Source organism: Callospermophilus lateralis, chromosome 13, assembly GCF_048772815.1.
Source record: "Callospermophilus lateralis isolate mCalLat2 chromosome 13, mCalLat2.hap1, whole genome shotgun sequence".
NCBI classification, from domain to species: Eukaryota; Metazoa; Chordata; class Mammalia; order Rodentia; family Sciuridae; genus Callospermophilus; species Callospermophilus lateralis.
Window position 1 is genome coordinate 80489893 of NC_135317.1, and position 71035 is coordinate 80560927.

Sequence of the window (71035 nt, forward strand, 5' to 3'; positions counted from 1 at the left end):
AACTTCACACAGCTGCTGAATGTATCGAGACACCAGCCTGCTTCTAATGCCTGTAGTTTAATTACTACTCCATTTGTTACTTACTAAATTTTTGAGATTCGAGAATCTGTTGTTTGTTCTTTTTCAAAGCATCAATATATTTCATTTTACTTTTTCATCCTATGTTTGCCCTGGGAATAGAACAATCAACAAAAAAGACACACACACACACAAAATGTCCTTGTGGAACTTGGATTTCTATTGGATAAAACAAATACAGGGTGAAGTGCACAATAAATACGTCAGATAGTGATCGATGCTTTGGAGAAAGATAAGCCAAAGAAAATGGACAGAGATTTTGCAGCAAGGAAGGAGCTGCCATTTTAGATCAGGTGGGAGTGAGCCATGCAGGTGTCCAGAGGAAGACTACTACAGGCAGGGGACAACAAGGAGTCCAGTGTGACTGGAAGAAAGAGAGCCAAGACCAGTAGCTGCCTCTTGTTTTTCAGTTTTTAAAAGTCATTTGCTGGGCTGGGATTGTAGCTTATCAGTAGAGCGCTCCCCTAGCATGGGGTGGGACCCGGATTCGATCCTCAGCACCACATAGAAATAAAGGCATTGTGTTGGAAAAAAAAAGTCATTTGCTATATTATTCAGAATAGTTTAACTGCTTAACCACCTCCAAATCTCAGGAGGGTAATACAATTAAGGTTTATTTCTCATATCATTGTTCAGAGTATGTTATCATAGAGGAACTTTCGAGTTTCTTTTAGCAATTATTTCCACCATACTCTGAATTACAAAGGATTCTTTCTAGATGATCAATGAAGGAGGGAGGAGAGAGAGATGGTGGATGTTTGCACAGGAAGTGTTAGTGTCTGACCCAGAAATTATTCATATTACTTCTCATTCTTTTAGCCAGAACTGAGTCACATGATCATACCTGAGTGTGGGAGACTGGAAAACTGTCTCCAACACAGACCTTAGCTCATCAATACCGCACTTTTGCTTTTCTTTTTCAGAGTAAGCATATAAAACTATAAATCTACATTTGGTTTTTGCTGGATTCTAAATTTTTTTCATAGTTTTTAAAATTATCGTTCAGCTCTAAATATTTTCTTCTTTTCCATTGGGGTTCCTTCTTTGACTGATTGCTTAAAGCTGTGTTTCAAAGTTTCCAGACATATGTACTTTTTTCAATATAGCTTTCATTATTGATTCCCAACCCAGTTGCATTGTGGCCAGACAGTGTGATCTACATGACACTAATCATTTGAAAAATTTCAGGCTACCTTTATGAACTAGTATCTGGCAATTTTCATAAATGTTTCATGTGTGCTTCAAAAGCCTCCAATTATTGGCAAAGTGGTCTATGTGTATCCATTAGCTCAAGTTCATTAATTTTGTAATTCACAACTTTTTATATCCTTAGTACTTTTTTGCCTACTTGATAAATTAGTTACTGAGAAGAGAATGGTACAATACCATGGAGTTTATTTTTTACTTTCTTTTACCCAGAGAATTTGACTTACACCTTACACTCATTGTTATTACTGATGTATTTCTATTTTTTCATACTAGTTCTTGGCATTTCTGCCCCTCCTCCTCCTCCTCCCTTTCCTTCTTGTCCTCTCTGGAGATACTGAAGTTATTCCTTAGCTATTTCTTATTACTCTGACAAATAATGATATACCACCATTATGGGAGAAAATGCAAATTTTAGTAAAGGACATTTTGAAACACTTGAGACAATAATTAGAAAGAAAATCAGTAAGGACCTAGAAAACCAAATAACACTATTAACCAACTTGACCTAATTGGTCAGAAAACACCCCCCCCCCCAACAGCAGCATACACATTATTTTCAAGTGCACAGAGAACACTAAATAAGAAGGACCATGTTTGGGGCCATGAAACATATTTTCTCTTTTAAAGGATTAAAATCATAAAAATATTTTCTCTAACCACAACAGAATTCAAGCTAGAAATCAATAATAAATACTAGGAAATCCCACCTGCTTTGAAATTTAGCAATATACCCTTACATAATTTATGGGTAAAAGAAGAAATAATAAGACAAATTGGAAAATGTCTTGAACCGAATGGAAATTAAGGCCCAATGTGCAAAAATATGGGATGAAGTTAAAACAGCACTTAAAGGAGAAATCCTTGTATTAGAAGGGAAGTAAAAATCTATAATTTAATGATCTAAGATTTGACCTTAGCAAACTAGGAAGGGGAAAGAGCAAATTAAACCCCAAAGTTAGCAGAAGGAAGAAAATGGTAAAACCAAGAGTAGAAACCAATGAAATTGAAAATAGAAAAACAATAGAGAAAAAGGATGAAATCAAAAGGTGGTCCTTGTAAAAGATTGATAAAATTGATAAATGAATTGATTAAGCATAAAAGAGAGAAGACATAAGTTTTACCAATCTGAAGGATGAAAGAGGCAATATCTTGGAGAGCCTATAGAACAGTAAATAGATTGATTATAAGGGAATGTTATGACAACTTTATGCCAATAAATTCAACAGTTTAGGTGAAATGGACAAATTCTTTGAAAGTCATAAATTACCAAATGTCATTCAAAAAGACGCTGATAACTTGGACAGCCTCATATAGCTATTGAAAAAATTGACTTACACTTGGTGGCCAAATCCCTCCCACAAAGAAAACTCCAAGCCCTCTGGTTTTCTTTGGTAATTTCTACCAAATATTTAAGGAAGATAGAACATCAATTGTATACAATCTTTTCCAGAAAATAGAAAAACCTTGTAAGGTTTTTCAAAGCAAACAAGAAAGGTCTGGTGCTGTCCTCACCCCCTGTCCTGTGATTTTTGTTCCTTTCTTCCAAGGAACTGGGGGCGGGGGGCGGGTGCAAAGGGAAACTGGAAAGCAGAGACCAGGATCCAAAAACAGGGAGTGAAGAGCAGATTGTGTTCCTGCTCTCCAGGATTCTCGCCAGCCCAGACTGTTTCTGTCTCTGGGGAGGGACAGGCACATGGCAGTCCTAGGCAACCAGTTCCGTGGTCCCCTTACGTATACCCCCCAAGGCAGGGCTCTAGGCCTGCTGCTTGGAGGATGTTTGAGGGTGGAAGCATGTGGGAGGCATGGGCCGGGAGGAAGGGAGGCTCTGCTACACAGAGCCTCTAACCTTTCTGGGCTTTTCTGCCCTTGCTATTAACTGCGTAGGCCTGTACTGCAGGAGAGCCTAACTCTGTCCTTGTTCTTCCCTTGAGCCAGAGCCCATGCAGTCTCCCAGTAGGAGCCTGGTATACACAAACCTTTGCTTTGGAATCTTTCCTACAACACACAAAACTCAAGTTGATTTGCAAAAATTTCTTAGATGTTTTAATGAAGGAAAGTACAGAAGGTGTCCCCCTGTGCCCCAACACATGGCCTTGATGCCCTTATTCTCACCCAGGACCTCTGACTTCTCTTCCTCTTTCCTCCCTGTTGTCACAGAGGCTCAGCTTCTCCCACCCTCCCTCCAAGGGGCCCAGACTGGGCAAACAAGGAGCACCCTGCAGGCGGGCTCTTTCCAGGTCTCCTGAAGTGGGGAAGAAAGAAATCCACGTGGGCAGGTCTGGGAGGTTTGCTGTCATCCTTTTCAGTGACTATTCTGGGGCCACCACTTGTACCCTTCTTTTTCTTCCCCAAGGACTCTCTGTCTTGCTGGGCAAGTATCCCCAGAAGCCCTCTCACTCCTGAGTCTCAAGGCATGGACTCCATCCTTCGGGATCAGCTCCCCAGGCCGGCGTGGGTGTCAGAAGTGAAGCTTCAGAGTTCTGTCATCCATCCCGTGGCTGGGGGGCCGGGCAGGGCCATCCCAGAGTAGGGCGAGGCTAGGAGCTGGTTTCTGCAAGACACAGGACATTCCAGCTGGTCTACAAGGGGCAGCTGACCCTCCCACACCTATCCATGGTGAAGGCAATACAGTTTAGCTCTGAGGGCTCTGCCACAGTGGGCCCAGGTTCAAATCCACGGCCACCACATGCTCTCAGAGCTTGGGTAAAGTCCTTCTCTAGCCCTCTGGGCAACTCTAACCACCACCAAATACCTTCTTCTTTCTGGAACTATGTGTATCTACGAGCTGGGGCGTTTGAGGGTAGCACCTAAGTGGCTCTGAACAGATGCCATGAGAAATGCTCTGACCCGGGGCTGAAGGGTCATTTTTGCACAAAGGTCAATTCTGAATAACTAAAAATGTTTAGGATTTATTATTTATTTTTTCTATTCAAAATACAATATATTTTCAGTACCACTGGGGGGAAATGTTTTCTTATCAATAAATACTATTTGCTTTCCTGGAGATTACAGTGAGAGAGTCAATATGGCCCTGTTGGCACTAAATATCCCTATCTGGACATATTTATGAGTGGTCACAGAGAAGAAGCCTCTATCTCTCATCTAGAAGCATGCGGAAGGCCACCCTGGGATGCTCAGGTGGGCAGCATGTAGCCACTGAAGTTAAGAGTTGCTCATCTCGCCCAAATGAGCAAGTCAAGGCCATGGAGGGCCCATGGTGGCAAGTTAAACAGACAGTTCACACAGAGCCAGGTAGAGAAGTCTGTCTCCTGACCCCCAGCCAAGACACTCTAGAGGGGACAATCCTGGCAGGCTCCCTGAAGGCAGGCGGGTGGCTGTTCCTCTGGCTCTCTTCCTGCTCCCTTGCCAGTGTGGCCCATTGCCAGGACAGCCACCCTTACCTGTGACGATGAGGGTGGCAGTGCTGACAGCCTGGCCCAGCGGGTTCTCAGCCACAGCCTTGTACTTGCCACTGTCCTTAGGGGAGACGCTGGGGATGACCAGGGAGCACACGCCCAGCATATCAGTGCTGTATGCTGTGGGGTGTCCTTCCAGACTCTGATCATTCTTGAACCAGGTGACATGAGGCCGGGGTGAGCCCTGCACTGCACAGGTCATGCGACACTCGCATCCTGGAGGCAGCAGGTGGGTCCGCAGGCCCACCAGGAACCGGGGCTTCTGGCTCAGGTCTGGTTCCCGGTAGCTGGGAGCCCTCACTGTGAATCTGCCTGCATGGAAACCAGGGCGACAGGGAGGAGGGTCAGAAAGCGAGAAGACCTGTCTGGGCCAAGTCTACAGAAAGTTCACGGTGCTGACGCCCATTGCCTAACACACATTCACTGCGGACAGATTAGAACCCAGAATCCAAAGGATAAGAGTCAGAACCAATCATGATCTCTCTACCCACATATATATAAATGACTGCAGCTAATATTTTGGTGTAGAAACTTCTAGATATTTTTGCATTTTATAGAAATTAAATCACCCATCTGATTTTATAATCTGCTTTTTCTAGTGACCTCTTTTAAGGTCCACATCTATTTGATTGTAACATACACTTTGTTTTCAGAAACATGTTAACTTCTAAGTTTATGGCTAAATTTATAGCCCTCATCTCTCATCTAGAAGCATGCAGGAGGCCATTCTGGGATGCTCAGGTGGGCAGCATGTAGCCACTGAAGTCAAGAGTTGTTCGTCTCACCCAAATGGGCAAGTCAAGTCCAAGGAGGGCCCGTGTTGACAAGTTAAACGACAGTTCACACAGAGCCAGGTAGAGAAGTCTGTTTCCTGATCCCTAGCCAAGACACTCTAGAGGGGACAGCCCTGGTGGGCTCCCTGAAGGCCCAGCAGGGCTTCTGTTGTGGTCTCCCCAATATGCAGTCCACCCAAACTCCCACAGGCCAACTCGTTCTCCCTGCAGAGAGGACCCACCCCGAGTCAGAACTCAAGGAACATCAGTAGAGGAGGGGTCAGGCAGGACTGGGAAGACCAAGCCATGGCTCTGGTTCTGGCTGGACCCAGGGTCCAGTTCAGTTGGACAGGCTCCCCGCCATCTCTGCCATAGCTGCCACTCTGCCCCACCCTGCACATCCCACTACCCTAGAATAGGTGGCCTAAGCACAGAGCATAGTCAGCTACATTCTCCCCCTCCAGGGGACCCTCACCTCGCTGCCTGGGGAGGCACCAGGGTTCACTGGTGTCTGAGGGTCTGCTGGTCCCCAGCTCATTCTTGGCCACTACTCGGAAGTGGTACTCAATGCCAGGAAGGACGCCCAGGAGGGTGAAGTGGTTGGTGTGGATGCGGTCAGCCACCTCGCGCCAGGAGCCGTGTGACGAGGAGCGCATCAGCACTGTGTAGTGCAGAGGGGGACCCTGGACCTCGTCTGGAGAGGGCTCCCACTGGACTGTCACTGTCCTGGGCACATTCTCCTGCAGGCGGATGGGCCCAGGAGCCTGTGGGCATGCTGCAGGAGACAGGGTAGAGGGAGCATGCGCTGCAGGGGACCCAGCAGGGCTTCTGGTATGGTCCCCTCCAGAGCCCCTGAGTCTTCTGGGGGTTGCAATCTTGGAAGGCAGGTAACTGGAGGGCACTTGGTCAGGGGTGCACAGCTATCTGTAGAGGGTAGAAAACCTTTCCCAAAAGAATACGTTTTAATTCACTTGAGTTTTTAGGGAAAATGACATAGGACATGGCAGAGGTTTTCACAAAATCAAGGTACAGACTCCCTCCATTCGTCTGTTTCATCTTGTGTGAATATCCAGGGACTTCTCCAGGACAAGGGACTGCCTGGGAGTCACTTCAGGGGAGGGCAACCTTTATCCTGTACAAGGGACCCAGACACTTCTTTCCATGGGATCTTTCCAGTGCTGTAATGGTGGTGACCACCGTTGCTCATGGGCTCCAAACCAAGACTAACTGGGGTCTAGGGAGGGGATGTGGCTGAATTGTCCCTAAGGTCCGGAGTCAGAAGAATAATTAAAGCCCATAAGGGACCCTCCCCCTGCCCTTCTTCCTGTCTTCAAGCATGGAGGAAAAGAAGACAGTGTGCCACCTTGCACACACAGGCCAGTAGAATGGCTGAGACCTGTGCCCAGGCAGGGGAAACCTCCGTGCCTCGGTGAGTGGCCCAGCCAGTGCTTGGAGCCCAGAGTCATGCCGCCTCACCTGCCACCCTGATGAGGAAGTCGTAGGCAGCCTCCTTCCCCTGAAGGTTCCTCAGCACCACAGTGTAGCGACCACTGTCTGAGAGGCCAGCTGTAGGAATCAGAAGCTGGGTAAGGCCATCCTTGGTGGTGGTCACACTTCTTTTGGACAAAGTCAAGCCATCCTTCAGCCAGGTCACCTCAGGCATGGGGCCAGCCTGGAGGAAAATGAGAGGAAGGAAGGGTTGAGAAGTGGGAGCTTTGTTGGTGGTGTGGAAATGGAGCTATTCAGGCTGGGCCTAGAGTAGAGGTGGTGAGAAGAGCATTCTGGGAGGGGAAACGTCTACGCAAACTCAGAGGTGGGCAAGTGCCTGTTCAGAAGCAGGCCAGTAGAGAGGCGGTGATGAAGTGTGGGGCTGGCAGGTAGGGGTGGGGGAATAGGAAAGGAAGCTGGCCAGGTAGGCTAGGCAATACCCCCGCACCCCGCCCATGCAGACATCCGGGTCTTATTCTCTAAGCACTGAGCTGCTGCTCTAAGACGTTGAGCAAGAAAACATCACTGAATCTGGATTCACCTGGAGCTGGATGGGAGTGAGAAGGACCAGGCAGGGGGTGACTTGGGAATCCCTGTGATAGGGAGAGAATGCAGGAGGGCGATTATAGTGGTCTGGTCTAGAACTGAGGTGACCCTGACTGACTGGGGAGACCAGTCCAGCTGCTTGATGACCATACTGCCAACCGCCTGTGGGAACCTCAGTGCTGGGCACACTGGGGAAGCTAACAGTAACTGATTGTTAGCACCTGGACTAACAATCCAAGGACTCAAGGAGTTACCAATACTTGGAACGCACAGAGAGCAGGGCTGAGAATGTAGAGAACACTCAGTACATGTTTAACATGTCATCGCTGCCATTATCCTCCAGTGTCTAATAGCTAAAAACATGTCATTTAGATTAAGGCAGAGAAGCATTATGGCTCTGCCATTGCTGAGCCTCCCACACAGGTGATAATGATTTTGATAACAATAAATATGATAATAATAAAAGTAACACATATTGAACGCTGGCCATACACCAGGCTGTTCATGTGCTTTCAGGGGATTGATTCCTTCTGAAAACAACCCTTTCAGCTAGGTTATATTTATCTCCATTGAAAGAGGAGGAAGTTGAAACAGAGAGGTTAAGGTATTTGTCCAAAGTCAGTGATGACATTGGAATTTGAACCCAGGCTATCTGTGCTTTTAATCACTACGCTAGTGCTATGGTGTCCCTAGAGCTGGGAGGTGGGGGATCATCCTGAGACCCTCTGAATTCGCAGACGAAAGTGGTGAGGAAAAGTGAGAGCAATAATTTGGAGGTGCAGTACCAGAAGGTACCATTAGAGGGTTGTGTATACTGTACAGGGAGCAGAAAAGCCACCCAGCCACCAGGGATGTGCTATGCCACTAAAGAGGACCTCCTTCCTCCTTCCTCACCTGTGGCCTGACTTCACTGACTACAGACCCCCACCCCGCAAAACAACAACAACAACAACAACGAAGGCAAGAGAACCACAGAGCTCTCTGTCTCCCTCGGCCACTCTGGATTCCCTTCCTCACACCTTCTAGACCCACTCACTTCAAAGGAGACAGGCACACGAATGGTGTCCCCAACTCTGACCATCACTGAGTCCTTTGCATTGGAGTCCATGAGGAATTTGGGGCAGCCTGGAACACATAAAATGGCTCGTCACCTCCCTCCACGGTTTTACCCCAGCCCCTGGTCACCAACGCAGCAGAGCAGAAGGGGAGGCCAGGCCAGTCTAATTGCTGCTAAAATCCCATCCAGCTGAAAAACCTCAAAGGAGAGGCACTGGGCAGAAGAAAGTGGGGAGGGGAGTCCCAGGAGTGGTGGGGACATGCTGGAGGAGAGGGACAGGAGTTGGGGTAGGGAAGGCAGAGGGTTAGGGTTAGCCTGGAAGAAGGAAGTGACAAACAGTCCATCTTTTTGGTTCTGCAGGTGACATAACCACCAATCTAAGACAGGAGGTGACTTGCCTGGGGTCACACTGAGTTAGGAACAGAGCCAGGACAAGATTCTGAGATTTTGGACTCAGGTGCTACGTGCTTTCCTCCTTATTTTCACATGATGACTAGGGTCAGCTGGGCTGGCCCAGTGTCAACTTGGATCAAAGACAGGTCACCTGGTTCTAGTAACTGAGACCCAAAGGGAAAGACAGTCCGCCTTTTGGTAACGGGGTCTGGGGTATGCTCCACCCTGACCAGGAACTGCCTGAGCTGAGCGGCCCTTGTGCCTTGGAGTCACCTATTTCAAATCCTGGCTCTGCCTCATACCAAGGGTGAGACATTGGGAAAAGGACCTTGGATCTCAGTTTCCTTCTCTGTATGTTGGGCATAAAAATAATATCAACTTTGTAATGAGCTGCAATGAGAAACCATTTCCAACTAGGCCTGCCCAGCCCAGCACCTTGCACATGGGAAGTGTCAACACATGTTACTTTGTTAGGCTGGGGAAGGGGATCCTGGCTCAGCATGTACATGGTGGCTGCTTGGCAGCCCCTCTCAGGAAGGGCCTGCAGGGCTCAGTGTGGGAAAGAGGTGGTACTCACCAGTAACAGGCACGGTGTGCACTACGGTGTCCAGGGCAGTGGGCTGGCCGTGGCCCCCGTCGTTAACTGCTGTCACCCGCACAAAGTAGCCCTCTCGAGGCCGAAGCCCCTTGACTGTGAAGGAGGTCCCAGGCACAGTGCCCACGTGGCATGGGCTCCACTGGAGACTGTCTGAGCCACACAGCTCCACCACATATCCCTGAGCTTTGTCCCCATCCTGGGCATCTGGCCCCACCCAGCTCAGGGTGATGCTGGTGTGTGATGTGTCCGTGACTTGAAGATCCCGCACAGGCCCAGGGGGTCCTGGTCAAGCACAGTGGAAATATCAGAAATGGCATCAGCCTTTCTTGGTGGAGGTCACTCAGGTGGACATTGATTAGCCTTCCCATGGGAGACAGTTTCTTTCTCTTGGGGTCCTTTCACTTCGTGGCCCCTGAAGCACCTACCTGAACCAAACTTTGCCTCTGTCCAGTACCTAACCACCCTCGCTAATTCTTGAAAATGGGGACTTTAGTGGATGACCTCTTAGGATCCTTTATCCCTGAAGACTAGAACTCTGTGTCTTTTTTTCTGAACTGTAAGCGCTGAGTTAGAACTGCCTCTGGGCACGCCGAGCAGACACATCTGTTAAACAGAAACAACACCAGCGCTCCCTACCCCAGGAGGGGGCTGTCTGGAACTCATGAAAGGCAGGGTACATGTAGAAGGGCTTTGGAGAGAGCTGAATGTTGGACCCACCCTGGAGCTTAAAAATATGGGCAGCCCCAGAGATTCTGATTTGGGTGCAGCCTGAGCAACAGGGCAGGAAGAGCTCCCAGGTGTCTCTAAATAAATTCCCAGTAAAGTTTGGCAAGTGTTGGTCTAGGGCAGTGCTTTCTGTATACAAATCACCAGGGAATGTGGTTAAAAACACAGATCTGATTCAGTAGGTCGGAGGTGAGGCCTGAGCAAACTCTAATAAGTTCCCTGGTGATGCTGCCCAGACTTTGCTCAGTAGCAAGAATCTAAGAAACATAGGGCGGGGGGTGTAGCTCAGTGGTAGAGCACTGGTCCAGCATGTGTGAGGCCCTGGGTACAATCCCAGCAACCCCCCTCAAAAAAATCTAGGGAATGTAGTCACCCTTGTGACTACTACCCCAACACTGCCTATCCTATCTGCTATCTCCATTTTCATCACTGACTATAGAGTAGTCAAGAGAGATTTTCCTTGCCAAGAAAAGGTGCACAGCCAGTTCTCCTCCCTCATCCCTCTATTCCACACTTTGCCTTCCTAGGACTGAAATTTAGATGCCCCTTTGAACAATTAAATTTATAAAATATTTTATTCCCAGTGTATTCATTCAAATAGACTGCTGCCTGGCCAACTTGGGGACTGACCTGCCCAGAAGCCAGAGAGCAATGACATGGTCAGGAAGGAGTCTTCTAATTCTGATTGATTTCAATTTAAGGCCCCTAAGATATGCCTCACCCCAGTGGCCTTTTAACCCGAATCTTCCAGCCCTCCTGGCCACTTTCTCCTACCTGTGACCTCCTGTCCTGTCCCACTGGGCTTCAGAACCATCCCATGCTCACCACCCATCCCACCACCACCCCTTGGGTTGATGTCCTACTCACTCATGGGGTCTCGGGCAAAGACAGCATCAGATGGGGGCCCAGGCTCTCCAAGGCCTGAGGGGGCCACTGCTGTGACCCGGAACTCATACTGAGAGCCCTGCCGCACATCTTCCACAGTGCACTTCCTCTCTGTGAAGAGACACCCTACATTAATCCCACACTGGGGGACCAGGAGATGAACAGACATCTTGGTGCTTCCAAGTTCAAAGGAGAACAAGGCTGGGACCTAATACTTCCCTTCTCTGGCCATCCACATGTGACTCAGTTCTCTCCAAGGTGAAAAGAGGCTGGGGTCCCAAATCCCTATCTGGTTCTGCCACCAATTTGCTGAAGTGCCTTAATCTCTCCAGATTGTGCTATCTTACAGAGCTGTTCATTTAAATAAAGTTGAATCAGTAGTAGAGTTGGGAGGGTGGTGCCCTCCCTTCATCTCCGTCTTTCTGGAGGTGGAGTTATAAGGCCCTGAGAGGGTTCTTCTCCTAAGTAGCTCAGCCACAACTAGTAGCTCAGCCACAACTAGAACCAGTCTCCTGACTGTCTGCTCTGGTCCCTTCTTTCCTCCACAATCCTGGCTTCCACAGCATGCAAAACACAGAAATGCAAAGGGTCATGGGATACCTTAGCATCTGCCCAACGCTTTGGCTTTTTCAAGTTCTTTCTGATCTCAGAAAGCAGCTGGTTCTTAGGAATCTACTTAATGAGGCAGAACCATGAGGATTGTTCTCTCTACTTGTGGATGAGGAAATAGATCTAGAGAACAGGGCTACCCAAAGACAAGGTCAGAAGTAGAGGGCCCAGGACTCATACCTTCATTTCTGACTCCAACCCAGGACTTCTGTAAACCAGTGTTCCTCAACCTCAGCACTGTTGATGTTTCTTGCCAGATAATTCTTTGGTTTTGTTGGGAGTAGGGGAGCTCTTGTGTATTGTAGGATAGTCAGCAGAACCCTGGCTCCTTCATATCAGGTACCGGTATCATCTACTCCCCACCCAGTTGTGACAATCAAAAATGGCTCCACATATTGCCAATGTCCCCTCGAGACAAAATCATCCCGGATGAGACCTATTCTATTAAACCAATTTGGACTGGCAATGCTCCTAGGCCAAGAGGAGGTCTAAGCAACTTTGAGAAGCATCCCTCAGGCCTGCTCACCAGACATGGGCTGATCGTTCACTGCTGTCCAGGTGTTGCTCCCCTTCTTGCGCTTCTCAACCAGGTAACCCAGGATGTGGGCACTGCCAGGGCCCCGAGGTGCCGTCCATGTGAGAGTGATGCCCTGGCTGGAGGCTGACAGAATGGCCGGGGTGGAAGGGGGCCCTGGGATTGCTGGGAGCAAAGAAGGTGAAGGTCAGCCAGAGGCTGAGGCAAGGTGCCAGCTCATGAGGAGATTCTGGGGTAGAAGGCACGGGACATCTGGCACCCTACTCTCTCCTGGGACTGTAGGGATTGGCTAGGCTGCTCTGGGACACTTTCAGATTCAGGCATGATAGGTTCAGAATCTTTCAGCCTTAAGTCCCCTGTTAGGATATCCCAAACTAGGAGGATATGATAGAGAAAGATGCTGGCCTCTCCTCGGGCCCTGAGAGAGCAGGCTGTGTGCCAGTCCCTTCACTCCCACAGACACCATCAATCTTATTTCCTGTCCTAGTTGCCAGATCCCAAATCAAGCTGAGGCAAGGAGTCTCCATTGGGCTTTAGAAGGACTTCAAGGCCCCAGGCAGAAGCCAGTGGCCTTTAGCTGCAGGGGCAGACCTGCTTGCCCTCTGGCCCAATGTGGATCTAAGAGTGTTCCAACTACCAGCCCCAGCCCTTTCTCTCACCGTCAGGAGCCACCAACACCTCCTCAGACTCCAGGGCCTCCCCAGCCCCCTCCGAGGTCACAGCTCGCACACGGAAAGTGTACTTCCTGCCCTGCTCCACGCCAGCATCGGTGAAGGTAGTGCTGTCAGTGGGGGGCTCGCCCACCTTCAGCCAAGTGCTCCTGCCAGCCTGTCGCCTCTCCACCACGTAGTGCTCCACGGCCCGGCCCCCATCATCCTTCGGGGGCCGCCAGCAGAGGCAGACACCAGCCCTGTGGCCATCCTGCACCTCCAAGGGGCCCTGTGGGGGCTGAGGCTTGTCTGAGGATCCACAGAGAGGAGCAGGAGGAGAAAGGGGTCAGAGAAGTTGGAAAAAAGCTGTGTTGGCCTTCCCTCAACAGTGGGCAAGCCTGCAATGGGGTGGACTTGGACAGAGAGCCTTGGACATTACCCAGAGGTTCACAGGTTTCCTGAGACAGACAGATGTCCCTGGTCTCTACTTCCCCAACACACTCACACACACACACACACACACACACACACACACACACACGTACCATGGAATGCTTTAACCCATACCAGCCCCATTGGGTGGGTGCATGGGGCCAGCTCAGCCTCCTGGACACAGCAGTCCTATGTTGCTGGCACCACTGAAGCTGGGGGCCTCAATCTCACTCCAGCAACTTCCCTAGCACCCTGTGCTTTGGGGCTCGTGGGAGAATAACCCATCGTCCCAGCAGGAGCCCGGGCCTTGTTCATCCAAACTGCATCTTCCTGCTCAGTATAGGGAGCAGACAGAGGACAGACAGGGGTGGCTTTGGATGCAAAACAGCATGCAAAAAAGGATCAGAGCCCGCAGAGACCGCACCCCAGACCTGCCCCTATTGTCAGGGAGAACCTGGAATCCCCGGGACCCTCAGGCCTCGGATGGGGCAAAGGCTGGGGTTGGCACCTATGACTTGCAGGGTGAGCTCAGCCTGCACAGAGCCTCCCTTGCTCCTTAGCATCACGCTGTACTGGCCACCGTCCTTCCTGCTCGCGCTGGGAAGGCACAGTCGTGTGTAGCCATCCCCCAAGGCCACCTGGGCTCCCCTGCGGCTGCTGCCCACCACCTCGGCCCCGTCCTTCCTCCAGGTGGCCTGAACAGGGAAGTGGCTCTGGAAGGGGATCTTCATTGTCACTGGCTTCCCAGCCTTGACCACCAGTGGCTCTCTCAGTTTCTGTGTCACATCTGGAGCAATTACAGGGGGATCTGGAGGAAAAACAGGACAAGGGAGTCAAAGAAGACAGGCACCAGGTCCCTGGGAACACTGAAAGAAGAATCCAGAAGGGAGATTGGGCTAAGAGTAAGGAACCCCACACCCCACCTCATGAGGACATATAAGGGAAATGGACTTTAAAGCAGGAGGGACCAGGGTTAGACCTCACCAAGGACCTCACCAAGGACTTCCTAGCAAGGAAGGAGATAAGACACTGGAAGGGGAAGACCTTGGGTTGGTTTTATAAGTCATCTTCTCAGACTGAAAAGCTGAAGACTGGCTACAAAAAAATTAAGGGGTTTCAAAGTAAAGCTTATCTACTTTTGCAGAGACTGCCAGACAGGTAAGGACAGGGCTGGACCTCACCCTGGACGGTCAGGGTGGCCTCGCTCTGCTGGTTGCCGGCCACAAAGGTGTACCTCCCAGCCTGGGTGCCCTGCACGCAGTCGATGAGGAGTCTGTGCACCAGGCCATCTTGCTCAAAGACGACCCCATCCTGGGCGGTGAGCTGGAGACAAGGGCCAAAGCAAGAGACAGTCACTCCCATGCGCACCTGGCTCCTCCGGCGCCCTCTGCTGGTGCAGTTGCTATGGGATCTGATAGCTTTGTGCCTGCACAGGCACTCCTTGCTTGGTACCTCATTTAACTGTGACAACAACCTTATCAGATAGGTAGTATTAGCAGGGCTCAGTGGCACATGCCTGGGAGGCTGAGGCAAGAAAATCACAAGTTTGAGTTGAGTCTTAGCAAGTTAGCAAGGCCCTAAACAACTTAGTTGCTAAATTGTCTCAAAAATTAAAAGGGCTGGGGATGTGGCTCAGTGGTAACATCCCTTCTGTGTTAAATCTCCAGTACAAAAAAAAAAAAAAAAGGTAGTATTGTTAGTTCCATCTTATAGGCAAGGAACTTGTCCAAAGTCACATAACTGGAGATCTGGAATCAGATCTCCCAGATGCCATGTGCTCTGAACCCCTATGCTATCTCCTCTTGACATGAGAGCTATGAGGGAGCACAGAGGAGCTGCAAGACTGACGAAAGAGGCCCCTAGTTGGGATGGGAAGGTGCATTTGTATGAAGCCTTGGAGGGTGGGTGGACCTTGGCAGATGCAGGTGAAGAGAAGACATTGGGGGAGGTGGAAGAACAAGGGGTATGCCACGGGATTGGCTGGCACCACATTCATTTATGATTTTTTTTATTTTAAACACACCAAGTTGCTGGCTATTTAAGCTTCTCTCAAGGTGGGTACATAAGTAACATTAAGAGTAATAAACAATTTTTTTAGCCAACCTTCTATCCTCTATTCCTCTGCTTTGTCCCTGCCCCCACCCCCACAGGCACCCACATTGGTTGGTTAAAAAGAAAGTGTGAGGGGACAATACCTTGACTCCATCCTTAAACCAGGCACCAGGTCCCAGGTCCCTGGTGAGGGTACAGGAAAGCGTGGCGGCCTTCCCCTGCTGCACCTCTGTGTCAGCCAAGCCCTGAGAGAAGTAGCCCCTGGGGCCTGGAGATATACAAAGGAGTCCTCAAGGCCCAGCCTCCCAGGTCATAGCCTGCGCTGCACCCTGGGGATGGCCACCACGGTCCTGCCCACTGGGATCCCCCAGTGTCAGCACAAACAAGCCTCCACTTTTCTCAGCAGGACCTAGGCTGGTAGAGGGGCCCCTGAGTCACACAGATAGGAAGTTCCCAGGGTCTTCTGGGGGAAGGGGGATCTCTGGCCTGCTTCACAACTCTGGTATTTCGGTCATAGGATTTTAGGACCAGGTACCCAGGGGGCCTCTGAATCTCACACAGCCTGGAATCAGTCTACACAAAGAGGAGGTAGTTGTTTACTGAATTTGCAAGAGGCTCCTGAAAATGGGGGTGCTGGCACGGATGGGAATGGCCCAGGCATCCCAGTGTTCAGGACACTTCTCCTTTGCTGCACCCCACCCCAAATAGCCCAGCCAGGAATACCTACCTCGGGCCGCCGGGGAGAAACTGCGAGCGCTGGGCTTGTATCCAGACCTGGAACTCTGCATGGCACTCTGCCCCTCATCAAGGATGTCCAACCTGCAGTCTTTGGCACTTTTCCTGCTGCCAAGATGTCTGGGGGTGCCCTGGCTCACATCTCCACTCTGAGTCTCCCCCAGGTGCTCTCCATTATCACTGCCAGGTAGCTGCCTCCGGCCTCTGGACTCCTCTGTGCCCCCTCTCTTCGCTGCCTCAACCCCAGACTGTGCCTGATACCTGCTCCAATGGGGACCTGGCCTCCTGCCCGACCTGCCAGACTCTCCTGCCTCCCATTCTTCATACTCCTTTAGGGTCCTGGAACTTTGGGCTTTGTCATTCTCAGTCTCCAAAAACCCCTGCTCCCCAAGAGACCCCTTTCCTCCTCCTTGTCCTTGCCCTAATTTAGAGCCTGGGCCCTGGATCCTCCCTGATCTACCTCCAGAGCCTTTTCTGCCAAAGGAATCGTCTAAACCATTCCTGGATCCCTGCAGTCTGGATTCTCCAGGTTTGGGGGCAAGACCATCCTCCCACTCTGTGGAATTCCCTGTGCCTAGGCCACCTGAATCCTCTGTACCACCAGACCTGCCTCTTCTAGAGCTTGAACCTTTGTTTTCCGGGGACCGTGGGCCTTGACGTCCACCAGCAGCCCCATAGCCTGGTGCATGTTCCCTGCCTCTAGAGTCCCCTGGCCCCTCATGGGTTCCCCTGAAAGTGGAATCTTTCTCCTGCCCAGAACCATGGGCCACAGAGCCTGGGACGCGGTTGCCAGCATGTGTGCTGCTTTGGCCAAACTCCTGATCTTGCCAGGCTGGGCTACCAGAACCTGCTCCCATCCTTCTGCCTCCTGGTAGTGAGTCCCTCCCTCCCTGGGGTGCCTCTCCCCATGGGCCAGCCACTCTGCCCTTGTCCATGGTCCCTGACCCTACTTTCCTTAAGTCCTGTTCATGTCCAGACTCCAGAGCAGCTGTCCCTGCCCAGGTCTCACCTTCTACTGCCTTCCTACCATCAAGAAACCTAAAAGCCCCCAAATCCCCTGCTTGGCCTGGAGACTCACCCTCCCCGCTAGGAGCTACTCTGTCCCTAGGAGACCCTGGAATCCCAGAACCATCTTGCCACTCTCCAACACTTGACTTTCCTTTGGAACAAACAGCCCCCAAGGCTGCAGGAATCCCTGAGGTTCCATAGCCCCCAAGACTGGTCTTGGAGTCCCTTCCATCTGAAAGAGTCTGTGGCACTTCCTGTGACCCCAGCATCCCTGGACTCCTGGGGCTGTCCCTGTGAGCAGCATCATCTGCAGTCCCCAGTATTCTAGCTATCCCAGGACCTGCACCATGTGCAAGCCCCATTCCACTGCCCTTTTCTGGACCATCATAGGAGCCTGTGCCACCTTCTAATGCTACCCCGTATCCTGCCCCCTCCCCCATAGCTTTGTGGTCTCTGGGTCCTGCATCGTGTCTCATTCCCATCAGTGAGCCTGGTGTTCCAAACTTCCCAGAACCTTCTCCATAGTGCATCTTGCCCTCAGGTCCCATTGTCCCAGATCCTTCTGAGCCTCCTCTAAAACCAACCTCATCCCCTGACCCCATTCTTCCAGCTCCCCTTATACCATCCCTAAAACCTGCCTCACTCCATGGCAAAGCATCCCCAGAATATTCCAAATCACCCCTACAACCTGCCTTGCTCCCTGCCCCCATGTCCCCAGGACCTCCAATACCACCTCTGTAACCTGCCTCACCCCCTGAACCCATATTCCCAGGACCTCCAATACCATCCCTATAACCTGCTTTACCCTCTGACCCTATGTCCCCAGGACCTCCAATACCACCCCTATAACCTGCTTTACCCTCTGACCCTATGTCCCCAGGACCTACAATACCACCCCTATAACCTGCTTTACCCTCTGACCCTATGTCCTCAGGACCTCCAATACCACCCCTATAACCTGCTTTACCCTCTGACCCTATGTCCCCAGGACCTCCAATACTACCCCTATAACCTGCTTTACCCTCTGACCCTATGTCCCCAGGACCTCCAATACCACCCCTATAACCTGCCTCACTCCCTGACCCCATATCCCCAGGACCTCCAATACCACCCCTATAACCTGCTTTACCTCCTGACCCCATGTCCCCAGGACCTCCAATACCACCCCTAGAACCTGCTTCACCCCCTGACCCCATGTCCTCAGGACCTCCAATACCACCCCTATAACCTGCCTCACCCTCTGACCCCTTATCTCCAGAACCTCTAATATCATCCCTATTACCTGCTTTATCCCCCAACCCCTTATACCCAGAACCTCTAATACCACTTCTATAACCTGCCTCACCCCCTGACCTCATATCTCCAGGACCTCCAATACCACCCCTATAACCTGCCTTTTCCCCTGACCCCATGTCCCCAATATCACCCCTATAACCTACCTTACCCACTGACCCCAAACCCCCAGAACCTCCAATACCACTCCTATAACCTGTCTCATCCCCTAACCCCTTAGCTCCAGAACCTCTAATACCACTCCTATGACCTGCCTCACCTCTTGACCCCATGTCCCCAGAACCTCCAATACAACCCCTATAACCTGCTTCACCCTCCAACCCCTTATCCTCAGAACCTCTAATACCACTGCTATAACCTGTCTCACCCCTTGACCCCATAACCCCAGCACCTCCAACACCACCCCTATATCCTGCCTTATCTGCTGCTGCCATTCCTCTGAGGCCTCCTAAGCCATCTCCAAAATCTGCCTTATCCCTTGACCCTATTCTTCCAGGACCAAGATCCTTTGGCCCTACTCCATAAGCTGTTCTGCTCCCAGTTCCCTGAGACTTGGGAATTTTAGACCCATCCCCATAACCCAGCACCTCACCAGGCCCATGAGCCCATAGGCTCTTAGAACCAGCCCCAGCATGAGAAGCTAATGTCTCAGGATGCCTGGTATTGTCCCCAAACCCTGTTCCAGTTCCAGAGGCCCTGGCACCAAGGCACCTAGTCCTATCTCCATCACCCTCTTTTCCTCTTGCCCTCAGAGACCCTGGCTCCATGGCTCCTGGACCCCCTGTCCCATCTTCAAAACTCCCTTCTCCAAAGGTCCCCAGGGCCCCTGAGGTTCTGAAGTCTCCCAAATCTCTAGTCTGACCCCAAGGCCTTATTGTTCCAGACCCCCCTAGTTCTGCTTCTGCATATCCCTCCCCAAGAGTCTGCACTGTTCCAGGGGCCTTGGGGCCACCTCTACCCACAGGTCCCACTGTTCCAGGACTCCCTAAGCTACCATCAGGACAGTACCCTCCTGCAGAGCCTATTTGCCCCTGGCCCCCAGGTGTACCCCAATTCTGGTCTTCATCAATGAGCATTCCATCAGGGCCACCTGAGCCATTCCTAAGACCAACACTGCTCCCAGACCCATATCCTGTAGGACCACGATGATCTTTATTTCCAGTCCACATCCTCCCAGGTTCCCCTGAGCCATGCCTGTAAGTACCCCCTTCCTCAGACTCTGTTCTCACAGGTGCTCCAGAGATGACTCTAAAACCATCACCAGGAGCAGACCCCATTTCTCCTGGCACTTCTGAGCCATCTCTATAAGCAGCCCTATTTCCAGGATCTATTCCCTTAAAATACCCTGAGCCATCCCCATTCCTAGATTCCTCTCCCCTGCTACCTCCTGGGCCATACTTATAGCCCATCTCACCTCTGGCTCCTTTTTCTCCAGAACTATCTGATCCATTCCAGAATTCTGATTCAGGCCCTATTGCTCTGGGATCTCTTAATCCTTCTGCATCTCCTTGTGTTCCTCCAGACTTCGACATACCCAGGCCTGGAGACCTAAGTAACCTGTGGCTTCTGCCATCTATCCCCTGACCAGATTCCATTGGCCCAGCTCCCTGGGCACCAACCATACCCTTTTCCCCTCCACTGGACCCCACTACTTTAAGTCCAAGGTGGGCTCCAGTCTTTCTGAGACTGGACCCTGTGTCATCCCAGAAACCTGTGCCCTCAGACTGTGTTCTGCTGGGGTCCCCTGCTTCCTTCTGCCCTTCTGTCCAGCTATGGGGAGACTGGGACCTTCTGGAGCCATCCCCTGCCCTGCTCAAGGCCCCATCTGTGAACTGGCCACCCCTTCCCTGGAGTTCATGTTGGCCACTTTCCCAGTCCCCAAGATCTCCTGGGCCTCCAGGGCCAGTCCGGTAGCTCCTTCCCACATCCCCAGTCCTCCCTGGCCTTGGATCACCTGCCTCCCGTAGTGAGCCCTCAGCTTTGGCCTCAGGACTCCTGCCCCCCAGAATAGATTTTCTGCCTCCAGGTAGTGATGGTTCTTGGGGGTGCTTGCCTCCGGATATCTTTCTTGGATACTCCCCTGACTCCCAATAGCCCCCAGCTTCCTGATGGTCAGCATCTCCACTTCCCTGGGAGCCCCAAGATTCAGGGCCCATGCCTGCCTTGGAGCTAAAACTTCTTCCTCCAGGAAATTCTAGGGCACCAGGGCCTCCTGTCCCATTGTCTCCAGCATCCCACAGGCCAGTTCTGCCAGCCCACGCTGCCCTAGCTGCTGTTGTCCCCCTTTCCCTACTCAAACCATCTCCTCCCTCCATCTCATCCAGGTGATCTCCAGCCAAAATTCTCTCCCTTCCCTCCCCTTTGAGCCAAGACCCCTCATGATCAGACTGGGGTCCCCACAGGGCCTTCTTTCCTGTTCCAGGTCCCTGATGAGTGTCCCAGAGTTGTTCTTGGCCATGTATGTCCAGCTGACTGCCATTGACCTCTCTGGGCTCCTTTCCTCCCCTGATGCTCCCCAGTCCTCCAGCCTGAGAGTGAGTGGACCCAGCCTTCCAGCCTCCTGCTGTTCTCCAGTTTCTGTCCCCATCACCATCTCTGCCATGACCTTCAAGTTGTCTTTCCATGAAGACCAACCCTGATTCTGGGCCTTCTCCCTGTAGATGAGATCTCCCTGGAAAGCTTCCGCCCCAGTCTCCCTCTAAATGGGGCTGATTGTCCCTGAGAAGAGTGACTCTGCCTTCCTCTGCTTCTAGAAAGCCCTTCCTGTCCTGTCCAGGGCCCCAGGCTGAGTCACCTATCCCTTCATCCCCCATCAAGGAGTAGCCCTGCCTACCAAGGCCATCCCTGTCTGGGCCTGCTGTGAGCTGGAGCCCAGAAGCAGGCCCTGCCCCTTCTAGGAAGTCACCCATGGTGCCCAGTTCCCTGGGCTTCCCTCCCTGGCCACTGATGTCCCTGGAGTCTTCTGCATCTGAGGCTTGAGCTCCTGGTGTCTGCAGCTGGTGGTTAGCACTTGTGGTCTGCAGGCCTTTATCCTTCCCAGCTTCTGTGAGATATTATGTACACGGGAGGTCAATGGGCCCATAGAGAGACAAGAAGAAAGACCAAAACTTCTGTTAAATCAGACCAAAGCACCTGCCTGACCCAACTCTTTTGCCTGACTTTCAGTTTCCCCAGTAAGAAAACAAGCTGCCCATCTAAGAAGGAAGCCAAGATGTTCCAGAGATTGGTGGCTAAATCCCATCTCCATTTCCCCCACCCTGTACCCACATTACACTCCACATGCTTCATGAGGATTTTGACACATAAGTACATAAGCCAAAGTCATTTGCTTATCAAACTGCCAGAAGAAGTTGCATGATATTTAAAAGATTCCCTTGCCCTATCCCCTGCCTTATATCTGTCTGATTTATAATTTTCCAGATTCCAGTTCCAAGGGAGATATAAGAGTTCTCTCTGGCCTGGCCTAGAGTCTCCTTATCTACACTGAACCTGGGCCAATATTTCAAGCCCTATGCAGAGCCCTAGGGCTTTTGGATCTCTGTTCCCAGAGTAGTTCCAAGAGGGCCAGTAGGACAGAGGCCATGGAGGAGAACAGGAATGGCCATGAGAAGACTATATTGCAGTGGAGCAGAATGGATCTAAGGAGGGCTGGGGTACGGGTGGCTCAGTGGCAGAGTGCTCACTAAGTGTGTAGGAGGCCATGGATTCCATCCCCAGCACCAAAAAAAAAAAAAAAAAAAAAAAAAAAAAAGAAAAAGAAAAAAAAGGTGAAGGAGGAGGAGGAAGAAGGGAAAGAAAAATTAAAGCAGTAGATTGTACCCCCCAGTGTGGTGGCACATGCCTATAATTCCAGCAATTCAGGAGGCTGAGGCAGAAGAATTGCAGATTTGAAGACAGTCTTAGCAACATGGTAAGGCTCCAAGCAAACTTAGCAAGACACTGTCCTAAAATAAAAATGACTGGGGATGTATGTAGCTCAGTGGTAAAATGTGCCTGGGTTTGATCCCCAGTAGGGAAACATGCTCGCATGCGCACACCCACACAGACACAGGATAGACTACATCTGGCATTAGTAGACATGGTGGGTGAGGGATGGACCTAAAACAGTTGCTTTAGGCAAATTAATTTTTTAAAAGAAGAGCTCTAAGGACCCTTCCTTATTGTGAGTGAGGGAATGATTCGAAAGTAAATGACTGACCAAAGGAAACCCCGTTGCCCTGACCCTGACCCTGAGTCCTTGCCTTGGTGGAGGCAGGGAAAGACAGAGGTATGACCACTCACCTTCAACCACCAGCCAGGCACTAGAAGCATGGAGCCCGGTATCCAGCGAATAGAGGCCCCTGTCTGAGAACCGGGCCCCTCTCACCACCAGCCGGTGGGTCAGACCATCAGGGGACACAGATACTTCATATTTGTCACTGAGTCGGAGGGGCCGGTGCTTGAAATGCCAGGTAGCATTGGGACAGGGGTTGGAGAGAGTACATTCAAAGACTGCATCACCGTGTTCTTCACAGCGGGCCTCGGCCACTGGGACCACCACTCTTGGGGGGATGGCTGCAGAGGAAACAGGAGATGGAGTGTCAGCTTGGCAGCATGACATGGTGTGACCTGATACAGAGAGGCTGGGAGTTCAGAAACCCAGGTTCAGACCAGCTTGGCTACAAACCTGGGAGTTCAGAACCCAGGTTCAGACCAGCTTGGCTACAAACTCCTGTGACACCTTGGATGGGTCACTTCCTTACCCAGGGAATCAGTCCTCCACACACATAAAATATGGGGATATAGTTAGATTGGGATCCGCTGAGGCTGTTTTCAGAAGTGGTGCCTCACTTCCTTCTCTTTCCTTGGCCTTTGTTCAGCCATGTTCTTTATGGTCTATCTATCCAAAGCTTCCTTCCCCGGGCCTGTTTGTCCTTCCAAGAGCCCTCCAGAGCTGCTAGGTGCTATGCAGTGATAGGGACACGAGTCCTCGCAGGTATGGAACAAGGTTTAATGAGAAAGGTGGGGCAGCACCCAGAGTGTGGGGGTGGGGGTATGGGAAGCAGGAAAGGAAGAGATCTATGTAGGACACAAGGGCACCTACCCCAAAGTGGAGACTGTTGCTAGGGAATTGTGAGAGATGAGGACATGCATCCCACTGAAGTAAAGTTATGGCAAGAGGATGTGAAATCAGTTTGGGTGTAATCTGAAAATAATCAACTGTGGTAGAAGGTTTGTAGTTAGGGGCATGACACGTCTGTTCTGTGCCCATGACTGTAACTTGGTAGAGCCAGCTCAGCACCAAACAGGGGACAGCATGGACCAAGGTTGAGCATCATCATTTAGGTACCTGACTCTGCACCCTTCTCCCCAATTGTCTTTGCATTAGGCCCTGTCACATCTATCCCCTCACCACAGGCCCTGAAATGGAGCCCATTCTTAAATGATGTCCCCTATTCAAATTTCTGCAGTGTAGACAACTCACCACTGGCCTCCAGTTCTGTTGAGAAGACCACAGCATCCTCCACCTTGACCTGGTAAAGGCCAGCGTCCTCAGGCCGCAGGTCCAGGATCTGGAATTGGTAGCGTTTCCCCAGCCGCCGCAGACAGTGCTTGGTCTGGTTGTCAAAGCCATAGGGGATCATCTCTCCATCCTGCCACCAGAAAAGGAAGAGGGGTGGTTCAGGGACTCAGTAGGTCCCCAGAACCTCCTGCTCCACTCGGCTACAACTAGCAGTTTTCTCCTTCTGGCTCAGGCCACAGAAAACCTGGTCCTGAAGCTATAAAGGGCATGGTGGGCCTGGAGGGCATTAAACAAGCAGATGGGAATACCGGGCTAGGAATGTTACACTCCTTACCACAGAAGGGAGATTGACAAGAGGATGCAGAGGCTCTAGACTGCTGACCCAGCTCAGGCTGGGAGGAGAGTTACTACCAAAACAGCCCCATGGTTAGCAGGGGAGGCATTCAGGCAGACTTGGGGCCCCAGGGCAGGGAATGCCTCTATTCATCAAGGGGAACATTAAGGAACATCTTTAAGGCTCTATAAAACCCAGTAATTTACATACATACACCTCCTTTTACTAAGCCTTCCATAGATTTGCTACTTGCTGAATATTAATAATAGCACTTAACAGATGCCCATTGTGTGCCAAGCACACAATGATGTTTGGGACACATCAATTAAAAAAAAAAAAAAGATTTCTTCCCTCAGGGTGCTAAAATCCTGAAGGATACAGACAAATAATAAACAGTATAAATAAGTAATTATTTATGTTAGGAAAAATAAAACAGAACTAGGAAAAACAGAGGAAAATAAAAGATACTGGGTGGAACATTAGGGGGTACATGAGGTGGTTAGGGTCAAGAGAAGTGTCCCTGTAGGGAAGGGAATTAGCCTATAGATGTTGGGGAAGAGCAGACCAGGCACAGGGAGCAGCTGGAGCAAAGGAATGGACTAGGCCAGAGAGAAGACTGGCATAGCAGCAGGGGAAGAGGGGCAGGAGGGAGGGGAGAAATGGGGGAGGGGCATTTCATTGTGCATAAGACAGCCCTGTATCACCCTCATTTCACCAATTAGGAAACTGAGTCTCTAGGAAGATAAAATGTACCTTGTCTGAGTGATGTGATGGAGCCGGAATGAATTTGGCTACAGAAGTAATGTTATGCCCCCCAAACCACACACTTCCTCCCCAACCTCTAGTGCGTTGATAGGTTATTTCTTCTGGAGCCCCTGTACGGATGTGTCAAGTCTCTGGGGCAGGGGTCAGATGGAGAAGAGTGCCCTCTCTCAGATCTCTCTGCTCACCCCCTGCTGTGGAATTAGACACAGCCAGGAGTGTCTGAGGAGAGCCTGGCTGTGGGCTGTCTACACCAGGATTTGACCTAACCCTAACCAGGAACTCCAAGGGATGAGGGTTTTACCACTTGTGTGCTCTGGTTGTTCCCACAGGGGCCCCATGAGATCAATTGTTTCCCTTCCCAGGACCTGTGACATCTCTACCAGTTTCCTCTGCCATGGGCCCTCCAGCCTCACCTTATACAAGTAAATCTTGCTCTCAAAGTTCTTGAGATCCAGCTCCAGGGCAAATGAAGCGACCCCATCCTTGGAGACCTTGATGTGTCTCAAGTTGGAGATGGCATTGATGTACTAAAGGGGAGACAAATCAATCAGGAGAATGTCTCAAACTCAGTCTTCGGAGCACTTGAAACCCTTATGATCCCTGATTCCATCCCTGGCCCACAATGCCCCAGTTGAGAAAGCATTTGCTCATTTTTTAAGTGGGGAGACTTAAGTCCTCAAGGAAGGGAAATCTCCAAGAAATCAGGTCAGAAAGGCAAACAAGGTGTTCAGGTGCTCTAAAAACATTCTAGGGCTTTTCCATTTATCTGTTCTTCCAGCTAATCAACATCTGTTGAGCATCTGCTGCATGAAAATCTCTGTGCTGAGTCCTGTGTTAAAGCAGATGGGAAAGCTTGGAGGAGAGAAAGCTGAAGTCCCAGGTGGGATGTTTAAGTGATAAAATACCATTTTCCAAGTGATGAAATACTATTTTCATGATAACTAAAAGTACTTGATTGTTACTTCCAAAAGAAAAATTAGATGTATACTACAGTTAAGTTCGCTGCAGGAAAAAAACTTTCTACATAGTTTATAAGATGCTGGAATCAGAGTGCTAATGGCAACTGATAAATTTCCTTCCCTGGAAATCTTTTTTAAAAAGGCAGGTTCCTCATGTCTGGTGATGATGATGACAGCTGACACTAGGCCTTTACCATGCACCAGGCACTAGACTAATTGCTTTAAATACAACCTCTTATTTCATCCTTTCAATAACCCCATGAGGTAGGTACATCATCCTTAAAGAAAAAGAGGACAGTAAGATACCATATCCCTGAAATGCCCCTGTAGTTCCCAGGAACCTAGTCAAGTGAAGGGAAGAAAGAGCAGGCTGGGCCAGGAATGCTAGATAAACCAGGACACTGACTCTCATATACGCTGGGAATTAGGGGAAGTTTGTGTTATCTGTAGAAAGCTACCTCTTGCACGTACACCAGGACAGGTGCTCCTTATGATTCTGGTCATACAAGCAAAGTAAGCAAGTTCAAGCTGATAATGTCACTTTTTTTTTTGCAGCCTAATATATAAACCCCGCCTCTCAGTGGTGACTGGTACATTGTAGAAACAGTGTGTACACAATGTGTACAGTGTACACACTGTACCCGTGTCCTCAGTGGTGACTGAGGACATTGTGGAAAGAATAGGTGTCACTTGTCCAGCAGGCTGCCACTGGACAAAACATCATGAGGGGAAGGGGACACTGCTTGGAGAAGCACCCTGAAGGATGGCGGTGCTCTCTGCTAGCCTATACCACTGGACCTTCCCTCATCAGCATTTCTCAAGGAAGCCTTATGCCCCCTATGCTGCCTCTGGGTGTTTCCTTTGGTCTCTCAGCAACCTATGCCACTGCCATGGCAGAGCTGAGCTGTGCCCTTGACAGTAGTTATAACTATGATTCCCATGAGGACACCAAGTCACAGAGGGCCCCACTTTTTCAAAACTCCAGTTTAGCAAGTATCGGACTTTACAGCCTGGGTACCAGCTTGGAACTTGGGTCCTTAGCAGGATACTTTATTGGGAACCAGATGGAGGCAGGCCCTTGATAATATTGGGTTTCCCAAGGCCCACCTCCAAGCCCAATTCCAGGCGTGAGGCCCCTCCGGGCCCCTGTGCTCTATCTGTGTAGAGTGGGGCAGGGTGAGGGTACCTGGGCCATCTTGTCCTCCCGCTCTTTCTTCATCTCCTGCAGTTTGCGCAGCATGCCCCGGAAGTCAACGATGCCATACTTCATGCAGATCTTCTCGTAGTCCTTCCGGTCTGCTGTCATCAGCAGCTGCCACACCTGCTCAGTCTCCATCTTTTTTTCTGGAGCTGGAGGAGGGGCCCTGGGGAGCAGAGCCAGCAGGTCAGAGGTTGGAGGAGCCCTGGGTGTTGACCACCTGGTCCTGGCACTCAGAGAGGTCCAGAGAAGCTTCCCTACGTGCACTTGAGGAAACAGCAAAGGGAGTCAAATCTCTGAGACTGATGGCTTTCTGGACTAGAAGGACCCAGAAGGGCTGAGCCGCACTCGGTTGCTCTAGCTTTCAGGGAAAATCGGCTTCTAACTACTTGTATTGTTGATTTCAGAGTAAGATGTCCTTGGGTGGGGTCAGGGTTGGGTAGAATCATTCTTTTGCTGTAAACATTTTAGAAAATTATAGCTTTAGTAGGTCACCCCATTTTTGCAAGTGAGGAGGCTAGGACCCAGCGAGGAGAGATGACTAGCTCAAGGATGTAGACAATTACCAAGCTATACCCAGAATTTCCAGTGCAGTGCTCTTTCTAGCCTCTCACCTGGTAGCAGCAGTCTAGCTGCCTGCTGAGGGTGGAAACAGAGGCTGAGCCCAGCTTGTGATAGAAGGGAGAAGGGGGTGGTACCATGGGAGCTTCTGAATCCCACCTGGGCAGGCCCAGACCCACCTCTTTTTCAGCATGTTCCGGAAATCCATCAGCTCCTTCCTGAGGTCTAGAAAAGTAGAAAGGATGAGACCCCACTCCCAGGTGAGAGGCCAAGGGGCTAGGCTTGTCTATGTGGTCCAGGGCTGACAACCAAGCTTCTGGAAGAGGCTCTCCTGGGGACTGGTGATAACCCACAGGTGTGCATGGGGATTTGAGCAGGTTGGGAACATGGGGCAAGGAGCAGCCTGTCCCCAAAACCTCCAAGAAGATTTCTACCAAATCTACCTACCTTCCTGTGGTTCCTTTTGCCTTTTCCGGTTCTTCCGAAAGCCAACTGGACCATCCAGGAAGAAATGGAGGGCGTTGGTGTAGACAGGCAGAGAAAGGCAAGACACATTTATGGTCTTCCTAAGAAACTGCTCAGTCCCAGAGTCCTGACCACCCTGCTGTCCTCTAAAGCATAGCAACATCCCAGCTCGAGGCATGGAGCAGGTGGAGATCCATCTCGAATGAGCTTTGACACCCCAGAACCTTAACCTGACCTGGGAAGGTCTGCCTGAGTACTTTCTCACAACGGGGAGGCTCGCTCACATGTCCACATGGTCAAGGAGGTGGCATAAATGAATGAAGTGACCAACAGTAAACTGGGCATCTAAAGGGACAGTTGGTGTTCGTGCCTGAGAGTTACCATTTCAAGGTATGGGCCCAATAGCCAAATGTCAGACACTGCTCCATAGTCATCCATCAACCTCTTCACCCGCTTCCTTTGGAGAGGCTGGAAAAGTTAAATACTTGCCTTCCCAGCTTTCTTTGCAACTAGCAGTGTGGCTACAGGACACCATTCTAGTCAACGAAATGGAAGCAAAAGACTCAGGAGTTCTTGAGAAACCTTTTGCTTCCTTGATAAGAGAGTCAGGTGTACCTGGGACCACCTCTTCCCCCTTCTTCCTGCCTTGGACATGGATTAAGTTTAGACTTGCAGCAGCCATCTGTGACTACAAGGTGATAAACCAACCTGCTAGGGATGGAGAGCAGTGAGACAGAGGAATCCAGCTCTCCAGCTGCACTGTGCAGTGAGCCCTGGACTCCCATCTCAGGACTTCTAACTGTGTGAAGTAATGACCTTTATTTCTTGGGCTGTTCTTAATAAGAATTTCTGGTGGTTGTAGGCCAACCAATGGTAAGCCTGATTAATCAAGAGACTAGATCAGCTTTCTCAATTACCTTCCAGTTATTACAAACAAACAATTGATTTCAAAAAATTCAAGCACCATGCACATCAAAAAAAAAACCTGTCTGAGATAGAATTTGCCCTCTAGATTGCTGGTCACCCCTGATGTAGGCCTGAACAAAACATCCTTTGTACAGTGGAGAAACTGAGACCCAGAGAGAAAAAGGAAGTGAACGAGTGGAAGACCCAGGTTAGAAACCAAATTCCAGGTCGTGGCCTGGTTCCATTGGACCAAAAGGGCATCCTTCCGAGCAACCACAGCAGGCTGTCTACTGCCAAGGATACAGATTTTACTTGCATGCAGATTTAGCGTGTGAGTGGCTCTGGGGACAAACCCACCTTCAATGACAGTAAGCCTTGCTGAGCACGTGGCCTCTCCATACGTGTTCACTGCTATGCAGCGGTATAGGTCCGTATCCTCGCCTGTCAGCTTGTTGATCTGCAGAGAACCAAGGACAGGGGAACAGGACTATCACTTCTCTTCCTCCATGACCTAGACGTGACAGCATGTTGGGTGTAGAAAGATAATAGGACACAGTCTTTGTTCTCATGGAGCTCAGTCTTTATTAGAAAATACAGACACCAAAACAAAAACCTGTAGAGCAGGTGGATGTCTTTGCCATCAGAAAAAAAAATGTGAAATAACAGAAAGACTCACTTCGGAGGTCAGATGGATCTGGGACTGAAAACGATCTCTATCCTATGTTACTAGCTGTGGAACCTTGGGCAAGTTACCTAATCTCTCTTTAACTTCAGTTTCTTTACTTGTAAAATAGAGATCATAATACCTTAAAAGTAGTGAATGGTCAGGATTAAATCATCTAATCAATATCATATGTTTAGCTCAGGGCCTGGCACATAGTAGGTGTGCCATGGTTAGTCTCTATAATAGTACTAATACTAACCAAGGTTGATTGAGCACAGATATTCCCTGACTAACCATAAAGTTACATCCCAATAAACATATTCTAAATTGAAAATATCACAAATTGAAAACGCATTCAGCCAGACCTGGTGGTGCATGCCTGTCATCCCAGCCGCTTGGTAGGCTGAGGCAGAAGGATTGTGAGTTCAAAGCCAGCCTCAGCAAAAGCAAGGCTCTAAGCAACTCAGCGAGACCCTATCTCTAAATAAAATATAAAATAGACATGGGGATGTGGCTCAGTGGTTGAGTGCCCCTGAGTTCAATCCCCATTACACATCCCCGCCCCCAAAAGAAAGAAAATGCATTCAATACCCTTAACCTATGGAGCATCCTAGCTTAGCCTAGACCACCTTATCTGTGCTCACCTAAAAGAACACTTAAATTAGCCTACAGTCAGGCAAAATCATCTAACACAAGCCTAATTTATTATACAGTTTTGGATATATCATGTAATTCATTGACTGCAATACACTATACATTATGAGCTATTTGCCCACCCCATTGGGGGTCACATAGCTGTAGGAGAGGTGTGGTTCTCTGCCTCTGCCTAGGATGAGACTATAGTACTGCACATTGCTAGCCCAGGAAAAGATCAAAATGTAAAGGACAAATTTTGAAATCTAGCCTCTACTTAATTGCACATCACTTTTGCACTTTATCATAATAAAGTAAAAAAAATCTTAAGTCAAATCATGAGCCAAAGATTGTGTACTCACTTCAGGCAAGACACTGGCTAGACCTTTATGTAAACCTTTTATCCTCATAACATCTCCCTAAAGTAGGTATTATTATTATCCCATTGCACAGATGATGAAACAGAGGTGGAAAGAGGTAACTTCCCAAAGTCAAGGTGGTAGGCTTGAGATTTTTATCCAGGCAGACTGTCAGCAGAGATATCTGTGGCTCAGGAAGCCTTGAACCATGGAATGAATTGAATGGACCCAAGTTTGACTAGTAATTCATCTTTTACTTGTTTGGGGATTGCAACCACAAAGGGGACAGGAATATGGCATAGACCTTGGTCAGAGGAGAACTGCAGTGCTTACCTGCAGCACGTGCTCCTTGCTGCCAGGGGCGGAGGAGATCTGGTACTTGCTAGAGTTGCTGAGGTCTCCTTTGGTGCTCTGCCAACGTACCTCGGGTCTGGGCTCTCCGCAGACCACAGCCCGAAAGATGGCATTTTTCCCTGTGGCAGGAAAAGGCCAGTAGGGAGACTGATAATTTGGGATGGAGTGACAGCAAAGTTTGTGGAGATTTTAATTTATATCATCCTCCCTACTCTAGGTATTTCAACTGTCTGTTGCAAGAAGGGTGCCAGGCCTTGGTCCCCATGACCCAGGACCCAGGATGTCAGGTGGAAAGCAGCAATTTCCGGGCACCCAGAGCAGTGCTGGCCTGTGCTTCATGAAGGAAAGAGGCAACTGGACTGTCCATGGTAAGAAGGGAAGGCGAGCAGGGCTGGCCCCTGTTTGAGAGTGGATGTGTAAGGATCCCCACAAGACTGGGAGGGAGATGAAGTTCTGAGTGTTTCAGAAAAGAATTAGAAAGAAGTGGCTGTTTGTTTGGTGCCCAAAGGAGCCGGACCTAAGAAATAGGACCCCGCCTCAGAAAAGACCCAACCTCTATGGCAGGCAAGAGAGCCTGGGAAGCAAGAGAGCCTAACCATCCCCTAGGCCTCCCCACAGGAACATCTCAGGGAAAAGCATTTTGACTGAAGCCCCCAGAGCCCTCCCCAGTTTCTCACAACCTTGTTTTGGATTTAGAAAAATTAAGCATGGTACCATTGTTCCTTGGGTGGCTCTTGGTAAGAATTTCTGGCAAACCAGTTGTAAGCATAGCTAACGGAGGGACTAGATCAGCTTTCTCAACAAGCATCGAACTTGCAATTATTACAAGCTGGCAACTAATTCCGAAAACTTCAAGTGCCATGCCCGCCAAATAAAACCTGTCCGAGACAGGATGTGCCCTTTGTGTTGTCTGTCTGTCGTCCCTGACGTAGGCCTGTACAAAACATCCTTTGTGTAGTAGAAAGAATGCAGCCAAGAGAGGAAAAGGAAGTGAGAGAGCAGAAGACCCGCTCTCACACCGGAATCTCGCAAACTAAAATCCATGGCAGGGAACTGTGTTGGGGACAATGCCATTCCCACCCCTTCCCACTACCTTCCTGGGCACTTTTCTCCTGTGGTCTTCTAGCATGGCTTTCCTGAGCCTAGCCTGAGAGCCAGTGGGCACATGGCTGTCAGGAGACAATTGTTGGGTAGAGGGGTTTTGACACTGATTCTCTGCAGCAGTGACTTCGAGGCCAGAAGGGGAAGAGGAAAACGAGGCTGCAGCTTCTCCATCAGCACAGGATGGCCTCGATTTATTCCCTTTACCCATTCTTCTCCCCAAGACTCTTTGTCCCTTCTAGGGACTCCAGGCAGGCAGACATCCCTTGAGTACAGGAGGGAGACATATGGCCTGGTGACAGACACAGGGACTGGGTGCTCAGGAAAGTGGGCACCCAAGTCTTCTCCCCTGTGCATGATGAGAGGTGGAAGAGCAGGCATCGTGCCTCCCCTGGGCAGCGCCCTCGGGCCTCACCCTCCTGCAGAGCCAAGGTGATGGGCTTCCGCTCAAAGTCCGGTGTGCTGCAACCTTCAGGGATCTCCTCCACCAGCTGCCGGATGCTCACCCCGGGGATGGAGGACTTCTTCAAGAGCTTCCCTGGAGAAGGTAGGAGAGGGGGAGATGGGCCTGCCCTTTCCCATTCTCAGGTGCCCCTCAGCAGACTGAAACATCCAACCTCTCAGACAAGGAACAAGGCCCCTTCTCCCTTCCACCTTGGGCACAGTTGTGTGGCCCACCTCCCTGTGACCAGTGCTTTTTAACTTTCTAGTGGAATTACAGTGGTGGCCTTCCAGCCCCTAGAATGTGGCACGGAGCACCCTAAGAAGGTCCCAAGCATGTCACTAGAGAAAAGCTGTGGGAGAATAGGAAGGGTTCCTTCTTAGGAAGCAAGGGCTCATGTGGGAGGCTCTGCACCCTTCACTCAGGAAAGCAAAGCCAAGCCCAAACTGAAAAAAGCAAAGAGACAGGAGAGTTCCCCAAATCTCCTGCCTCTCTTCCTTCCCGACTCCGCCCTGAGGGGTGCCAACCAGGGGTTGGGGCTGGGAGGGGAGGAGGGGAGGTAAGTTCTCTCACCTGCCATAGCTCTGGCTCCTTTTAGGCTCTTCTGAGGGTAGAATTTGATATCTGAGGGTAGAAGATGAATTACTTATCAGAGGCCCAGGCTGGTCTCACCTCAGCCCATCTCACACCATCAGTACATCAACCCATATCTGGGGAGGAAGTTAGGAGAAGCTGCCACCCCCAAGAGTTAGTCTAACCCCAACTAGATGCCATTTGGTTTTCTTTTTCTTTTTTGGTACGTGAAGATTGAACCCAGGGCACTTTATCACTGAGCCACATCCCCAGGCCTTTTTATCTTTCATTTTGAGACAGGGTCTCTCTAAGTTGCTTAGGCCTCACAAGTTGCTGAGGCTGGCTTTGAACTTGTGGTCCTCCTGCCTCAGCCACCCAAATTGCTGGGATTATAGGCATGTGCTACCGTGCCCAGCTGCTGTTTGGTTTTGTCCAATTCTGTCTCTAGCAAACTAACTTCTGAGACACCAGGGAGGACAGATTGCTGCCCAATCACTACCTTTCCCAGGTAAAGGAAAGCACAACACTGAACCTGCCTACCGTGATGGGGTCTAGACCCATGACCTCTGAGAGGGTGAGACATACTTTCCCAAACCTGAGGAATCACACTGAGATTCTTCCATCTGTTTAATGGCAATGGCCTTGCTCTCTTGACTTTGGAATGTGAATCCTCCAGGACATTCTCCTGGCTCCTCCCCCAATTCTGAGATTTTCTAAGAGCCCAGCAGCCCTTTACCTCCCACCCTCAACCAATCTGGAATCCTTCAAGGTCTGCCGAGGAGTGTCCCTGACTTGGCGAGTCTTAAGCTTCTTCTATGCCCAGCCAGTGGGATCACCATAAATCCATCTGCTCCCCTCTGAGGCCAGTGAATTATAGTGTCAGGTGATCACGAGTGTTTCCCAGCCTCTCCCAACCTCCACCACCACAATTCCTCTGATTTCCTCTCCACCGAATCCATCTGTTAAGGCCAATGCCATGTTCCACACAGGAGAAGGGGTGAGTTGGTTCTGGTTTGGGATGGAGCCATGAGTGAGTTGTGGGAGTCTTCAAAGAGTTCTCCAGCAAGCCCACCTCCTGTGTGGTTGGCTAACGGCCAAGCAGTTCCATTTTGGAAATTCCATTTCCTGCCCAAAGAGCCATCCATCTAGAATCGCCCATGACAGCAAACTCCTCATTTCCATTTCACAAATGCCCACCCACTGGCACTTCTGGCCTCAGCTTCACCTCTGCAGTCTGGCTGCTGCCCCCCAGTGTGCTGGAATGCCATGGTGCGCCAAGTGCGCGCGTTCTGGAGCGGTCACAGGCACCACAGGCGCCGTCACAGCCGCTGCTCAGAAGGGAATCATGAGGGAGGGCGGGGAGAGAGCCGCCAATGAGGAGGGCCCAGCAGGCCAGGCCTCACTGTGGGGTGCCTCGGCCTCTATACCACCCTTTCCCCAGGACGGTTGTCTTGTAGAGGTGCGTGCACTGGCACCTGCCCATGACCCCCACACTGGAGTAGTCTGAGTTCAACACAGCTATCTTAGTCACCATCTTCATCATCACCACCACCATCTATCAGCTGATTACTTGGCTATTTGTCACACATGAATTATCATGCAGGTGCCGGCCCCCCTCCCTTAGTCTCCTGCCTACAGGTTTAATGGAAAATCAGAGAAGCAAGACCCTGGGGAGCTTAGGGATCTGAGGGTAAACCACCCCACCTGCTGGATCACTGTCCTCTTCAGGAATAAGTTAGATCAGTTACAAGGTCAATGACACGTGGGTAAGACATCTGTGTGGTTGGAGATCAGGGGAATGTTGACTCAGTTGGAGGGAACAGAGAAGGAAAGGAGTTCTTCCTTCCATGATTCAATCCCACTTTTGAGAAAAATCCTAATTCTCCTGAGCAAAAGCAGTGACTTGTGCCCTCACTTCAGAACAACAAGGCTCTCAGCCTGGTCCCCCAGGCTGTGTCTCCCTGGCCTGTCCCCAGGACCCACACTCTCCCACCCTCTGCCCCAGCTGCTATTCCGTTCTGCAGATCCAGGTTCCTGCCACCTGCAACTTCTCCACTGGTAGGAAGAGCCAGACAGTTTCTCTCAACTTCTTGACCATGTTATTAATTAAGATGTTACAAGTCCCAGCCCCAAGGTCCCCATTCTGGACTGCTAGTGAGATTTTAATCTGGGTGTCATTTCATACTCTAAACCAAGCAGTGCCCAGAAAATCAGAACCAGGGCAGAATCACCCAGTCAGGACTCACTGAAATTCTTTCCTCCAGATATCCTGGGGTTGACTGAAGGCAATGTGTATGCACCCCAGTGTTTGATCCACAAGCCAGAGAATGTTGCTGGGGCTGATCTCATGCCCACTGTCTGACCCTTCCTAAGTAGAAAAGTTAGAGGACAGGCCACTGTCAGCACCTCTCCTGTCCCTGGCCTGGGTGAACAGCCAGATGTGCAGGGCCCACTTACCTGGGTGTACCACTGGCCTTCCTCCTTCTGTCCACTCCCTCCTCCCTGTTTCCAGCTGCTGCTCCTCACCAGAGCCTCTGAACCTTCTGGTGCTGGACAGACGGTGCTGGAGCAGATGTAGGTCACTGCAGGCGCCTGGGCTCCCTCGCCCCTCCCACTCACCCCGCCTCCCTCCTCCTCTGGCCAGGCTTGGCAGGGCCGGGCCCCCCCACTCCTGACCCTGGAGCTAACACCCTTGCCTGGGAGGAGGTCAGAGATGCAAGGGTCCTGTGACATGTGCCCATCCAGCTCCTGGTTTTGCAGCACTTTTAGCCCTTAACCAGATTGCCTGAGCATGTTTGCCCCACGGTACCTGGTTTATCTGATCCCTGTTAGCAGGGATGTCTTCAGTCCAAATCCTTAAACTTTCAGCTAAACTCATCCCTTGGAACCCTTGACATCATAAGTCACACAGATATAAAAAGCTGTCCTTTTGAAAATTACACCCTAAAGCGGAACCAAACAGTTGACAAACTTTGCAAACTAGTTGCTGTCCCAAATAGGCAGAAGGGGAGATCCTGAAGGCTCCACCTGAGAGCAGAAGGGAAAGGGGACACCTGAGAGCCATAAAGCCAGGAGATCTTCCAGAGAAGGTGAGCTTGCCCAGGATGTTTTTAAGGAATTGAAGAGGAGGCCTGCCCAGCTGGATGGAGGCAGAAGCTGGCAGGGCAAATGGATGGGTTTTATTTTGTTTTTGGTATTGAATCCAGGGCCTCTTCACAATTGAATCCCCAGTCCTTTTGTACTCTTATCATTATTATTATTATTATTATTATTATTATTATTATTATTATTATTATTTTAAAATGTCTTGCTAAATTTCCCAGGCTGCCCTTGAACTTGATTCTTCTGCCTCAGCCTCCTTCATAGCTGGGGTTACAGGCTTGCTCCACCCCTGGGGCGAGATGAATGAGTTGAAGGATGCATGGATGAAAAGTGAAAATTGGAAACAGGCTCACTGGCAGTAGATGTTCTCGGGCATCAGGAGGGTAGGCAAGGCCCAGGAGATGAGGGGATAAGGTCTGCTTTGGAAGAGCCACCTGCTCTTACCTTAAGGACAGAAAGCTAGTTTATTGGCTCCTACAAGCAAGGTGTGGTCAAGGATTCAGGTGAGCAGCGGGAGACTGTTCCTGTCCAGCTGGTGCCTGTCATCTCAGCTACTTGGGAGACTAAGGCAGGGAGACTGCTTCAGTCAAGTTTGCCTAGCCAGGGCAACATCATAAGACCTGAGAACCGTCTCCATAAAAAGGGGGTGGATGAGAGGATTGGAGGAGTGGGGAGGCGGCAGTGTATTTGCCTAGCATGCATGAGATCTGGGTCCATCTCCAGCACTGCAAAAAAAGGTGGGTTTGAGTGAAGTAGAAGAGAAGTGGGTGTATGTTTCCATCGCGGGGATGGGGAGTATCACTGGATATTCCCACAGATTCCTTAGTACCTTGCTAATTCCACAGGAGCTCCCTCTGCCCGAGAGCTGAGAGGGGAAGTTTCAACCTCTTTGTGATGTGCATTTGTGTGTGTGTTTCCCCTCTGTGTGTTTCTGAGTGTCGGGCCAGTCTTGCATTTACTCAACAAATATGTGTTGAACACCTATGTGGTGTTGGGCCCTGGCTCAGGTTTGGCCCTGGGAACTCAAGGGGAAGCAAACTCCTGGGCCCTCCCTACATGAAGTTTACCATTCAGTGGGACAGACAGATACTAGGTTCCCCATTACAAACTGCACTAGAGGCTCTGAAGGACCGAGAGAGTCAGGGAGCAGAAGCTTGGAAACCAGGGAGAGTGCAGCACCAAGTGAATTTGGACAGGTAGGCTTTGGAAACCATTGAGGCATTTTGATCTCTCTGGTAAGGGCTGTTGAGGTTTGTGTACTCAGGAAGGGTGACAGGATTCAATTTGCAACTTTTAAAAGCTTGCTCTGGTGGCAAAAGAAGGGATTAGAGAATGGTGGCCATGAGAGGCAGGAGTCTGGCTCCCAGGAGGGCAGTCCATTTACCCCGAGGTACTCTTGCTTGTGGCAAGCGCTGTGCTCCAGGGAATCTCAGGAGCCACAGTGCTGCAGCATTTAGGGATGGGGGAGAGGGAAGGCTGCAGGTGTGGCCAAATACAGAGGGCCTATAGCAACTCAGACCCTCTCCTGGACCCCAGGGAGTGGATGGGAATGAACAACAGACCTATGAGTCAGAGAGTTCACTATAGCCTGGTCTTTATTTCCCAGGTTTTAAGAGGAGCAAAGTTTTGGGTGATTCTCATCTCTGCACTTGGATATCACTGTATATCACACTTCGATCTCTCTCATTGCAATAAGATAGAAATCTTAGGATTCCAAGGAACAGAGATGGGGAGATACTTTTCACTGCCTTTATCCTCTATCAGATGCAATGCCCAATCATATGTAGCTATGCCTGGATGTCCAGCATCCACATAAGGCTGAGAATCTTTGGTTCAGAAGGTCCTGTCCTAGCCACTGGTGGTGCTTACTGTGATTGGCAGTGAGAAAGGGGTGGAAGGCGGTGCCCAGTCCCTGCTGAGAATTTCCTGGCTGGCCCTCAAGCCAAGAAATGAGGCATTGTGACCCTCTCCCAGTGATCTTTCCTGGTGCCCAGAGTTTAACCAGTGGTCAAATTTCTCTGTCACCTCTCCACGTGAGCAAAGCCTTATAACATCTGTTAGACTTTTCCTTTGGCATATAAAAAGCAAGTTCTGGACAGAGCTCAGAGCAGGAGATTTGCGTTATTCATTTTTCCTCAAAGCCTGACAGCAAGGGCTCAGTGACTTTGGGGAGAGATGGTTACTATATGTTAAAACTCTCCCTTTTGCACAAGAGGAAATGTATTTTATGATAGGGAGCAAGAGGCTCAGGCCCCATGAAGTCTTCCTCTGGGGCCTTCTTGCTCTTCATTGAATGGGGTGGATGGGAGGGTCTCCGAGATCCTGGCCATCATTAACATCTTACAATCCTGTGACTTCTTGAGTCCCACAGATTGAAAAGCAAGAAATGTGGAGTTTAAGGAGAGAGTCTGAATTCATTTGCAGGCTACCATTGCCTTTGAAAATGGCCCTGCTCCAGCTCTCCATGGGATAGTATTTCCTTGTGCCTGGGGAAATGGGTTGGTAAAGTGCGGGTCTAACCAGAGACGTGCAAACACACACATACACATTCCCTGCCACCAAAAGAGCTGGACTCTCCTGAAAGATAGAAAATCATGTGCTGCCCTTTGGAAGTGGCTTCAGACATCTGGGTTAGGTCATAAGACTATTCTAACAGCAGCCTCACCCAAGAAGACTGAGTGGTGAGGGGTGGTGGGGGTTGACAGCACCCTCTCCCGGGCCATTGTCAGGGCGGCCCTCAGGTCTGCCTGCTAGAACCATCCACCCATCTGCCGCCCCAGCTGCCTGCCTGGCTAGTGTGCCTGCCTGTCTCCAGTCCAGCCCACAGTCAGCATTAGCTCACATCTTTCTCACCCCACCTGCAGTGTAATGAATCCCATGTGGCCTCATAGGAATGAAGACCTTGGAGACCCCAAGGGCAATTTCATGCTTGCAAAGCCAGCTTTCAGCCACAGAGAAACTTGAGTCAGGAGTCCATCCTCTAATCTGAAGAGGCCTTGGCCAGCAGGCCAGCTGGCCCCAGGGCTACAGAAAGGGTCCTCTGGACCCCAAGGGAGGAGAGGCTGGGGAGGATGCCCCACCTCAGTTTGAAGAGGGCTGAGGCCACAAATGCATGATTTATTAAAGCAGTATAGATCTTTACAGGTGACTAGAGCAGAGCAGGACCTCTGAAATCATCTCACAATAACAATAAAATATAAAAAATAAGAAAACAGTATTGGACCTTAATAGAGCTCTTGTTCCAAAGACATTCTTATAAGTCTTTATATTTATTAATCCATTTAATCCCTCAGTGAATCCTTAAGGTAAAATTGATTACTAGCTTCACTTTACAAAAGGGGAAACTGAGAGAGATTTTTGCAACTTGCCCAAGGTCACACGGCTAGTGTGTGGCACAGGAAAAATGTTGACCCAAACAGTCCCATGCCAAGCCTTTGCTCTTAATGACTAGTATCCTGTGGATCTAATGTAGCTCCCTCCTTTTCCAAGATGGGCAGGGAGCTGGTAAGGAACAGAGACCTGCTGGAAGGCCCACTGATGTGGTAAGCAGGCAGATTCACCTTTCTAGGTCATTCTGGAATGCCAAGTCCTTCCAGAAATCTGCTCCCTTGAGGTCTCTATGAAGGGGTAAGGAGGTGAATGGTCCACTCCAGGCTCAAACCTACTCTAATTGCCAAGGTTACATTTTGTGTAGTTGGTTGTTTTACACACACTTGCCTAATCACCATAATCCCAGCAAATTGCAGCACTTAACTAGGACTCCAGCTACTGTGTGACAGTCTTTGCATGGGTGACCTCATTCAGCCCACATAACACTTGTGAAGTAGAAACATGTTGTCTCCGTTTTGCAGAGAAGGAAGCAGAGGCTAAGAGCGATGGGTACCGCCCCTGCTGTGACCCAGCTGGTAAATGTTGGAGCAGGAAGTGGCAGGCAGTTTGATTCTACTACGCTTGTGTCTCATGGCCCAGATATTCAGAATCTTAAAAATAAAATAGAAAGGGACTACCATTTTGCAACCTTTGTAGCTGCATTATTTTGTTCATGAACCTTATTGTCAAAAGATGTGTTAGGATTTATCAGAAGTTGAAAGGGACCTGACCACTTACAGTTTTGAGAATGAGAGATGAAACACGGGATACTTTATTTTAAATATTTACATGGAATCACTCAACACTTTAGTTCATAGGGACAAAACGCCCTGTAGTCATCATGCATTGGTAGATGGTGACAGGATTTATATGGGGGTTAATTCCCGGTGTCTGTCAGTGGCATGGCATTGAAGAAACATTATTCATAAATGTCTAAGCCACTTGTCCCCTTCTCCCATTCCCATCAGTGGATTTTCAGTGATGCTGTGGATCATTCACTGGGACATGATGTTAGAGCCCTTTAAGGAGCATGCCCTTTCCACGCATGGGTTGTCTACACCTTAGACAGAAGCCAGGAGGGCAGAGGGTCTCCAGGGGTTCTGGGGAGGGGGTCTCTCCCCTCTTATGGCCAGAACAAGAAGAAAGCAAGCCACTTGGGAAGAAGACGTCCTCCCGCCCATCTCTCCTGAGAGCTGTGATGAGGTCGGATGTGGAGCCCACCTTGGCTTCGTGGCAGTCATGCTGCATCCCCTGGCAACCATGCTGCTGCCATCTCTCCTGGCAGCACAGCAGCAAGAGGTTTCTTCTGGCAGGAGATAGAGAGGGAGCTGGAGAAACCACCTAGACAGTCTTCTGGAATCCTCACCCAGCCTTCAACTGAGTCGGGGCCCAAGTGACTCCAAGCACCCAAGATTGAAAGCTGCTTTCTCAGGTGGAGAAACTCCAAAAGAAGCTGGGGATGCTGAATATGTAAAAGTGAGGCAGTTTGGAGGACCCAGGAGAACCAAAAGGGCACCACAGGCAGACTGGAGTGGGAGAACCAGGAACCCTGAGTCCACGAACTGGTCCCTAGAAGCCCCAGCAGACCAGCCTCACTCAGACTCAGGTTAGAAATCGGTTCCCTCTGGCTGGATTTGGAGTGAAATCTTTTCCTCCAGGGTCAAGAGGCCACTGTCTGGCTCATGCAAGGAGCCTGCACACAATAAACCTAAACCTTCACGGCACACAAAGCCTTTCCACCGACCAGCGCCCTCCCACCTGACCTCCTTGCCTAGTTCTCTTCCGCTCAGCAACCTGGCCTCTGCCCCGGACTTCATTCTCTCTCCGGTCTAGAAAGCTAACTTCCCTTGCCCTCCTATCATCCCCAGACTAAGTGGCATTTTCATCTGACAGCATTAATTCACCTCCGTGACAGCAACCTGTCCCAGAGACATGCTTCATCTTCCTCCACATCCTGGGAATCATCCTAGTGCCAGAATGTGCCTCTCCTTCCCTTACACCTTTCTGGGGCTCTGACACCCTGGGACAGGACTCTTAGATCTTCATCTCATCTTCATCTCAAGGCAGCTTCTCTTGAGCCCACAGTCCCCAAGGTGAGGAGATGGTCAGAAGCTGTACCTACCCTTTCCCTCCCCTGACTCTGCGAGAGGGAGTTCCCTTTAAGCACAGATTCTCATAAAGGAGCTTCAAGGAGGTCAAATTCCTTGACAAGGCAGGAAACAGCTCTTCATCAACAGGCCCACCCACCCCGTGGGCCTCACACCGGGAAGGTTATAAAGTGTCTTTTGTACCTTGCTGTGGAGTTCTGTATTTGTTTTGGAGTCCAGTATTTGTTTTGGAGTCCATGTGGAACTGTGGGAGGTTTTCAGGCAGAGAAATAATATGTGTGTTTTAGAAACAGCCCTGAGGTATTGTATATTGATTAAATTGGAGCAGAAAAATAATCCGAAGCAGGACTCCGTCTTCTTCCATCAGACTAGCACGCCCAAGAGCGGGGGCTGTGTCTCCCACAGCAGACTGGGGGCTCCTAAAGGAGGGGCAGGTGCTAGCAACCTCTGTGAATAAACCTGAATGTGAACCCAGGGAAAGCTCGATGCTGTGGACAGAACCACTTGGGGTGGAAATTGAGGCCTAAATAGAACATGACTTGTCCCTGGGACATTTCAGTCCTCTGGCCCACTGAAAACAGGATCCTGGGAATGAGACCCTGTGACAATCCCCTGCCTCCAGCATGGCTCCTTCCCTGGGATCAGCTAGCCTCCCCCTGGCACCAACTTTCCAAATTCCCAGCAGCCTAGCCACATGCAGCTGGTGGTAAAGATCAGGCTGAAATCCCATCCCTGACCAGTGGTGTGGCCCTGGAACACGCAGTCACTGCAGGCCACCACAGACAGGAGCCAGGCTGAGGACTGAGCAGGGAGCTGGCTGGGACTTACTGGACCCCTTATGTCCTTGGGAAGCCTCGGCACTGGGAAGAAAATCCTCTGCCTAAAATTCTAAAGTCAGGACCTCTGAGGGCTGGGGAGGAGACAGTGCCTAGCCTCAGGAGGCTCCTCCTCTGGTGGGGGACACAGCCCCTGCCTTGCATGTGTGGTATCAGAAGCAGAGAGCCTTCAGGGAGCTGCTGGCTGACTGGGGAGACATGATCTCCACTGTCAGGTGTCCAGTAAACAGTGTCCCTCACTGCTGTGGTTAGCTCCGACAGCCACTCTATAGCACAGAGAGATGGGAACGAGCATGTATTAAAAACTGGCAGTGGGTCAAGTTTAATTTTTGGAAAAGAGACTCAAAATTTATTTGGCGTCATGTTTGAGAAATTAAATGATTGGAATTAAATAATCAATTATGGTAAAGACATGTGGGGAGGCGGGTGGTCAAAGAAAAACTGTGAACTTAAAACACCAAGACCCCACAGGACCTTTTCTAACAATTTGGCTTCCAGGTTGTGTAATTCCAGTGAGTCCTATTCCCACCCCTAAATTGACAGTGTGTACGAGGCACCTGGTATTATTATCTCCTGAAATCACATCCTTTCACTATACCATTTCCACATGGTTTATAGGGAGGAATTTGTGCTCCAGTTGCCTCTGCCTAGATGACTCCTTTTCATGTTGGTTCCATGTGACCTTAGACTATCCAGTTACCTAGTAACTGTGCTTCTTGTCATTGAAGTTGTCTTATGGTCACTAAAATGATCTTATCTATCTCAGGGATGTGTTTGTTGATTGGCTCTCCCTCCACTTAAATATGTAAGCTCATGAGATAGGAATTACATCTTGCTCACTGGGTTGAGAATAGTACTTGGCGTTTATCTGTTGAATGAATAGGGTCTGAGAGAACCTGCACACGGGTTACCTGACTACTATTTGGGGCAGTGACAAAGAGAGTTTCTCCACCACTACTTGATTATATGGCTGGAGACATTTGGACACTCATACGTAACTATAATGTCTAGAAGACAGAGGAGAAGATGCCTATCATGGCTCTGCACAATGAAACTGCAAGACTGGTTAGGGAGGGGGTCCTCACAAAAGGGACCAAGGAGATTTGGGGTGGGAATAGGACTCACTGAGAATTACACAACCTGGAAGCCAAATTGTTAGAAAGGGCCTTATTTGTTTATTGTTTTAAGTTCACAGCTTTCCTTTGACCCCCCTCCCCAAATGTCTTTACTGTAATTGATTATTTAATTTCTCAAACATGAGCCCAAATACATTTTGAGTTTCTTTTCCAAAACTTAAATTTAACATTCTGGAAAGTGTGTGCCATTGTCACAGTCCAGTGAATGACAGCAAGGTCAGATGGACATGAAGATTTTTGCCAGGTCAGGAACTAAGTGTCCTGGCTGAGCGTCTGCTGCCTCCCTGGCCTCTTACAGGTGTGACAATCACCCTGTGAGGTGAGATTCTTTTCTGTTTTCTGCAAGAGAGGGAACTTAAGACAACAGAGGGGATGTGAATGTGGGCGACAGCTGCTCTGACTGATGCAGGCGCAGAGCTGGGAATGGCGCCGGGAAGACAACTCTCTTCTCTCCAAACCTGTCCAGTTGCCATTTATAAAACACATGAAATCCAGGCCTGCTCACCTGCGACCTGGTTCAGGTCCCTTAGAGAACTTTCTCCTACGGAACCAGAAAAGATCAAAGAAAAAGAAAAGAGCCAGGTGCTGTGATGTGCATCTCTAAACCCATCAATTTTGTTGGTTGAGGCAGGAGGATCTCAAGTTCAAGGTCAGCCTGGACAACTTAGCGAGACCCTGTCTCAAAATAAAAGATAAAAAGGGCTGGGGATGTGACTCAGGAGTAGAGCACTTCTGGGTTCAATCCACAGTACCCCCAAAAAATTTAACAAAAAGAGAATGAGTGCTTAAAAACAAAAAGATTGAAAATTCCACCACTGGAAGAATATTATCAGTGCAAGTTATCGGGACCAGTGACAAACCCTTTGGTTTGTTTAGCTCTATGACAATGTTTGGCACTATTCTGTCCAAATTCCCAGCCTGCATTAGTGAGTGATTTCAGGAATCCACAGGGTGCTCCTTCCTCTCTTCCTAGGTCCTTGTTTTTTTTTCCTAAAACTCCTATGCTTCCCACCTTTCTGCAGTTAACTCTGGAAAGTGCCCCAGGCAGTCCCTGATCTAACTCAGAGCATGTCCCAGGGGGCCGCCTGTCAGCCTAGGTCATTAGATGCTTGCTCCTGAGAGATTGATGGGAGCCGGCTGGATCTCATGAATGCCCATGTTGAAAAAGGGCTTTGCTGTCTGATGACCTGATTGGTGACCCCCCCCCAGAGGAACTCAATCAGGAACCACTTGATAGAACCAGACTACAGGACATTGAGAACCTGAAGCCCTGAGGTCCATTCGTTTTCCAGCCTCGTGTCCCTCTTAGAGTTAGTAACTCTGGAGTTCATCTCCATGCTGGAGACCCCCCTCTCTGTTTCTTCTCAATGCATGGGTGTAATGGGATACATGAGGGTGGGGCATGGTGCCCTGAGCTTGATGGCTTTCTCCCAGAATAATCTGCCCTGATGGCCTTTTTTCTGTCCCCTCATGATGCTTCCCTGAGGGTAAGATGAAGGCTCTCACTGGCTTCTCCTCACCCTAACCCTGGGTGCCTTCTCTGCAGGAGTCTGGGAGCAGATCTCCTGGAGCCATGCCACAAAAACGTGCGGATATAAAACTGCCCTTCCATTCTGGGTGGCATGAGAATTTAAAGAAAGAAAAAAATTTCATTTCCTGACTGACTTTCTGAGATCAGGTGAAACCACCTTGGGCTAAAACGGACCCAAATTACAAGCTAAGTAGAATTGCAAATGACGGAGGGCTTGGTATGTTGGAAGTGCCTTGAACTGTCAATGGCACTGTTCCTTGATCTATATCAGAGGACCTTTGGGTCCTCTAGAAGTGGTAAGGAGTCTACCTCAGGAGTTACAACTATGCAGACCTATGTTCAAGTTTTAGCTGTGGCATTTCCTAGCCATGTGACTTAAACTCCTTGAACATCTATTGCCTCCTATGTGAAAAGGAATGATAATATTATCAGTGAAAGGGGCATAGACTTTGGAACAAGACTGAACCAGGTTTAAATTCCACATTTTCTATCTGGAGACTGTGAGGCTGTGAGCAGAGAGGGTGTGAAGGGATATTATAAGGGAGAGGTAAGGGACTTGTTACATAGGAACATAGGCCATGGCGTTGACTTCAGCTTTTTCTCTGAGAAGTATGGAAAACCATTGCAGTGTTTTGAGCACAGCTCACAAGACCTCAGTCAGGTTGCTACAGGACCACTCTGGCTGCTGGGCTAGGGGAGAGGATGGGTAGAAGGAAGAAGACCACACAAGGAGCCCCTGCAATAATCTAGGGGGGAGAGGATGACACCAGGGACCACAGTGGAGATGGTGAGAAGATTGGATTCTAGATGTGTGTGCCATTAGAGTTTGCAGGATTTGCTGGCATGTCACAGTTTATCATTACATAATTAGGTAATTATTTTTTTCTCTTTCCACATTTTTATTGGTGCATTATAGTGTACATATTAATTGGATTTGTTACATATGTGTACGTGCACACAATATAGCAATATAATTTGGCCAGTTTCACTCCCCAGCACTTTCCCCTCTCCCTCCTCACTTCCTACCACTTGATCCCTTTCCTCTAATGATCTCCCTTTGATTTCCATGAGATCCACCCCAACTTTCTTATCCTTTTCCCTCTCCAGCTGCCACGTATGAGAGAAAACATATGACCCTTGAACTTCTGAGCTTGTCTTATTTCACTTCACATAATGATCTCTAGTTTCATCCATTTTCCTTCAGATGACATAATTTCATTTTTTATGACTCTATAACACTCCATTGTGTATATATGCCACATTCTCTTTATCCATTTATCCACTGATGGACACCTAGGCTGGTTCCATAGTTAGGCTGTTGTGAATTGTGCTAGTTTAAATATGGGTGGTAGCCAGGCACATGGTACATACCTGTAATTCCAGCGGCTGGGGAGACTGAGGCAGGAGGATCGCAGTTTCAAAGCCAACCTCAGCAACAGCGAGGCACTAAGCAACTCGATGAGATCTTGTCTCTAAATAAAATACAAAATAGGGCTGGGGATGTGGCTCAGTGGTTGAGTGTCCCTGAGTTCAAACCCCAGTACACATACACACACAAACACACACACACACACACACACACACACACACACACGACTGGGTAATTTTTTTTTTTTTTTGTAGTATTACCTATTCCATTAGACTGAGAGCTCTATGAAGCAAGAATAGTGTGTTTCTCTTATTCACTGATGAATTTCCTGCACTCAGCCCAGTTCAACAATCAGAGCGAAGGAAGGAATAAACCTGAGCATCTTCTTTGTGTGTTGTGTCTGCTGTCCCTGAGCCTGAGACCTCTTGCCTACCCCTGGTACCCAGCAGCTCTCAGACGCCACAGTAAGTTCCAGCCTACTGGAGCTGACGCTGGGTCAGAGTTGCATACTCAGATAGAGAGAGGTTCTGGGAGTGGTGGGAAAATAGAAATGGAAGCAGAGCAGAAAGCCCAAAGAACCAAAGAGTCAAAGACAGGGAGGAACGATGGAGAGCAAGTCACAGGGAGATGGGGCTGGGACCAAAGGAGAAGAAAATGGGGTCTGGGCTCTTCTACAGAGTAGCACCATGATTAATGGTCCAGATGCTTCCTTGAGATGAGCCCACCCGTGACATCCTTCACTGGCCCAGTGTTGGTGAACTTGACATCAGAAACCCTGGAAGCTGTGGAGCTAGGGGTCTGTCCTCTTCCCTGGGCACTAATGGTCACAAGTCTACATCAGGCTTCCTGTCTCTTTTGTAGTTTGGAGGTTCTGGGACAGGGTAGAAGTGGATGTGGGTGTGTGGAGAGGATTATGAGTGAGACAGCAGGGGTGGAGGAGGAGAAGGGAGGGCTGCAGATATGCTGCAGGGAGAACCAGGGAGAGGGTCACTGCTGGGGCTGAAGAAATAAGAAGACAGGGGTCACGGGAAGAGGAACAGGGCTGCCCCTCTTCCTACAGACTTGTCATTCTTTCCTATTTTTAAGCCAGTGATCTTTTTACACCAAACTGCAATCTCCACTGGCGACCCCTGTCCTCAGCAGGGGTTCACACATGCTCATGGGCTGCCACAGCTGTCGCTGCAGCTCACCCCATCCCCACACACTGCTCACACACCAGTGCACACACGCCTTGCTTTCCCTGCTGCTCGCACACACGAACCCCACATATTGACTGTCTAGCATGCATAAATGCGTATGCATACATACCTGGGTACCAGACTCAGCACCCTTGACTGTTCAAAGATTTAGTCTGAGATCTTGAGTTCTTCCCTGGAATGTGAAGCCTCTCTTATCTCATCCTTCTCCCGAAATGTCTGATCTAGAGAGAGAAAGTCTGGTGATGGCTGGCTCTGTATTCTAACCTGACGTACCTACAAGGACTTTATTCCAGTTCTTCTGCAGAATGCCTCCTTTCCTACCTCTGAGCCCTGTTTTTAAGTCACTTATTCTGCTCTGAACCTGGATCTCTTTCTTCCTGTCAAGCAACATTCTTGACAGTTTATGGAAAGCCTGTCTCTGCCAGAAACCTTGCCTGGCTAGGATCTCTTGACTCGGCTCCCCCCGCCCCAGCATCTTCTCCCTCCTTCCCCTCCATCTGCTGCTATTCCCGCATCACACACATGCACAGAAGATGGCCGGGGATTGGACCTGTGTGCCTCACCCCTGCCCCAATTCATCCACAACATTCATGAGCTCCCCAAGGAGAGGACAGTGTCTCCTTCATCCTCTGCTATCCCTACAGCACCTCAGCCTGGATTCTGTCCAGGAATTACTCAGCCCAGAGTGTTTTGCCAGGAGACAGGAACTTTAAGGGCAGAGATGGGGACACACTAAGCACATCGCATGATTATCAAATAGCTGTGCAAGGAATGGAGGGGGTGGGCAGGGGGGTAAGAGAGTGGCTAGCTCAGAACTACAGGTGCTGGGGTTAAGCTCCTCGCCCAGCAACGCCAGTCTCAGAACTTGAGAGGGACCTGCCCTACTGAATGACCTACAAGCAGTTGCCCTTGACAGGCTGGAGAAGATTTAGCACTTCTTACCCTAGCAATGAATGAGCTGCCCAGTCTGTTAGTTGCTTTGTCAGCTTTTCTACCAGGGATACTTTCTGGTGAGAAAAGAAGGGACAAGAACCTAGAACTATCAGGCAGATCTCCTAGGCGGGGACTCTAAAGTCAGAGGGAACTAGGGTGAATAAGTCCCTGTCCCAAGGACCACCCAAGGAGGCAACAGGTCACAGGCACAGAGGCAAGAATAGAAAGACAATGATATACTTGTTTGCAATCCACTTTTACCACCCCATAAACATACTGTACTGGTGACTAGGAACTGCTTTGCTCCTTACTAGCACCCCCCACCCCTCAGCCTGCCAGGCAGGCTCATTCCAGTTGCCCTCCAAGAATACCTCAAGGGTTTTTCCATCAAAGGCACAAAACCCTAAGTCAAGAGGCAACAGCTCCTCAGTAACAGACCCGGTACCATCCACGGGCTGTAACTGGTCATTTACATCAGGCCCCAAAGAAAAGGGTGAGCAGAGGTCAACACAGGTGGCTGCTGCCCGAATTCAAATTCTCAGTGGTAACTTCAACTTGTACTTCAATGTCCCATCTCTACAGGACCCTTCTCTGTTCCTCCTTTCCTTTCTGGGGAAATTAGGAAGGTCAGTGAGGTTTCTGGAAGGTTTTTCTTGCTCTTTGGGATACAGTTGCTGAATCTGAGGGGTGTTATCAGGATCTCTAGGCCACAAGCTTGAGCTTGACCCATGTTCCCCCAGCTGGTGGCAGGCAGGGGTGCAGGTAAATTGCCATGGTGTGGAAATTCTAATCCCAACTACAATTGGAGTTTTCCAAAGAACACCAAAGAGCTAGAAAACTCTCCTTTCCAGAGAAAACCTGCTCAAACTCCAGAGGGAAATGTTCACTCTACAGAGGTTCCATTCACACACACCCCCACACGTACCACTCACACTGTACCTTCCTGTTTTTAAAGGGGGAAACTAATCACAGAGAAATAATATGGTACCCAAGCATCGAGGGGGATAGTCAGTCTCCCTTCCAGAAAGAGTCCAGGAAAACATTACTCTTACCACTTTTCTCCCTAAATGAAGTCCACTAAGATAAGAACTTGGCCTCCATTCAGACACCTCTAGGGACCCATGATACATGTATGTTTGTACTTCAATGAACAGAATCCAAAGCTGAAAGGGAAAATTGTATATAAAACCACAGGGAAAGGCCTTTGTTCCTCAAACATCTTGGGAAGTTTATAGGGAACATGATGGACACATTCATTTCTGCAATAGTTAAAGAATGTTCTGCCTGATGACATAAATGGGATGAATTCTTCTTTTAATAACCATTTATTGAGCAAGTTCTGTGTGCCAAATCTTGTGTGAGTTACTGGGGTCCTTTTCCTCATGGAGTTTTCAATCTAACTTACATTTTTGCAGAGGTACAATCCAAATAAGTGTTTACAACAAAGCAAAATAAGGGCTAGGGTTGAGGACTATTAGGACATAATAGGAGCCCATGATGACATTAGCCAAGACTATGGGGAGGGTAGCAATCTTAGGAGGCTTCCTGGAGGAGTTGGCAGGATGAGGAGAATTTAGCTAAGAGAAGAAGATGAAGGAAGAGGCAGAAGGAACAGCATAAGCAGAGGCTTAGGGGTAGAAGAGAGAGGGGTGTCCCCGAGGAAATGAGACAGGTCTATAATATCTGAGATGATTCCTGGAGGTCTCCCCACTCCCAGGCTAGGACTTCCCAGATGCTGCTGAACATCAGCACCAGACCAAAAAAGCATCTAATAAACACACAATCTAATGGGAATTTGCTTTGGGGTTCCTTCCTGCCTCTGCCAGAAAGGATACAGAGAGCTGATATGGCCCAGTCAAAGAGAAGGTGTTTGTCCACGAAAAACTTTGTGTGGAGCTCCCTCCCTAGCAAGGTAGCTGTCTGAGTGGAGAGGAGGACTGATCGCAACATTGAAAAACCCGAGGGCTCCTCACTCTTGAGGCAGCACCCCACAACCCCATTCCACAACAGCAGACCTCACCCTTACCCAGTGCTTCCCAGAGGCCTCTGTCCACTAATGACTTGAACTGGGATGGGTCAGGTCAGTGTCCCCTGTCTGTGCAGGTCAGGGTGCACCTCAGTCATCTGGAGTATTACACAGAACCTGCTACACAGCTCTCTGCCTGCTAGGGTTCCCACCCAGGCCCCAGCCCTAAACCAGCTTCTCTCAGGGCCTAGCAAACTGTGGCCCATAGGCCAAATCTGTTCCACAGTCTTTTTTCATAAATAAAGTTTTATTGGAAATAGCCACAGCCATTCATTGATGTTTCATGGATGGCATCTTTTGTGTTACAATAGCAGAAATTAGTATGGTCTGTGTATATCATTCACCATCTGGGCATGCACAGGAGAAATCTGCAGAATGCCAGGCCAGTTAAACTGTGTACTTTGAATTCTCATGAGGGCCCCAATTAATTCCTGAAAACATGCCCCCAGAAACTTCATCTCACTGGCTTCATGAATTGTCCTCTATAAGATTCATGGACAAGCAACACAAAGAACACCTCCTGTGGAGCTGTGTAGAAAGAGCTGCCAGGTGGGCACTCCAGGGAACACCTTGCAGAGCAAAGGAAGCTGACCCCTTATTCCCGGGTCTCTATATAAGTGTCTGACATGGGACCAGGGAGGGATGGCTTTGAAGTCTAACAAATATTATGAACCCAAAGCAGCTGTGGGAGAAAGCTCAGGTGGAAATAAGCAGGGCTGGGCTGTGAGAGGCCAGGGCTGCTAGAGGACAAGAAGAGGGCTCCAGGCTCAGCCCCGTGACTTGTGAAATAGAGAGGCCTGTCAAGTGATATTTTCTGATGGCTGCCTCATCAGCACCATAATCCTTCAGGGTTTGTACATTACTTGTTCCTCAGCAACAGCTGAACTCAACCAAGCAGCTCAGAACAGCCTGTTGGATGGTGCAGAAAGAGAAGCAAGTGAATAAAATCTGAGAGCAGGGAATCCTCCAGGGGAATTGGCGGATTGTCAACTAGAAGGGCCTCCAAAGGTCCACTGCATCACCCCTTCTCCAGGAAGGCTGCACACACCTGGTTGGAGGGAGGGGGATCTTTGCATGGGAGCCTGAGACTGACACCATACTATTAAAAAGTTCTTTCCAGGCCCATCCTTTCTGGGTGGCTTAGAGCATGGACTGGAACCAGATGACCTGGGTTGCAAACACAGATCTGACACTTCCTTGCTTTATGACTTTAGTCAAAGAACTTAACCTGTCTGCACTTCTGTTTCCATACTTATAAAATGGGGATAAAAGAATATTTGCTTCATAGTGTTGTTGTGAGTCCTAAATGAGATAATATTTGAATAATATGTCAAAGAGGCTGATAGATGGTAAGTTCCACATACATGATGGCTGCTAAACTCATCCAAGTGATTAAACGTTTCCTCCTAATTTATATTCATTTTCTCTTGCTCTAAGCTCAAGATTAAAATAAGGAGACGGCTAAGGACAACAGATAATTCCTCTGGTAACTATCAGAACGGTGGGTCCAGATGGTCCACGTTCTGCTGGAGAGTACAATACTAGGTTAGGTGGGATATTCTGAGACATGATGGCTGAACTTCAATCTCCTTAACAATAGGCTGTCTAGGATTTTGCTGGAAGCCTACCAGCCTAGTTAGTCCACCAGAATCTTGACCATATGGTCCTGACCATAACAGATCCAAGAAAACCAGGGGTCTGAAGTTGGAGGTATTATGGATAGCCAAGACTGAGAGAGTGTGGGCCCATCAGACACCAAAGAAAGAGAAGCAAGTTCTCAGACATGAAGCTGACATCTTGAACCCACTGACCTGGCCGCTGCCCCTACACCACTGCTCCCCTGCAAGCAAAGATCTGCCCCTGAGTGCCCAGTTGCAGATTCTACTTTGTTGGGGTACTAGTCGCATTGGGTTTCTGCCCAGCAGCTGGCAGTCAAAACCTCTCCCTCCCTCTTTGCTGATGTCTGGGGGAAGAGCCTTCCAAAATCTAGTCTCTTTTCAAGTATTCATTAATCACCTAATGTGTACTCGGCGCCGTGTTGGGCATTTTACTCAGGTTGGGACATTAGGGATGGACTGGGCAGGAGTGAATGAGACACCAGCTATATATGTGCCAGTGTCATCATGTTTCTTCTCTCCTGGGACAGATTTTCAGGCGTCAGGGGTAATTGTAGGAGGCTCTTCCTTCAGTACTTGTCCCAAAGATGGCGGGCTGTCCTTGTCCAACCAGGCTGAGCCAGCTGCAGTTGGCTGTGATTAATGGCCTCTATTAACAGCATGTTGTAAACTGATAGAGTACACGGTGCTCATGAAAATCTCACCTCTGCTAAATCCCACACCAGTGAAATACTTTTTAACCCCTGAAACCCCTGGCTCCTCCAACTTGAGAGAAATGATCTCAGAGATTGCAGGAAACAACCCCGTTAACTCTCTGGGGGAAAAACATGAATCCCTAAACCTGTTTTCACGTGGGGTGAGGCTTTGGGGAGCCAGGATTGAGGTCCAGGTCAGGGAAACTGGTTTTCAATATGCTTCAAAGAAATTCCAGAGCCGCCTCTGGCCAATAGCAACATACCCTTGGGCAGGTCACTTCCCCCTGTGTGGGCCTGTTTCCTTTTCTGTGAAATGAGGGGTTGGCTCAAAATGAGTCTCAATCTCCTTCTCTAATCATCAAATTTGATGGTTCTGATCACAGGAATTTTTACAGAAGTCACCCCTAGACCTCAGGCCTTCCCACTCCTTCATTTCCTTAGGGAATTCCTGCCAATAAGCAGCCCATCCATGTGGTCGTTCCCCAGCTCATAAGCAATTAGGTTGGTTTCCTTCTAGTCAATTATAAACATTTTTTAAATGAAATCAGCATCCCTTGGTGAGCAAACTCACATGCCAGAGAGGGGTGTGAGATTCCTAGCTCAGAGACCCCTCCACTCCTGGCAGGCTTTAACTTTCCAAACACACTTTGAAGTCTCTTTTCTCTTTCAAGAGATGCATAGGGTTCAGTTTAACCCACCGAACAGGTGAGATCCAAAGAGATGCCCTGATCCAGGGCTAGTGGCCACGAGGAGATTAGAACCTGAGAGACTCTGAGAGGCCGCTGGTCCCGCCCTGGGAGGCTCTGTCCTGATCGACCTGGAGAACGTGAGCTGAAAGCCTTTAAAACTGACAGATCCCTTCAGCTATGAGAGCAATCTGAGGTAGGTGATCTCCGCGTGTGAAGTGATTATGTGTAAAAACAGCGGATTAGTGTCTCCGTGCTGCTATGTCTCCTGGGATCAGCGGGACCCAGCTTCCCGCCCCGCCCCGGACGCGGAGCGGTGACCTCAGGGCGCAGTACCTCGGGAGTGTGGTGGCCAGCGCACCCCTGCTGTGGGTGCCCGCTTTCTGCAGCGACCTTAGCTTTTTGCTTTTAGCTGGGGTAGGGGTGGCAGGGACTGGGGGCCCCGGGTCGTCCCCCGCTTGGGCCCATCTTAAATTCTCCCTCCCGACCCCATTAAATAAAGGGGAGACGCCCCCACCAGGTTCCATTCTCAGAAATTCTTCCAGATTCCGTCCCAGTCTAGGAAAGGCCAGAGCGAGCGAGCGGGCATTGGACTGGAGGGTGGATGCCCGGAGATTTGTCACATTTTTTCCCGGGTTAATTGCCTCAGGGAGGGAATCTGAGCTGTGCCTGTCTGGGACACAACAGGCCTTGTCGCCTGGTTGGGAGAATCTTAATCTTTCTCAGGTGACAGCTGCTGGCCCGGAACAGAAATGTCCTTACCGTGGGGGCGCCACCTGCCACTGGACTGCAAACAACCCAGGCATTGGGGACCCAGGGTGGAGCCTCGTGGGATGGGGTGGTAGGGATTGGACAGCGGGAGTGCCAGATGACTCCCGGCGGGGGCTAGGGCGGGCCTTGGCCTGAAATGAATCCCTCCCTGGCCGGCCCCACCCACTGCAACCCAGATGCAATGCACATGCCCTTTGCGTCTACACCCGCAAATATTTAACCTTTCCATTTTTGCACTGGCTTAGTGAGTCTTGGTGTCTAGCACAGGGCTCGACACATAGTAGGCATCCGATATCTGTTTGTTGAATGCACAAGTCCATCAGCTTGTCTGTCGCCTAGGAGAAGCCTGTTCTCACACCATTTGGCATTTCATCACTCAGTCGTGACTCTCACATGTGCTACTAGTAAAAACACTAAGCAACCAGATGGGCGCGTTTTTCACTCGTAAAGACAAATTAGAATACATTGAAGACTGTTACTATCATAATGCTTCTCCAGCTGGGGCGCTGGAAGGCCTGTAGTCCCAGCTACTTGGGAGGATGAGACACCAAGATGGCTGAAGCCTGGAGTTCAAGGCCAGTCTAGGCAACAGAGTGAGACCTGGTCTCTTAAAATAAAAAAGCAAAAACAAAAAACCCACAATGCTATTTGATCTCCTGAGTGGCAGAGAAAAGGGACATGGTGTAGGACACTGGTGGTTTGGCCCTCCCACTATTAATTGTTTATTTGTCTTGGGGGAATACTCTTGGGCCTACCATCAAGGTGTCTTGACCTTTCTGCCAAGGGACAGACATGAGACAAAGTTGTCTTTGGAACTACTTCTGGACTTTACCATACTGAATAACAACCGAGGATGCCTCTTCATACCTGCCTCCCTCCCTTCTTCCTCCTCCTCCTCTCCACCCCCTTCTTCTTCTTCTTCTTCTTCTTCTTCTTCTCTCTCTCTTTCTCTCCCCCCTCCACTCCCTTTTCTCTTTCTTTCTGATACCAGAGGTTGAAACCAGGGGTGCTTTACCTCTGACCTAATATATCCCCAGCCATTTTTATATTTTTATTTTATTTTGAGACAGGGTCTCATTAAGTTGCTGAGAGCCTCGCTAACCTGTTGAGGCTGGCCTTGAACTTGTGATGTTTCTGCCTCAGCTTCCTGAGTTGCTGGGATTACAGATATGCACCACAGCACTTGGCCATACCTTGTTCTTCAGTCATTTTTTTAAAACCATGTGACTTTCCCACTTCTTTCTAACAAACTTTTGTTTTTCTTAGGTTGACCAGTCAGTTTCTGTTGCTTACAACCAAAGCAACGTAACTTCCAGAGTCATAGCCAGGCAACTCATTCTGACTGTAGTTTCTCTGCTAGTGTCTGTTCTCTGCTAGTGTCTGCCTTCTGAAGTCAGATGCTATAAACCAGTCCTCTTCCACACTGCATCCCTTCAGATGGCCCTAAAGAGCTGTCATACTCCTCAGATTTCTCTTTCCCAGGACAATTTCCCATCTCTGTGGCAGGGATTTGAGGCCTTCACCACACTGGCCACTGCCCCATAAAGCAGTCTTGTCTTCATGGCAGGTATTCCTAAATACAGCAGAGCTCCCAGCTGCTGATGCAAAGTGACGTGGATTGATTGATGCTGCCTTATTCTAGACAAAACGAGCTGCTAGGTCTGAAGCCCTAAGTCAGCCCTAAGTCAGATCAGCTTGTCTTTCTAGTCATATTAGACTATTCTATCCACCAACAGATCCAGATACACTTCCTTCTCTCTCCTATATTTGCATAAGTGGAAAATGGAGACTCAGCCTCCATTTCCACCTTACAAGATCATTCTGATTACAGTATTCCCTTTCTGCACCCTCCTCCCCACCCCAGAACTATACACATAACATAGTTTTTTGTTTGTTCTTTTGTTTTAAACATTTTTTTAATTGTAGTTGGACACAATGCTTTTATTTTATTTATTTTTATGTGGTGCTGAGGATTGAACCCAGTGCCTCGAATATGCTAGACGAGCTCTCCACCACTGAGCCACAACCCCAGCCCCCATAACACAATTTTTGGTTTCTGCATTTTGCACACCCTGTGCTCTCTCTTCATCGAAGTTTTGTGACTAAATGTGTGCCCTCTAACTCTCCTTCTAGGCTTTTGTTTGCCAGGACACTAAAAACTCCCTTTTTAGCCAGAAACTGCTAGATGGATATGAAAAAGTTCTGTACCAGCTTTATTGTCCTCCCCTAAAACACATCTCCACTATTCACTCAGTAATCCTACTCCTACACATGTACCCAAGAGGGATGAGTGTATACGTCCACCAAAGGACATTTGCAGTAATAGCAGTGTTGTTCACAACAGCTCCAAACTGGAAACAAAGTGTCCACAGAATGGATAAGTAAATTGTGGTGTATTCCTATAAGGGAATACTATTTGGCAATGCAAATGAATGAACTACTGCCACATATAACAACATAGATAATTTTCACTGACACAATTTTGAGCAAAGATAAAAAAAGCCAGGCACAGATGAAGAGTAGATTGTGCCTGAATTACATGACATTCAAAAATAGACAAAACTCATTTATGTTGTTAGCAATCAGAATCCCGGTGACTTTGGAAGAGCTACATACATGTGCTTTTATGAGAACTGGAATGATTTACACCTGTACTTACACAAATAGATGAAGACCTTTTAGGCTGTTCAATTAAGATTCATGCATTTTCCTGGATTATAATTCATGAATGTTTCAAAAATGCATACCTACGAAAATAAAAAATGTTCTTCCATGTTCTCCATGATTCTCCCATGAATCATCTGGCATGCACATAGTACATTCAGTGACATAACAATCTAGTTTAACGCTCTCACTGTATAGTTATGGAAACTGAAATCCACATGGGGAGTCCTGCTCTGCTCAAAGTCTCATGGAGACTTGACAGCAGAGCCAGGACAGACCGAGGGCTCCTGACTCCCAAGCTAAGTTTGACATTGTTTAAAATTCAGCTGGGCACGGTGGCGCATGTCTATAATCACAGAGGCTTGGGAGGCAGAGGCAGGAGGATCGTGAGTTCAAAGCCAGCCTCAGCAAATTAGCAAGGTCTTAAGAAACTCAACAAGACCCTGTCTCTAAATAAAATATAAAAATGGCTAGGGATGTGACTCAGCATTTGAGTGCCTCTGGGTTCAATCTCTGATACCAAAATAAATAGATAGATAAATAAAATTCATCCAGCTGTATTCTGGGCCTTATACACTTTACCATAGAGTTGTTACACCACCTTAATATATATGTGTGTGTGTGTGTGTGTGTGTGTGTGTATCAGGACTGGGTTTTCTTTTCTCCCTATAACTCCTGACAGTAAAATTCAGTTACATTAGTTATTAATACATATGTTGAATGCTTATAATTTCATGTTGCCTAGACATAAAAATCATAAACTGCCTCAACAGTTTAAATTTATGTGGGACTTTCTCACACCAGAACCAGGGCTCAGTGACCCTTGGCACATCTCCAGTTGTTTCCCTTGCCCCAGTTCCACAGTGCTCCTTTCAGATATCTGCCTCAGACAACTGCTCCCTGGTGACCACTTCCCAATGATACATCTAGATCCAACCTACTTCACTGGCTCTGATGACCTTCAGGCCCCACATAGCCTGTGCAAACGTGCCTGTGGCTGCTTCTGTCACTGTGTGACCTCCTAGAATTCATGTCTGCCTGTTTTGAACCCATCTGTTAAAACTCCCCACAGGAAGCCTCTTTGGAAAATGCACTGGATCCTGTCCTTCTTCTTTGTTGGGAGGATGGGAGGCTGCCAAGTATGGTTGCCCCTCACTGCACCACCATCTGTAAGTATGAAAAACTCATAAATTTTCACACTGTGATTGTGTACTGGAAGCCAGACCTGAAATACGAGATGAGGTTGCCCAGAAGGGACTCTCACAGTGGATTCCCTTTTGTCCACACCTCTGGTGGCTGCTGGGGAGAGTAGCCACCAACTGCATTGATAGGGAAATGCTAAGAGTTTCATTCAAAACAAGGCTTAACTAAATCAAGAGTTATTATTCACCTGACAGTACAAATTGTACTGTAACAAATCATGGCATTATCCTGTAGTGTCTGAACAGTCAGGTAGTCCCTAATTAGTGTTGGCCATAAGTAATAAATCATACATTGGGGGATATTTCTGTTGAGACTACATATAACTTCCTCACAACATGGAAATAGAGTTCCAAGTATAACCAGCACATCAAGGCTAAGTTTAAAAAAACAAATTTGTATAAGAGCAGAAAACATTCTGATAATTAGATAGGCATGGGAAAGAACGTGACTAAACATAAATGATCTGGGAAACACTGGCCAAGCTTAATGGTAATGAATAATTCTTTTTCTCTTAAAAAAGTGATAAAATATGATAATGCTCATTAGATAAAGAATTACAGGGGACTGTAAAGTGAAGAAATTATCCATAGTCCTTACCTTATCCACTCCTATGAAAAGTGAGAAATATACAGAAACATCTGTATATTTGTTATTTCTGCCTAGGCTATCTATTTCTCTCTTTTCCATTGCCATAAAAGAACACCTAAGGCTGGATAATACATAAGGAAAAAGAGGTTTATTTGACTCATAGTTTTGGAAACTAAAATTCCAAAATCAGGAAGTCTCATCATATTCTGGTGAATATGGTTACATCACATCATGACAGATGGCATCATGGCAGGAGTACATGTAAAAGGGAGAGATCACCTCACAAGACAAGAAGCCAGAGGACAGGTTTCAAACCAAGGGTCTTAGGCATGCTGGGCAAGTGTTCTACTACTGAACTACATCTCCAGGGGCGCTTTACCACTGAGCTATATCCCCTGCCCCGCTTTTTTTTTTTTTTTTTTTTTTTTTTTTTTTATTTAGAGACAGGATCTCACTAATGTTAAGATTTATGTTTTCACTGGGCATGGTAGCACACACCTGTAATCCCAGCGGCCCGGGAGTCTGAAGCAGGAAGATCACAGGTTCAAAACCAACCTCAGCAACAGTAAGGTGCTAAGCAACTTGGTGAGACCCTGTCTCTAAATAAAATATAAAATAGGACTGGGGATGTGGCTCAGTGGTTGAGTGCCCCTGAGATCAATTTCTTGTGCTGAAGGAAAAAAAAATTCACGTTTTCTTTACACACATACACACACACACACACACACACACACACATATGTGTTGTTGATGATCCTTTATTGTTATTTATTTTTTATGTGGTGCTGAGAATCAAACCTAGTGCCTTCCACATGCTAGGCAAGCGCTCTACCACCGAGCTACAACTCCAGCCCTTATGTTTTCTTTTCTATTAGTTTAAACTGTCATGAAACACAGGTATGTTTACTATAACTTAAGATTTATGTATATAATGGAGGCATCTTTAGTTAGGAAACTGAGTGGTCAGAATGGAGTCATTTTTTAAATTTGCCAACAGGTATCCAATCACAACTATAGCCCTTTACCATGCTGCCCAAGTTTAGATTAGCTAATCACATAGATTTCTACACCTCAACTCTTCCTATCAGAGCAAGGAACAGTGCTTTGTTAGGGATAAATATTGGCAGACTGCCTGCTCAGATGTGCTTGCTCCCTGGATTCCCTCTGGGGGCCTACCCTTCTAAAGAAGTATGATTTTGCCTTGCCAACCTACTTCCGAGCTTGTGTTTGATTTATTGCAGCACCTCAGTATTTCTAACACTAAATTGCTTAGGAACTCGCTAAGTTGCTGAGGCTGGCCTTGAACTTGTTATCCTTCTGTCTTAGTCTCCTGAGTTGTTGGGATTACAGGTGTATATCACCATGCCCAGCCATTATATATTTTTTAAAGTGCCTGGCATGTAGTAGGTGCTCAGTACAAGGTTATTATTATTAATTTTTGTTCACTCAACAAATATAATATGTATAAAACTATTACTATAATTACTAATATTCTTTCTGTTTAATTTTCAGCAAAATGCAGTTTTCCCAGAGCTGAGTTCTCTTAGCCCCAGAAATGGCTACCATAAGTCTCTGTACTAAATGGACCAACAAACATGTGGAGTTTTGTTTAGAGAAAAACTCAGTCCAAATGATAGAAATTGATCTGTTAAAACTCAGGACAAGGACCTAGCAGCCACTGCAGCAATATTTCTCAAAGTAGGTTCCTGGTACACTAGTCTTGAAAGGTGCTTTTCAAAAGAGAGTTTGTGGTCAAAACTATTGACAAATAATATGCACAATGATAAAGTTTAAGAGATTCATAATATGTGTTAGCACACTAAAGCATCTAAAAAATCCTGAAGCAAAATATGCCCATTGATTTACTTTAAACTAAGGCTTCCCAAACTAATTTATTAATAGAATTCACATTTCACCTCTATCCCACCTTCAGCAATATCCCATGATAGCACTCCTGGGAGTGTACTTCCTAAAAAGTTTATTTTGACAAATGCTACCTACCAAAAAGTGAAAGTATTCTCAGAAAGACCACAGAATTACAGATCCTATAAAAACCTTAGAATTTTTTTTTTTTTTTTTTTTTGGTACTAGAGATTGAATCCAGAGAGGCTTAACCACTTATCCACATCTCCAATTCTTGTTTATTTTGAGTCAGGGTCTTACTAAATTGCATGGAGCCTTTCTAAATTGCTGAAGCTGACTTTGAATTTGCTATCTGCCTGCCTCAGCCTCCCAAATAGCTGGTATTTCAGGTGTGTGCCACCATGCCTGCCCAACGTCATGATCTTTAAATTAGTAGTTTGTGAAATGTGGACCCTCATGAGTCTCTTCAGATAAATCATGAGGTCAAATTATTTTCCTAGCAACATTAAGAAGTGTTTTGGGGGGGCTGGGGATGTGGCTCAAGTGGTAGCATGCTCACCTGGCATGCGTGCGGCCCGGGTTCGATTCTCAGCACCACATACAAAGATGTTGTGTCCGCCCATAACTAAAAAATAAATATTAAAAAATTTTCTCTCTCTCTCTCTCTCTCTCTCTCTCTCTCTCTCTCTCTCTCTCTCTCCTCTCTCACTCTCTCTTTAAAAAAAAAAAAAAAGAAGTGTTTTGGGGGGAGCATGGGAGGAAGGGATAGGGCAGAGGGGTGGGAGGGGAAGGGAAGGGGGTTGGCAAGGATGGTAAAATGTGGTGGACATTATTATCCAAAGTACATGTATGAAGACATGAATTGGTATGAACATACTTTATATACAACCAGAGATATGAAAAATTATGCTGTATATGTGCAATAAGAATTGTAATGCATTCTGCTGTCATTTATTTTTTTAAAAAAAATCAATTAAAAAAAAAAGAAGTGTTTTGGCTTCCCACTCTCATTCTATAAGCATACAGTGGAGTTTTTCAAGGTTAGATGACACGTTGTAAGGGTCCGGTGAACGTCGGAGGAAGAGACCACCAAGAGACCGACTCATGCAATTCGCAGAAGGGGGTTTATTGAGAATCCAGCGCGCTGGGGCTCCGTGCTCACTCAACAAGGGAGAGTGGCCCAGAGCCCCGAGCAGGGGTTGAGCAGTGCTTAAGTACACTTTTTTTTACGGAGGGCAGGAACTTTACATATGTCATGGCCCCCTTTAACAAATCATCATACACCACGGGAAAATCAAACAACAATTCTTAAACATGATTAGCACATTCATTGGCGGGAACAGGTCGGGCGGGAGTGATAGGTCACTCCTAAGGAGGGGGATACATTCAAACTGATTGGTTTGGGCCCTGAATGCCTATGTGCCAAACTGCACAGGGTCCATGTTATTTAATAACTAAATGGTCAGTACCAGGCATTGTCTTAACTGCCTCAGGAATTTCAGGTTCTGTGTGCAGTTCAGAAACTTTATAATACCTAGTCCTTTACATTTTAACTCAGGCTTTGCAGCTTAGAAACTTTACCCTTTCAATGTAATACCACAACTGAATGCAGAAGCAGACAGAATACAGTTATCTTCTCTTCAAACACACATTAAGGGGACTTACAAGAAAATGTCAATGGATGCCCCTTTTGTCATTCAGTTTTTTGTTTCAAAAATACAGCTTTTTTAATTGAAAGATATCTATGCATGCAATAGATTTATTGTTATTTCTAAATAAATAAATGATATTTAAAATTTCTCACTTTTAATTTAAATTATTTTTCAGAATAAGCCTTTTGTTTTTTAACTTGTTCTTTTTTTTCTTTTCTTTTAATTGGGTATTGAACTCAAGGACATTTAACCACTGAGCCACTTTTTTTATTTTTTATCCTAAGTCAGGCCTCACTAAGTTGTTTAGGGCCTCACTAAGTTGCTGAGGCTATTGTCAGACTTGTGATCCTCCTGCTTCAGCCTCCTGAGACACTGGGATTTACAGGCATGCATCACCTCACCTGGCTTTCCTTTTAATTTTAATAATGCAAATACAGTTAGGACCAATAAAAACAGCTCTTTGGGGGTCCTCTATAATTTATGAGGCTGTAAAAAAGAATTAAACAGATGTCTTCAGGGGGAAACTGAGGCCCCACGTGTTGGTGCTCTGACAGGAGCAGTTCAAACCTGATCCCTGATGCTGTGTTGTCTCAGGGACTTACCAGCACCTCATCCTGCCTTCTACTCACGACCATGAGCCGAAAAACTGACAAACCCCTGAGACATCTGATGCAGTTAAGAAAATTAAAACCAAAAGGTGAACTGTTTTTCTACACTGGCGCAGTTCCCCAAACTCTACACCCAAAGCGCATGTGCAGATGTAGGAGTTGAGCCAAGAGAAACAGAACAGAGCGAGGAACTTTCCACGCCTAGGACCATGCATGCCACGGTGCCTAGTGAATGTTTGCTGGAAGAATGCCCGGCATGAAGCGGGTCTTGATAAAATGTGTGGTGTGCTTCACTTATGTCTGTGCGTAGGCATAGCAAACTGGGGAGAGTTTATGTCATTTATGAACTTTGGGTGGAATGTTTTATTCCAAGCTTTGTCTAATTAAAGTATAATTGTTCTGGTTAAATGTTGCTTAGTCAGTTGATGTTTGGAGCTCAGTGTGTCTGTGAGGAGTCAAGTTTGGGAACTCCGGGCAAAAATAAGTGTGCCTGTCCAGGCCATCACCAAGTTGGAAGAGGGTGCTGTACAGCAGGCCCCCTGATGCCCTCAGCTCTGTAGCCCCATTTCCCTGATGCCTGAGAAACCCTGCTTTGGTCAGAGCAGGATGTACTAACGGTGTCCAAGGAGGGTGTTCATCCCATTTCAAGGAGGTGCCCAGGTACCTTGATCTGCCATTTGTGGGCAGAGTGGTAACTTTCTATAGCCCATAGGCCAAAGGCTCCTTAGTATCTCAAGTTATTGCTCCGTTGAGTCTCTAACAAATGACCAAATTCTACCACTTGGGCTTTCTTTTCTGTTTTGGTTGGGTGATCCTTTAGCATAGCTGAAGCATAATTGCTAATGCAAAACTTAGGAAGTTCATCATTTCCTAGGAGTGAAAGGCTATGCAACACGGAACAGATAAGGTTTGCTGGGCATTAGCAGGAAAGCAGGAGTATATAGTTGGTTCCAGGAAAGCAAGCACAGTTTGGGGGTGATGACAGCTGACCAGGAGCATCAGGAGTGGTGGCAGGGAGTGAATAGGAAGCCAAACCCTCAGTTCTGGTATGGATGCCAAGACCTGGCCTTACAAGGTCAAAGTTGGGATTGCTGAGTAAAAGCTGGTACAGGCCAGGGGAATGGGTTTTGATCTCAGTCTTAAAACTCTCAGTCTTAAAACTTGTGAGTGGCAGGATGAAGATTAATAGTTCTTAGAGGAAAGGACAGAATGTCCCAAAGCTCCATTTGGGCCTGTCTCCTGTGCTGGAGAGAGTACATTCCCAGGGTTACCTGTCCCCAACCTGTCAGGAGCTCCAAGCCAGTGGCTCCTGCCCACTTCCTGGCTCACATTCTGATCCTGAAGTCAGGCAGGTTTGGCCTATCTTCCTGCCCTCTCATTCATTTGCCCTGGTTGAAGCCAAGCTGAGCCATTTGCTCTTTTTCTACATGCACTTCCCCAGAGCCAGCTCTGCACTTCATAGGTCGTCTTCCTCTAGCATGCCCTCCTCACCATCACCCTGCTCCTGGAATCTATCCCAAGTCTCACCCACTCGTCCTGACTATTAATTTCCTTTTGCTGCTTATAACAAATTATCACAAATCTTGTGACTTAAGTGATACAAATTTATGATCTTATTACTTTGTAGGTCCTAAGTCTAACACAACTGAAACTGAACTAAAATCAAGTTGTCTGCAAAGCTTTAAAAAATTCTAGGAAGAATCGATTTCCTTGCCTTTATCAGCTTCTATCACCCTGATTCAATGGTCATAAAAATTCCTCTTTTAAGGACTCATCTGGTTATACTGGGCCCATCCGGATGGTCCAAGACACTCTCTCCATACCAAGAACCTTCATTTAATCACACCTGCAGAGTCCCTTTTTGCTACATAATATGACATATTCACAGGTACCAGGAATTAGCATGTGGACATTTTTGGGGGAGGCACTATTCTGCCCACCACACTGGCCCAATTTATGTAGCCCTTCACCCACTCAAGCCCACCACCCAGGGCTCCCTGGCCTTTGATCTAGGTTTCTCACCTGCCTCCGCAGTCTCCCCCAGCAAAGGTTTTTCCACCTTGAACTATAATTGTTGGTTGTCATTACAATTCAATTTTTAATAAACTTCAAGTTCCATGACAACATGGGTACGATTTACATCCCTAGCACCTAGCTCAGTGCCTGGCACAATAGTGCTCAAAATAATACTTGCTCTTCTATGACACATCACTTTCTATATTAACTTGCTGCCCACATGGTTGCTCCTCGAGTGTGAACCATATTGATCCACCCTTTAAAAATTCCAAGGTATCAAAGGTGAAGGGAATCTTAGAATGCAAACAGCTTGTCAACAGCTAAAAATGCTGAAACCCAGAGGAGTGGGGTGGTGTCTTTTCAGTGTAACATAGCTACTTACCGGAAGAGCCAGAACAGAAGCCTGGCCACCTCACACCAGGTCTGGTGCCCTGGACTCTTCTTTCCTTCATATTTGCCCTTCAGCAGCCTGGGACTCCCACCTCCACTCCTGAAGCCTGTCCTTGCACACCTTGCCCCAATTTGCCAGGGCTAGAACTTGCATGGAGGAGAGGGGACTAGGCTGAGGGTGCTGCCCCTGCCCCTGCCTCACATTTTCTACTCTCAGGTGCAGCTGTTTGTCTGTCTATGTGTAGAGGGAGGAGCTGGTGCTGCGAATGTCCTCCCTAGCATACCCATATTTTTAGATTCCTAAAAAACATTTCCAGTTTATGACTGTGGACAAAGCCCCTTAAATCTTTTTTTTTTTTTTTTAAATTGGGGATTGACTCCAGGGGCGCTTTACCACTGAGCTACATCTCTAGCACTTTTTAAATTTTTTTTTTTTTTTTTTTTTTTTTTGAGGCTAAGGCTGGCCTCAAACCTGCAATGATCCTCCTGCCTCAGCCTTTGAAGACTCTGGGATTACAGGCGCCTGGCCATCGCGCCCGGCCTTTTAATCTCTTCATCATTACTGTTATTGCTAGTTTATAGGTATAGTTTATAACGTGCTTTCTCTTTAAAACAGCCATCTGAGTGGTATAACACAAGAAGCGATTAGGGGAAAGACTTCTACGGACCACGTAAAAACAAGACCCTTTCCGGTTTCTAGTACGGAAGCCCGACGTTCCCTTTCCTGGCTAGTTTGAGAAATGCAAGTCTCTCCCAGGAGCTGGAGTCTCCAAACCGAGGCGAAGGTGGGTCTTGTTACCTTGGTGATAGCGAGGCTGGGCTGAGCGGCTGCTCCGGCAGCCAATAGAAACTGGGCAGGGGCGGGGCCACTAGGTCTGGAGCGGCTGCGGCGGGCTTGCAGGTTTGTGGATGCGGCGTTGGGGGAGGGGTGTGGGGATTTACTGGGGGCTCTGGGGGAGTCCCAACCCGGCCCCAAATTCCTGAGCGCCGAGGGCACTGGCTTTCGCCGCCGGATCCGGGCTCCCAGACTTTACACCCGGAGTTCCAATCGGGCCTGAGCTGCCGGGGCGGCGGAGGCGGAGATGGCGGAGGGCGGTGGGTCGCGACGCGGAGTCAGAGCCCGGCCTTGACGGAGCATCCGGGGCTCCCGAGGGCTGTATCCTCAGGAGGTCTGTTGCCTGACACACCAGGTGGCCAGTGGAGAGCCGGAGTGTTGCGTACAGGGGGAAAGCCGCGTTTGGCGACTGGGCGTAAGAGGCCTTGGAATCCTGGAGCCCAGTCTCCAGCCCCATTCAGGTGTCCTGGCGAGATGGTTAGGGGCAGAACTGCTGGCTGTGGTGTGGTCACTTCCCGAGTCCATCGTATCTTTTTTTTCAGGTGTCCGGTCTTGCTGGTTCGGCAAGCCTGATAAGCATGAAGCTTCTGTCTTTGGTGGTCTTGGTCGGGGGTTTGCTGGTGCCCCCAGCTCAAGCCAACAAGGTGAGGGAGGTGAACCTGCAGCATCTCGTGCACTACAACCCCGCCCACAGGGTTTCTCCAGAGGTGGCTGCTACAGGAGCCCTGCCCCTCACTTCTATGGATCGTAGTTGGGGTGTCCCCTCAGGCCAAAGCTGCAGTTCTTCACTAAGGGTGAAAGGATGAGGGGAGAGGGGAGGACAGTGCACCGAGAAAGCTTCTGGATCAGAAGGACCCGTGCTGGAATTCCAGCAAGTTTGGGGAAATTATCCTTACTTTTGTCCTGGGTAAAATAGTAGTGGTTATATTTACTCAGGGAGAATCAAATCGCATAAGGATATAAAAATGCTGAATGTAAAGTCCTGTACAGATGGAAGTTTCTTTTATAAGGGGAACCCTCACAAAGTGATAGATTCCTGAGATAACTCCCATTCCTTAGGGGTAGAGGACCCCCAGTTGGGTTTGGTGTGAGGCTGTGGAATCTTGAGATTCCAGTGATCCCTAAGACTTTGAAATAAGGTTTAGTCAGGTTTGCTTTTGTGCCCTCCAGGGAATTCCTAATTAGAGTGAAAATATATGTGGTGCTGTCTTTTACCTATCCCAGAGGGAAGAACTTTCAGAGAGGTTGTTTGAGTATTCCCACGTGAACCCTTTTCTTTCCCCCATTCTTAACCTTGGAGGTTGGAGATGGGATTAGGGGAAGAGGCTGGCCACCCAGCCTATTGGACAGAAGTACATACATAGTGTGGGTTTCAGGGTACAGAACAGTCACTTGGTTTGCTGTCCCCTGAACACACACCCCAGTTAGGGAATGGCAACCTCAGCTACTTTCTGGGTCTCTTTTGCTGGCTGGACAATTTCTGTCTTGAGGATGCTGTGATATTGCATCCTTAATACAGAAGCAGTCCTTGCTGAACTCAAGCATATGGATAGTTACATTGAAGAACAGGAAACTAAACTTTGGCAGGTTTGCTAGAATCTGAACCCAAGCAAGTGTCCTGCCTTCCGATACTTGTTTTCTCTTCCAGAGTTCTGAAGATATCCGGTGCAAATGCATCTGTCCACCTTATAGAAACATCAGTGGGCACATTTACAACCAGAATGTGTCTCAGAAGGACTGGTAAGGCACCTCCATGGACTGGCCCTTGGCTGCTACACCATTACTACACCTATGGGTGTTTACTAGGGTTCGTGGACTTCCTGACGAATGAACTTGCTCCTGTTTCTATGGAGAGCCTTACAAAGGAATGTCTTTGTCTATAACCAGTTGGAAACAGGACCCAAGTGTCTTGCATTTTATCTGAGGGGTTCCTGGCTAGAGGACTAGATTTTGTTGTTTTGCTTTTATTTTGGATCTTTCTTGATATATGCAAAATGATAGGGAAGTTGGGAGAGAGATATTATGGCCACATGTTGTGCAATGTTCAATGCTTTTGCAAAACTCTCTTACTTGTGTTACTCTGTGCTGGTCTCATAGCTATTTTCTAAAGTAAATAAGAAGGGTATTGTTCCATTTTTATTATTGCATAGGCTGAGGTTCAAAGAAAGAATTTAAATTATACTTCTAGAATCTTGAATTTGCTTCTTGCTGCCTCAGTTTTTTGTTTTTGTTTTTTTTTAAAGACAGAAATAATTCTGGGCACAGCAGTGCACTCTTGAAATTCTAGCAGCTTAGGAGGCTGAGGCAGGAGGATTGCAAGTTTGAAACCAGCTTAAGCAGTCTATCATGGCCCTAAACACCTTAGCAAGACCCTGTCTCAAAATACAAAATAAAACAAAGGACTGGGAATGTAGCTCAGTGGTAAAGCACCCCTGGGTTCAATCCCTAGTACCAAAAATAAACAAGTAAATAAATAGAGAAATAACCAAGAATTCATACAGGTAAAGAACACCAACTTGGTGAAAGGAATTTTCAGCTCACTGTTCTAGAAGGAATGGTATAAGGGACTAGAGTTAACCTGAAGAGGAGAGAACCAGGGGTACTCTATGGCTGACCAAGACTGGGAGAAGGGCTGGCATGCTGTAGGAGGTGGGACATATGGGGACCAAGTAGGTACTCTCTGGTTTCTTGGTATAGAATTGGGACTAGTGGATGAAAGCTTCAGGGAATAGACGTGAACACGATAAAGGAACGTTACTAATCTAGGTGGTTCAGGACTGGGAAACCCTATCCTTGGAGCTATCTGTGTAGACACAGGGTGAGGTCATTGTGGGGGGGATAATATCAGATGGGGCCTGTATAGGATTCTAGGACTCAGCAACATTGGCTCTGTTTGGAAATCATCAAACTCTTGCTTGGAGCCTCTTAGGGATTGGCTGGGGTCTTGACATTGATCCTAGACCTCAGTGCTAGGGCTAGAATTGGGGATCACTTTGATTGGGTCTTCAGGTCTCTGCCACATTTTCTTTTTTTTTTTAAACTTATTTTTTATTCTAAATTGTTTTATATGACAGCAGGGTGCATTATACTTCATATTATACATTTAGAGCACAATTTTTCATATCTCTGGTTGTATATAAAGTATAGTCACACCATCTGTGTCTTCATACATGTACTTAGGGTAATGATGTCCATCTCATTCCACCATCTTTTTTACCCCTATGCCCTCTCCCCCTACCCTCCCTTCCCTTTGCCCTATCTAGAGTTTGTCTAATCCCCACTAGAATTAGCCTCCTTATATCAGAGAAAACATTTGGCATTTGGTTTTGTGGGATTGTCTGCCACATTTTCATTCCGGTGCTACCTTTATCTCCGCAGAAAGAGTGCTTGCCCCCTCCTCTTGATTGTGCAGAGTAAAGCCAGAACCTTCAGAGCTCAGTCCTTGATTTAATGGTCAAGCCACGAGTATTCCTGTGTTGCTGGTATTCTGCCATCTAGTGTTGAGAGTCTAAAATCACATGCATATCAAAAAGCCCAAAGCCCATCAGTATTGCCCTGTTGGTGTGTCTGGCAAGATGAGTTACAGAGAGAGTCCCAGAGCAGGAAGGAACATAATAGGCTGGCTAGTTCATTGCTTTTTGGACATGTTAAAATACAGCCTTCTCCAAAAAAATCTGTTATGGAGACACCAAATGTGTGAACCATAAAATCAAAATTGCTCTGGTTGAGAGGTCTGTCAACCACACCTACCCCTTCCTGCATAGTGTTTCCTATGCTACCCAAAAAGCCACAGTTTGAAAGTATAATAGAGTTTTATTCTCCATTGTAAATGAGGAAACTGAGGCCTAGAGGGAGTAAATAAATTACCCACAATTATGGAATAAGTAGACGAGCAGAAAAATTAAATCCAGTCTGTCTTTTTCTTTTACCTTCTATCCTTAATATCCCTTGACCAGTCCATGAAATCTCTTATTATTAATCACAAAAAGCCAGCAGAGACCCTTAGGAGAGCAAGAAAAGATTTTGGTTTTACTGATTGCCAGGAAAGCCAGAGAAGACAGAAATATTTCAGCTCCTGGTGGCACATATATGTAATCCAGCTACTCAGGAAGCTGAGGCAGGTGGATCACAGGTTCAAGCCAGCCTGGACAATTCAGTAAGACCTTGTCTCAAAACAAAAAATGAAAGGCTGGGATGTAGCTCAGTAGTAGAGTGCCCTGGGTTCAGTCCCTAGTACCACAAAAGAAAAATTCTGTTTCTTATTACCATTCCTCTTATTCACTTACAGCCTGCTTTCTTGGGCAATAGGATCCCAAAGTGAAGGGCACAGGTTGGCCCTTCCTGCTGCCCTGGTGGGAAACCCACAGATCCTCCTGTAGCACCAGAGCAGCTTTCCAAACCCAGAATTCCACATAGCTGAGGAAAATAAAGGATCTTGTCCTTAAGTGGCTTGTAGAGACTAGATGGTACAGAAAAGTCAGCATTGCCAGGAATGGAATGAGGAACAATTGAAACTGGCCTTGTCCCTTAGCTCCTCCCA

General features: G+C 48.2%; 2 protein-coding genes across 3 annotated transcripts in view; one reads left to right on the top strand and one right to left on the bottom strand.

Moving 5' to 3' along the window:
* Positions 1–3303: 3303 nt before the first annotated feature.
* Igfn1 (immunoglobulin like and fibronectin type III domain containing 1) lies at positions 3304–35797 on the bottom strand. The gene is made up of 25 exons (XM_076873037.1): positions 35758–35797; positions 33301–33351; positions 32701–32823; positions 31164–31303; positions 29532–29631; positions 28251–28295; positions 27983–28028; positions 27231–27408; positions 25499–25612; positions 23948–24116; positions 22765–23037; positions 21474–21523; positions 16175–16292; positions 15591–15715; positions 14577–14718; positions 13904–14203; positions 12973–13272; positions 12305–12478; positions 11152–11280; positions 9538–9840; positions 8547–8635; positions 6953–7148; positions 5952–6251; positions 4689–5015; positions 3304–3838 (listed from the first exon to the last, which is right to left on the bottom strand). Exons 2-25 carry the CDS (start codon positions 33305–33307, stop codon positions 3825–3827), a joined length of 3762 nt encoding a protein of 1253 aa, XP_076729152.1. The 5' UTR covers positions 33308–33351; positions 35758–35797; the 3' UTR covers positions 3304–3824.
* Positions 35798–66524: 30727 nt separating this feature from the next.
* The window catches only part of Tmem9 (transmembrane protein 9), a 16828-nt gene continuing 12317 nt past the window's right edge, over positions 66525–71035 (top strand). The window contains exons 1-3 of one of the 2 annotated variants that reach the window (XM_076873114.1): positions 66525–66561; positions 67038–67139; positions 68144–68235. In XM_076873114.1, the coding sequence (XP_076729229.1) occupies positions 67074–67139; positions 68144–68235 (158 nt within the window). In that variant the 5' untranslated portion in view covers positions 66525–66561; positions 67038–67073. Of the gene's footprint in view, positions 66562–66627; positions 66830–67037; positions 67140–68143; positions 68236–71035 lie in introns of those variants that run through there. The other variant, XM_076873115.1, reaches the window with a different exon arrangement.

What these genes read in the sequence shown, in the direction of transcription:
- Igfn1 (XM_076873037.1), bottom strand. An exon ending in CTTTGCCCGAGACCCCATGA is followed by an intron (nt 9,841 to 11,151) that starts GTGAGTAGGACA and finishes GTGCTTGACCAG; the next exon opens with GACCCCCTGGGCCTGTGCGG. An exon ending in GTGTGCCTGTCTCCTTTGAA is followed by an intron (nt 7,149 to 8,546) that starts GTGAGTGGGTCT and finishes ATTTTCCTCCAG; the next exon opens with GCTGGCCCCATGCCTGAGGT.